Source organism: Lepidochelys kempii, chromosome 1 (assembly GCF_965140265.1).
Source record: "Lepidochelys kempii isolate rLepKem1 chromosome 1, rLepKem1.hap2, whole genome shotgun sequence".
Taxonomy (NCBI): domain Eukaryota; kingdom Metazoa; phylum Chordata; order Testudines; family Cheloniidae; genus Lepidochelys; species Lepidochelys kempii.
Window position 1 is genome coordinate 6,034,122 of NC_133256.1, and position 71,028 is coordinate 6,105,149.

The window sequence follows — 71,028 nt, forward strand, 5'->3', positions numbered from 1 at the left end:
GCTTTCTTCACCTTCTGAAATAAAAGATGGTCTCCAATACATTCCAAGAACTTGTTGGATAATCTGTGCCCTGCTGTGTTATTTTCCCAATAGAGGTCTGGGGAGTTGAAGTCTACCGTCACCACCAAGCCCTGTGATTTGAATGATTTTGTTAGTTGTTTGAAAAAAGCCTCACCCACCTCTTCTTCCTGGTTTGGTGGTCTGCAGTAGACCCCTACCATCACATCACCTTTGTTTTTTACCCCTTTTATCTTTACCCAGAGACTTTCAACCAGTCTGTCTCCTATTTCCATCTCAACCTCAGTCCAAGTGTGTACATTTTTAATATATAAGGGAACACCTCCTCCCTTTTCTGCCTTCCTGTCCTTCCTGAGCAAGCTGTACCCTTCTATAACAATATTCCAGTCATGCGCATTATCCCATCAGGTCTCTGTGATGCCAATGATGTTATAGCTGTGTTTATTTACTAGCATTTCGAGTTCTTCCTGCTTATTCCCCATACTTCTCGCATTAGTATTCAGACATCTAAGATACTAATTTGATTTCCCCCGTGCGCCCCTCCCATTCTGTCTTGTCTCTCCTTTTCCCCTGCTATAACAGCCTATGCTCTGCCAAATTTCAAACCTTCTTCCACGTCTCCATGTTCTTGACTTACCTGTGGGCTTTGGTCACCTGCCCCCTTCGAACCTAGTTTAAAGCCCTCGTCACTAGGTTAGCCATCATCAAGTGATCCATACCCTGTTGCCCATTCCCAGCTTCTGACAGACAGAGGCAAGGGATACCATCCCAGCCCATCCTGGCTAATAGCTACTGATGGACCTGTCTTCCACCAATTTATATAGTTCTTTTTTTAGCTTATCTAGTTATTTTGTTATGATATTTGTGGTTAATGTTATTGGTACTTAATGCATACTACTAGGCTATATACGGTGCAGATAATACGTATTATGAACGTGATGTATATCTATATGCTATCCAGCATATATTAGTCAACAGGAACAAGGGTAATAGCAAAGAAGACCAAGACTTTTTCACGAGTATTTTATACACACACACACACGGAGACAATACTCTGTTTCATTTATTTATTGTCAGTATCAGAGAGTGAACTTTAAATACTTTGTGCCTGAGATCACTCTGGTAACGATTTGGGGAGTTTCAAAGTGCTCTTTGAGGCAGATCCACCCTTCCTCGTCCCCCCTCTCTTGACCTGGTGCATTGTGCTGCTGTGCGGTCGGGTTAAACCACTGGGAACAGACTCTCAAATGTTCAGACACCACAGCTAAGGCCAGATTTCCAAAAAAAAAAAAAAAAAAGGTTGGCACCCAGCAGCATCCCTGGTGGCACGTTTGGGACAGAAGAGCCCAGCACTCAGCACTTCTTCTGGGGCCTAAATGGCCCCTGGTGTCTTGCTACATTTCAGAGGTGACGGAACATCAGGGGCAGATACAGCATTTATTTCTGCAGCGTGCACATCCATGGCTGTGGCTGGGTGTGTCAGTAATAAAGGCCAGATGTTCCACCAAAGCAAGAGAAGGTGCAAGGTGCCTTCACACTCCTCTTCACACTCCTTCGCACTCCACACATGGGGCTGAATGAGGAGAAGGCCATGGCCAAGCAGCACTAAGCTTGTGTAGGGGATGGTGTACGGCTTCCTGTGAATCGGAGGTGGAGTTCCCATCCCAGCGTACACAAAGCCCCCACAACCATGCTAAGTTACTCAGAAATCCTCTCCTTCATCCTCTGCTTCCTGATCGCTCAGCACCCCCCCCCCTCCCCCGGTCAGCCTAGAAGCTTTTCCCTTGGGACAGGAGAAGCACCCAGTCACAAATCTCTTTGGTTTTCACACCGTACATGATGGGGTTCATCATGGGAGGAAAGAGGAGGTAGAAATTGTCCATCAGGATGTGTATGTGCTGGGCAACATGCGCACAAACCTGTGAATTATTGAGGAGAGAAGCACAGGGGCGTAGACCACTAAGATGGCACAAAGGTGGGAAACACAGGTGCCGAAAGTGTTGAAATAAACACATAAACTGAATACATATGGAGACTGTAGGGCAGAGTCAGGGGATATCATGGGAAGGCTGCAGTGAGCACACTGTGGGTAGGTGGCCTTGAGGAAAAAGAGGCCATTTCTGCAGGGGATCACCCAGGTCGGCGCTGACCTTTTTGTTTCAAGTGATTTGCTCTGCCAGACAGTAAAAATCAGAACAACAGTGGAACCAGGAAACCCAGACCTCATTGAATTGGCAGTCACATATGAATTCCCAGACATATTCGGAGACACAGGATTTTTGCCTGGACGTGGTGAAATACAGAGCTCAGGTTACATGCGTTGACTGAGGCCTGGTGATTGAAGTACGTGCTTCAGAATTCAGAAATCCAGAGAAGAGGGGACGTGGGAAATGCACTAAATTAGCCGGGAGCCTCTCAGAAGAGTGTCTCCAATCCACTTGCCGGGCCCTCAGAACAATTCGGAGCAGCGATTTGTTGTTCTGACATTACCAAGTTCCATAAAAAACCCTCGTTGAGTCTGAAATCCCTTCTTTTGTTTTCAAAAGAGAAGACACCATCTTGTACGTAATTCAACTTTGTAACACCAGACACTGGCCTCTAGAGTTAAGCTGGTGTCAGTGTTTAGTGGGCACAAGCCGGTGTATTTAAGCTGTAGAGTTGCAAGTGATTTTATCCCAGTTTAGAGAAGCAAAGCCTGAGAAGGTAACTCGTCTTAAATGTTTTGGTACCAATTCTAGGAGGTGACTCCCCCACTATTTTTAGTCACACGTGGTTCTTCTTGTACAAATACTTTTGTCATATTTGCCTTCTGATCAACTGGTTTGTACATTTATAACTTACAGTTTCTAATAACGTCATTTACAATTCGAGCAGAGATCCCCAAACTGTGGGGTGCACTCCCCTAGGGTGGCATGGAGGAACATCCTGGGGGGGCATTGCAGGGCCTTTGTGTGGACCAACATGGGGGGGGCGCAACCCTCAAAATTTGGGGGAACGCTGAATTAGAGACTTCTTTCAAATGCTCTATGGAAGGCAGAAATCACCTGAATTCACATTTATAGCTGTCTTTCAAACATAATATAAAGAAAACTAGTCTACGTGTTTAGAAGCAAAGTAGAAGCAGTAAAACTACATTCCGGGATCTGTGTAAGGAGACAGGGAGATCATAGACGTTTTATAGTGAGAGAGGTGTCATCTTAGCCACATGGGTTGGATGGGCATTCAGTCGCTGCTTAAAGTCAGAGATTTCCTAAAGAGTTTATTTAACTAGCATAAATCTTCATTTCATAAAGCAAACAAGCAAAAGTGCTCACATGTGGTAAAACCCTGGAGAGGAAAGACAATAGCATTTATATGAATCCTAGGCAGAGAGCCTGGAAGCAATCGTACTTAGATTTCAAATATTCTGATGCACAGAGTTACAAGAAGGGTTCAATTAGGTGGCTTGTTTAAATATTTTATGAGTCTTCTCTCTCCCACCTCCTCTGGAAGACTTTTCATTTGATTTTTTCTTTTTGGTTTTTCCCTCTAATAAAAAATACAAATGATTTGACAAGACCGCATTTTACTCTTTATTTCTGGAAATGAACTCAGCTCAGAGCTCATATTCTTTTAGCCCTATACACCAGGCCCCCCTGAAAAGCTCGAGTCACAGCCCACACCAAATGTAACTCTATAGTGACCCAAGTCTCTCAACTCCCACCTGGGGAATAAAGTCACCAGGATGTCTGTCATTAGGAGGTATAAATACTCTCATCCAGTTGATCTCCGCTGAGTGGAGAGTCCTGAAGTTTGTGTGTGACTTCAGCATGTGCTGAGAGTGAAGAAGACACAGCCAGGGTTCAGGTGAGCTGGGCAGTTTATATTAAAGCTAATCAAGGATCTTTCTAAATAGGAGATTTTTAAAGGAAATGGAAAGCTTTGGGCCAAATCTGCTGTAAGTCACACTGCTGTAATACTGGAATAATTCTGGATTTACACCTGTATAAGTGAGAGCAGAGTGAGGTTGGTCATTTAGAAGAGAACTATTTAATTCCATCAAAAAACAAAAAACTATGTGAAGAAACCACTGAGTATTCAAAAAATCAGGGATGTTAGAGTTACCCTCTTAGAATGTATAAGCAACTGAATATCGAGCGGAAATAGAGAGATGTACGGTTTGGAGAGACCATTATTGGCCACTGTTTCTAGGTCCAGTGTCAACACTTCAAAAAGGTTGTGGACAGATTGAAAAGGGTTCAGAAAAGAGCTACAAGAAAGATTTCAGATCTGCAAAACATGGCTTGTAGCCAGAGACTAAAGAAGCTCAATCTATTTAGTTTATCCGAGAGAAGGTTAAGAGGTGACTTGATCACAGTCTTTAAGTCTATAGATGGGAAGAGATTTCTGAATGTAGAAGGTTCTGTAATCTAGTAGACAAAGGCAGAATGAGAGCCAATGTCTGGGAACTGAGACTAGACAAATTTAGGCTAGAAACAAGGTGCACATTCACAGAGCAAGGTGAACTAATATTTGGAATAACTTAGCTAGGAATGTGGTTGGATCGCCATTACTTGAAGTCTTTAAAGCAAGACTTGATGCTTTCTCAGCAATACGCTCCAGCTCCAAGAATCATTATGGGCTAGATGCAGAACTCACCTGGTGAAATTTTGTGCCCTGTGTTATTCAGGAGGTCAGAGCAGGTGATCATAATAGTCCCTTCTTGCCTTAAAATCTATGACTCCATAATTATTTGATCACAATTTTTCTCAGTTAATGGCCTTCAATAAATACAGCCTGTAACAGCTTGCAATATTTTTTCCCTTTGTGAAAATAGTCTCTGCATCTCTGTTGATTTGGACTTTTTATACCATAAAATTTCTTCTCTCCAAAGTCTGTTTTGAATACATGTGACTTTTTTAAGAGCCTAAGGTGAGGGACCTTGTCAAAGGCTTTCTGAAAGTCCAAATACACTATAGCCACCCTTGTCCATATGTTTGTTGACCTCCTCAAAGAATTCTACTAGACTGGTGGGGGATGATTTCCCTTTACAAAAGCCCAGTTGATTCTTCCCCAACAAATCTTGTTAATCTATATGTCTGGTAATTCTGTTCTTTATGAACATTTTAACCTATTCATCTGGTTCTGAAGTTAGGCTGATTGGGGTGTAATTGCCAGGATCACCTCTGGAACCTCAGCATCGTTCTAGCAAGCTGCCAGTCATCTGTTACAGAGGCTCATTTAAGTGGTAGCCTAGACTCTAAGAATTTAGGAGTATACTTATCATTTGGCCAATTAGAGGTATAAAAGAAAGAATCAAAATCACTGTCTGCTGGTGTAAGGTCCTTCTCTTACTGTGACAGTCTGAGGCCCTGTTCTTAGGCTAAGGACTTTGGCTAAGCAACAGAGGCAGCCATAAGCTGGGAAGCGACAGGTCACATCCTCACATTCCAACCTAGTCACATTGAAATAAGGTGCTACTGGGCTGCTAGGAATACAAATCTGTCCTGATAATGCCTGTCACCTCCAGAGAAAGGGAAGTGCCTAGAAGATGTAAAAGGAAACTTAGTTTGATAGCATCCTGTCTGGTAAGATATCAAGGTTCCTTCCCCACTCTGAACTCTAGGGTACAGATGTGGGGACCTGCATGAAAACCTCCTAAGCTTACTTTTACCAGCTTAGGTTAAAACTGCCCCAAGGTACAAATTAATTTTATCCTTTGTCCTCGGAATATCCACTGCCACCACCAAACTTTATCTGGGTTCCTGAGAAAACGTAGTTTGGAAATGTCTTTCCCCCCAAAATCCTCCCAACCCTTGCACCCCACTTCCTGGGGAAGGTTTGGTAAAAACCCTCACCAATTTGCATAGGTGACCACAGACCCAAACCCTTGGATCTTAGAACAATGAAAAAGCATTCAATTTCCTTACAAAAAGACTTTTAATAGAAGTAAAAAGGAATCACCTCTGTAAAATCAGGATGATAGATACCTTACAGGGTAATTAGATTCAAAACATAGAGAATCCCTCTAGGCAAAACCTTAAGTTACAAAAAAGACACACAGAAAGGAATAGTCATTCTATTCAGCACAGCTATTTTCTCAGCCATTTAAAGAAATCATAATCTAACACATACCTAGATAGATTACTTACTAAATTCTAAGACTCCATTACTGTTTTGTCCCCAGCAAAAGCAACACACAGACAGACACAGCCCCTTTGTTTTTCTCCCTCCTCCCAGCTTTTGAAAGTATCTTGTCTCCTCATTGGTCATTTTGGTCAGGTACCAGTGAGGTTACCTTTAGCTTCTTAACCCTTTACAGGTGAAAGGATTTTTTTCCTCTGGACAGGAGGGATTTTAAAGGGGTTTACCCTTCCCTTTATATTTATGACATGCCCCCCAAATCTCAGCTAGGGTAAAACGCTGGCTGGGATTTCTTCCTGGAGCTCTAGGAAAAAACAGAGTTAATAAGACACATGCACCTCTAAATATACTATCAAGTATATGAAGACTAACAATATTTTCCACATCTCAAGGACGATTTTAACCAGTTGATTCTGGGAAACTTTCATGGGAGAGTGCATCAGCCACTTTGTTAGAAGTTCCTGAGATGTGTTGGATGTCAAAATCAAAATCTTGGAAAGCTAAACTCCACCGAAAAAGTTTTTTGTTATTTCCCATGGCGGTATGAAGCCACTGTAGCGCAGCATGGTCGGTTTGCAGGTGGAAACACCGTCCCCAAACATAGGGGCGTAGCTTTTCCAGAGCGTAGACAATGGCATAACATTCTTTTTCACTGACAGACCAGTTGCTTTCCCTCTCAGACAGCTTCTTGCTGAGAAACACTACAGGGTGGAATTCTTGATCTGGTCCTTCCTGCTTTAAAACTGCTCCCACACCATGCTCGGACGCATCTGTGGTTACTAGGAACGGTTTGTCAAAGTCTGGGGCCCTTAGTACAGGGTCAGACATGAGTGTCGCTTTAAGCTGGTTAAAGGCCTTCTGACACTCTTCGGTCCACTGAATGGCATTTGGCTGTTTCTTTTTGGTTAGGTCTGTCAGTGGGGCAATGATTTGGCTGTATTGCGATACAAATCCTCTGTAATAACTGGCCAAGCCTAAGAAGGATTGAACCTGTTTCTTTGACCTTGGGACAGGCCACTTTTGGATAGCATCCACTTTGGCCTGTAGGAGGTTGATAGTTCCTTGACCCACCTGGTGTCCAAGGTAAGTCACTCTGTTTAGGCCTATTTGACACTTCTTAGCCTTAACAGTTAGTCCTGCCTCCCTTATGCGCTCAAGGACCTTTTGTAGATGTTCCAGGTGTTCTGCCCAGGAATCCGAAAATATGGCCACATTGTCAAGGTAGGCGACTGCATATTCTCCCTATCCCGCTAGGAGACCATCTACAAGTCTTTGGAAGGTGGCGGGTGCATTTCGCAGCCCGAAAGGGAGTACATTAAATTCATACAGCCCGAGATGTGTGGTGAAGGCTGACCTTTCCTTGGCGGATTCATCTAGCGGTACCTGCCAGTACCCCTTGGTTAAGTCCAAGGTAGAGATGAACTGGGCCCGTCCCAGTTTCTCTAATAGTTCATCTGTGCGTGGAATTGGATAGTTGTCTGGGCGAGTTACCGCATTTAGCTTACGGTAGTCCACGCAAAAACGTATTTCCCCATCTGGTTTGGGAACTAGAACCACTGGAGATGCCCATGCACTTTCAGAGGGGCGGATTACACCAATCTGTAACATATCCTGGATCTCCCGTTCTATAGCAGTTTTAGCTTGAGGAGACACCCGGTAAGGTTGGGCTCTAATTGGGTGAGCATTACCTGTGTCAATGGAGTGGTATGCCCGTTCAGTCAGTCCTGGGGTGGCTGAGAACGTCGGCGCGTAGCTAGTGCACAGCTCCTTGATCTGCTGTCACTGCATACGCCCAAGGGTCATGGAGAGGTTCACCTCTTCCACACCACCAGCACTTTTCCCTTCATAGTAGACACCTTCAGGCCACTCAGCGTCGTCTCCTCCCTGGGCTGTTAGCTGACAAACCTTTAATTCTCTGGAATAAAAGGACTTTAAAGAATTAATATGGTACACCTTATGCTTTCGGTTGGAGGTGGGGAATGCTACGAGATAATTTAGCTTCTTAACCCTTTATAGGTGAGAGGATTTTTTCCTCTGGCCAGGAGGGATTTTAAAGGGGTTTACCCTTCCCTTTATATTTATGACACAAGAACTCACTTATCAATAGCTGGGAAGTGAAATCCTCACTTCTGTTTTCTTTTGTCATTATAGTTCCCACTTTGCCATTGTTTGTCTGCATAATCTCTGTCTGGTTCTGTGATTGTTTCTGTCTGCTGTATAATTAATTTTGCTGGGTGTAAACTAATTAAGGTGGTGGGATATAATTGGTTAAATAATCATGTTACAATATGTTAGGATTGGTTAGTTAAATTTCAGGAAACTGATTGGTTAAGGTATAGCTAAGCAGAACTAAAGTTTTACTATATAGCCTGCAGTCAATCAGGAAGTGTGTGTGTGTGTGTGTGTGTGTGTGTGGGAAATGGGAACAGGGAATGGGGGTGGAGAAATAGGAATCATGTTTTGCTAAAGGGGGAAATGGGAACAGGGACACAGTTACGCCTCTGTGGTGTCAGAGCTGGGAAGGGGGACACTAAGGAAAGAAACTGGAATCATGTTTGCTGGAAGTTCACCCCAATAAACATTGAATTGTTTGCACTTTTGGACTTTGAGTATTGTTGCTCTCTATTCATGCAAGAAAGACCAGGGAAGTGCGTGAAGGAATAAGCCCCCTAACAAATCCCATCTGGTCCTGGTGACTTATTACTGTTTATCAGTTTCCTCCAAAACCTCTTCAACTACCCACACATCTGTCAGGGAAATTACACAGCACAGCACAGATTATCCAACAAGTTCTTGGAATGTATTGGAGACCATCTTTTATTTCAGAAGGTGAAGAAAGCTACTAGGGGGAAGGCTGTTCTAGATTTGATTTTGACAATTAGGGAAGAACTGGTTGAGAATTTGAAAGTGGAAGGCAACTTGGGTGAAAGTGATCATGAAATGGTAGAGTTCATGATTCTAAGGAATGGGTAGGAGGGAGAACAGCACAGTAAAGACAATGGATTTCAAGAAGGCAGACTTTAGCAAACTTGGTGAGTTGGTAGGTAAGATCCCATGGGAAGCAAGTCTAAGGGGAAAAACAACTGAAGACATTTGGCAGTTTTTCAAAGAGACATTATTAAGGGAACAAGAGCAAACTATCCCACTGCATAGGAAAGATAGAAAGTATGGCAAGAGACCACCCTGGCTTAACCAGGAGATCTTCAATGATCTAAAACTCAAAAAAGAGTCCTACAAAAAGTGGAAACTTGGTCAAATTACAAAGGATGAATATAAACAAATAACACGAGTATGTAGGGACAAAATTAGAAAAGCCAAGGCACAAAACGAGATCAAACTAGCTAGGGATATAAAAGGAAATAAGAAAATATTCTACAAATACCTTAGAAGCAAGAGGAAGACCAAGGACAGAGTAGGCCCGTTACTCAATGAGTTGGGAAAGAAACTTATTGAGTAATGTGACAGAAAACATGGAAATGGCAGAGATGCTTAATGACTTCTTTGTTTCTGTTTTTATCAAGAAGGTTGGTGGCAATTGGATGTCTAACATAGTGAATGCCAGTGAAAATGAGATAGGATCAGAGTCTAAAATAGGGAAAGAACAAGTCAAAAATTACTAAGACAAGTTAGATGTCTTCAAATCACCAGGGCCTGGTGAAATGCATCCTAGAATACTCAAGGAGCTGACTGAGGAGATATCTGAGCCATTAGCAATTATCTTTGAAAAGTTATGGAAGATGGGAGACAGTCCAGAAGACTGGAAAAGGGCAAATATAGTGCCCATCTATAAAAAGGGAAATAATTTCTGTTCCTGGAAAGCTAATGGAGCAAATAATTAATCAATCAATTTGCAAACACCTAAAAGATAATAAGGTGATAAATAATAGTCAGCATGTATTTGTCAAGAACAAATTGTGTCAAACCTTTGAGAGAGTAACAAGTCTTGTGGATGGGGGGAAGTGGCAGATGTGGTATATCTTTACTTTAGTAAGGCTTTTGATACTGTCTCACATGACCTTCTCAAAAACAAACTAGGGAAATACAAACTAGAAGGAGCTATTATAAGGTGTGTGGATAACTGGTTGGAAAATTATTCCCATAGAGTAGTTATCAGTGGTTCACAGTTATGCTGGAAGGGCATAATGAGTGGGGTCCCGCAGGGATCGGTTCTGGGTCTGGTTCTGTTCAATATCTTCATCAATGATTTCGATAATGGTACAGAAAGTACACTTTAAAAGTTTGTGGATGACACCAAGCTGGGAGGGGTTGCAAATGCTTTGGATGATAGGATTAAAATTCAAAATGATCTGGACAAACTGGAGAAATGGTCTGAAGTAAATAGGATGACATTCAATAAGAACAAATGCAAAGTACTCCCTTTAGGAAGGAACAATCAGTTGCACACATACAAAATGGGAAATGACTACCTAGGAAGGAATACTGCAGAAAGAGATCTGGGAGTCACAGTGGACCACAAGCTAAATATGAGTCAACAGTGTAATGTTGTTGCAAAAAAATCAAACGTCTTTCTGGGATGTATTAGCAGGAGTATTGTAAGCAAGACACGAGAAGTAATTCTTCCACTCTACTCTGCTCTGACTAGGCCTCAGCTTGAGTATTGTGTCCAGTTCTGGGTGCCACATTTCAGGAAGGATGTGGACAGATTGGAGAGAGTCCAGAGAAGATCATCAAAAATTATTAAAGGTCTAGAAAACGTGACCTATGAGGGAAGATTGAAAAAAATGGGTTTGTTTAGTCTGGAGAAGAGAAGACTGAGAAGGGACAAGATAACAGTTTTCAAGTACATAAAAGGTTGTTACAAGGTGGAAGGAGAAATTTATTCTTCTTAACATCTGAGGATAGGACAAGAAGCAATGGAGCTTCCAGCCCCGGGATGCCCAGTTCAGTTATCCCGGAACTCGGTGGGGAGTTCTCCCCCTGACTTCAATGGAAATGGGATCAGACTCATAGGCTCTTTGGATTTGTCTATGCAGCGAGTGGCAGTTAGATTCACAGCTCGGGTAGACAGATGCAGGCTTGTGCTTCTCGGGGTACCGTGCTAAGAATAGTTGTGTAGATGTTGAGACTTGGGCTCTGAAGCTGGTGGGCTGGAGCCCCAACTTCTGCTCCAGCATCTACACAGCTTGTTTTAGCGAGGTACCCCGAGTCTGTCGATCTGAGCTCTGAGACTTGTTGCCGTGGGCTGACACTTGCTGTGTAGATGTTCCCTTGGTCATCGCTGAGATCAAAATAGCACTAGTCATGCATGTTCTGCAATGAATTACGTACATGCAGGTTGAATACCCAGAGTGTGCTACTGAAGGTAACAGGTACATCTTGTTACATGAAGCTTAAAATGCCAGGTATTTCTAGGCTGAAAGCATGTGCCATGTGGCCAGATACATTAGGTACTTCAAGGCAGAATGCACACTAAACAATGAACATCTCCTAGCAGCAAGGTACACTAGATAGGATACTTGTAACCAAGTGGGGTTCATTAGTCATGACCTGTAATGACATTCTAAGAACGTTAAATGATTTTCCACAGTAGAATATAAGGGTTTGTATGATTAGTGTTATAGCAACATGACAGATGAACTCAATGAAAAGTCAGTCCACATCTTCCAGAGCTGAGACTGGCCCCTAGTATGTATTTAATTTACAGGGTCTGTTCATTCCATGTGTTATGTTTTATTGAAAGGAAATTCATTGATGTGAGACTGGCAAATGATGCCACAAGAAGATAATCTGTCAGGTTCCAATGGTACAGGCTCTGATCCATCAGTGTTCTTCCTGACGGGCATCCCGGGGCTGGAAGCTCTGCACCCCTGGATCTCCATCCCCTTCTGCTCAATGTTCACCGTGGCACTTCTAGGAAACTGCACCCTCTTGTATGTTATCAAGACAGAGCCCAACCTCCATCAGCCCATGTTCTATTTCCTCGCCATGCTGGCCATCATCGACTTGGTTTTATCCACAACCACCGTGCCGAAAATACTGAGCATCTTCTGGTTCAATTCCAGGGAGATCAGCTTTAATGCCTGCCTGGTGCAGATGTTTTTCATTCACTCATTCTCCATCATGGAGTCTGCTGTACTGCTGGCCATGGCCTTCGACAGGTACGTGGCCATCTGCAACCCCCTGAGATATGCCACCATCCTGACCAATTCAGTGATAGCAAAGATCGGGCTGGCAGCTTTGGCCCGGGCTGTTCTGCTAGTGGTCCCCCTCCCCTTCATCCTCAGGAGGTTGCCCTACTGCGGGTCCCACATCATCTCTCATTGCTACTGCGAGCACATGGCCATGGTGAAGCTGGCCTGTGCCGACACCAGGATCAATAATGTCTATGGGATCATGGTAGTTCTCTTCATTGCGGGGCTGGATCTGATGTTCATCTCCCTATCGTATGTCAACATCCTAAGGGCTGTGTTAAGCCTGGCATCCAAGAAAGAGCAGCTCAAGGCTTTCGGCACCTCTGGCTCCCACCTTTGCGCCATCTTAGTATTCTACATCCCTGTGGTCCTCTCCTCAACAATACACAGGTTCGGGCGCCATGTCGCCCCACACGTACACATCCTGCTGGCCAATTTCTACCTCCTCTTTCCTCCCATGATGAACCCCATCGTGTACGGTGTGAAAACCAAACAGATTCGTGACCGGGTGCTTCTCCTGTTCCAAGGGAAAAGCTTCTAGGCTGAGCAGGAGGGGGCTGCTGAGCAATCAGGAAGCAGAGGATGCAGGAGAGGTTTTCTGAGTAACTTAGACAGCATGGTTGTGGGGGTTTTGTGTATGCTGAGATGGGAACTTCACCTCCAACTCCTAGGGAGCCGTACACTGTCCCCTACACAAGCTTAGCGCTGCTGGCCGGAAGGTGATCTTGGCCTTGACCTTGTCCTCACTCAGCCCCATTTGTGGAGTGTGAAGGAGTGTGAAGAGGAGTGTGGAGGAGTGTGAGGGCTCCTTGCACCTTCTCTTGCTTTGCTGGAATCTGGCCTTTATTACTGACACACCCAGCCACAGCCACGGACGTCCATGCTGCAGGAACAAATGCTGTATCTGCCACTGAAGTTCAGTCAGCTCTGAGATGGAGCAACACACCCGGGACCATTTAGGCCCCAGAAGAAGTGCTGACTGCTGGGCTCTTCTGTCCCAAACGTGCCACCAGGGACGCTGCTGGGTGCCAACCTTTCTTTTTTTTTTTTTTTTTTTTGGAAATCTGGCCTTAGTTGTGGTGTCTGAACATTTGAGAGTCTGTCCCCAGTGGTTTAACCCGACCGCACAGCAGCACAATGCACCAGGTCGAGAGAGGGGGGACGAGGAAGGGTGGATCTGCCTCAAAGTGTACTTCGAACCTCCCGAAATCCTAACCAGAGCGATCTCAGGCACAAAGTATTTAAAGTTCACTTTCTGATACTGACAATAAATCAATGAAACACAGCATTGTCTCCATGTGCGTGCGTGTGTGTGTGTATAAAATACTCGTGAAAGAGTCTTGCTCTTCTTTGCTATCGCCCTTGTTCCTGTTGACTAATATATGTTGGATAGCATATAGATATACATCACGTTCATAATATGTATTATCTGCACCATGTATATACGAGTAGCATGCATTAACTACCAAAAACATTAAGCACAAATATTGTAACAAAAGAACTAGATAAGTTAAAAAAAGAACTAGATAAGTTCATGGAGGATAGGTACATCAGTGGCTATTAGCCAGGATGGGCAGGGATGTTGTCCCTAGCCTCTGTTTGCCAGAAGCTCAGATTGGGTGACAGGGGATGGATCACTTGATGATTCCCTGTTCTGTTCATTCCCTCTGGGGCACCTGGCACTGGCCACTGTCGGAAGACAGGATACTGGGCTAAATGGACCTTTGGTCTGACCCACTATGGCCATTCTTATGGTCTTAACAGTGATATAGCTGAAACTGACCTGTACCATGATCCTTTTCATTCACTTAGTATCCCGTAATACCTTGCATTTTCTTAACTAAGCATTTGTCACAAGTAGGTAGGAGACTTGTAAACATGTTGTCACTTGTAAAATCACATAAATAATAGCAGCCGAAATTTGTACCTGGTGGAGGGCACCATCAGTATAAGGTGAATGCGGTGTCGCTGAACGGGACAGCTCTTTGGAGACTGGTATCGTATCAAACCTTGTTCCTGGGCCATATTAATCAACCTCCCTGACATTGGGCTCTTGAGTATATTTCCTAACAAAATAATGAACCAAAGTGTGGTCAAACGATACAATTTATCGAGAAATCCAGATCGTTGGAATAACCACCCATAGATATCGCTGCAGAGATCCTATGGCCCATTTTCCCTGGAAAACCACTGACATCGCCCCGCCATGGCTCCCCACCCCCACCCATAGTGCCAGGGGGGCATGGGCGGAGTTTGGAGGATTATGGGGACAGCCCCCCAAACTGCGTACGTTGCTGGGGGGCATAATTTAAAGGTTCAGCTGCCCCCTCGGAACAGCTCGAGTCACAGCCCCCAAGCTGGGCAGGCCCCCTCCCAGCTGCAAGGCACCCGGCACCACCATGTACAACTGGGAAGTGGACAGTGATGAGGAGTCCTGTGCCAGGAGCTGGCCCCAGCCCCCATGCTGGTGGGGTGGTGTCCGGTGATGGCCCCCACCCAGGTCTGGAGGAGCCCAGCATCTCCGGCAGGTGGCAGAGGGCAAAGCAGAGCTGCCGGGGGTGGGCTCGGAGAAGGGGCCGGCCCCGAGAAGAGGTGGTTCCCAGGTGAGTGGAGGATTCATGGCTATTCCTGCTGCGAGCCACACCCCATGATCCATGGCTGTTGGGCCCGCTGGAGTATCAGCCCTGCTGCCCCCCAAGGACCGGGGCTGGGCTGTGTCACTCTGCTTCCACCTGGACACCTGTCTGACCCCCACATGGCTGTGCCTCGATTTCCCCCCCGCTGTGCCCTGATTCCCCGCCACCCACGCTGTGCCCCGATTTCCCTCCCCTGCTGTCCCCCGAATTCCCCACTGCCTGCTCTGCTCCTATTCCCCCCCCCGCCCGCTGTGCGCCAATTTCCACATACCCCAACCCCCCCCCAGGGACTGATCTCCCCCCCGCGCCCTGATTTCCCACCGCAGCCCCTGGCTCTGGGGACTGACGCCTGACATGTCCCGCTGTGCCGCAATTGGGCAGGGTCAGCGTCAACTCCTCCCAGCCCGGCTCTGCAGGTGGCAGGTGAATCCCAGGGGATGGGGACTGAGATGGGGGTGGGAATGCAGTGCGAGCGACAGGGAGGGGGGGGAAGACAGGTAGGGCAGGGGGTGGGGCCTCGGAGTAAGAGGCGTGGTAGGGGGAGGGGCCCCAGTGAAGAGGTGGGGTGGGGGCGGGGCCTCAGGGGAAGGGGCGGGACAGGGAGTTTGGATTTCAGGGGTTAGAAAGTTGCCAACCCCAGGCGATGGGCTCCAGGCGCACAGTGGGCTGCTGAGGGGCAGGGTGTTGGCGGGGACCGGCTGTGGGACCTGCCTGGTCCCGTCGCCCCCTCGCTGGCCCCGGTCCCCACTGAGGCGAGGGGCCGCGCACGCCCTGCCGTGCCCCTCCCCTGAGGGACGCGAGGCGGCCTGGGGAGGCCAGGCTGCGGGCTCAGCCCCTGGCCTGATTTCCCATTTGATCCGTCTCAGGGGACGACGGCTTGCCGGCCTGGTGGGCGAGGCGGGAGGGGGCACTATCAATCTGCACCCACTGGTAGTGGGGGGCACAATGTAAAGGTTCAGCCACCCACCAAACAAGTCGAGTCACGCCCTCCTCTCCCCCCACCCCATGCAGGTCCCTCGCCCTGCCGCACCCAGCTGGTACTCCTGGCTCTCCCCACGGGGTGCAGCTTCCAGTTCCCCTGGCCTCCCGGCTCACTTGACGGGCTCAGCTCTGGCCAGCTACCGCACAGGGAGGGGGCCCGGCGGTACCATGTGACCGAGCACGGGGCTGGTTCTGAGTCAGCAAGAAACCCACACGCAGGAGTGGGGCAGCCCCGACCCCACCCCCAGCTCATGGAGGCTGGGTGGTTTCCAGCCGTGGCTTCCAAGCCCCCCCCCCGACTGTGTACACCTGGCATTAGTCACCATGTGGCCATGGTTAAATCCCCTCCCCCTCCCCACGGGTCCCTATGGAAGACCTGAAGAAACACCAGGGCAAGTGCCCAGCCCCCACAGGCCAGCAGTGACCCCACAGCGGGCCCAGCACTGCAAACATGGGGTAGGCGTGGAATTTCTCCCCCAAGAGTGGCCCCGCTTTTTCTGCCTGGATCTGCCCCCCAAATATTGAAGTCAAACTATGCCTATACAGGGGGGCCCTTCTTCCTACCCAAAGAAGCTGCGCTTTTGTAGTTTTGCTGCTTATGTTCCACCCCAGAGCTGGCTGCATGTCTGCAATGCGTGAGTGGGTCTCTGTAGAATGAGGTTTGGGGGATTCTACTGGATAAAAGAGGCCATGTACACGTAAGATGTCATTACCCATCTCTTTCCCAAACCAGTGTTCAGCTGTCTTCATAGTCAACTCCAAGCAGAGCCCTAACACGCAGGGTGAAGTCCTGCACACTGTGTGTGCACTTTTCCACCTGCCCAATTTAGGTATGTAAATCCCTGGTACACACATCAGTTGTGGGGATTTGCACACTATTTTGTGGACACGTGCAATATGGACGACACATGCATGCACTCTGCTGAGGGTTTGGCCCACACTTTTTCACGTAGATGTCGATATGAACACCAGCCCAGCAGGAGAGACCTGGGTTAATCTACATTCACCATTTGCTGTGACCCTCTAGGCCCCAAAGCAAATGTGCCGCGATAATGACCCAAGTCTCTCAACTGCCACCGAGTAAAGTCACCAGGGTGTGTGTCATATGGAAATATAAATACTCTCCCCCAGTTGATCTCAGCTGAGTGCAGAGTCCTGCAGTTTGTGTGTGACTTCAGCATGTGCTGAGAGGGAAGAAGACGCAGCCAGGGTTCAGGTGAGCTGGGGCAGTTTATATTAAAGCTAATCAAGGAACTTTCTAAATAGGAGATTTTTAAAAGAAATGGAAAGCTTTGGGCCAAATCTACTGTCAGTCAAACTGGTGTAAAACTGGAATGATTCTGGATTTACGCCCGCATAAGTGAGAGTAGAGTGAGGTTGGTCATTTAGAAGGGAACTATTTAATTCCATCAAAAAAACAAACAACCAAAAAAAGTTCAGGAAGAAACAAGTGAGTATTCCAAAATATCAGGGATGTTCAGGTTACACACAGAGCCATAGTTCTCTCCCCTGGTACAATTGTACTGTGAGAGACTCTTTATTGGGAGATTTCAGACTGGGGGACATATGTTTTGACAGAGAGACAAGGAATGATTAGGACAGGGCTGTCCCCTAAAACGAGTTCAGTCACTTGCTAAACTGGGCTCACTTGAACAACGTGCAGATTACATTACAATGTGCATTACAACTAAATGTGAGGTTCTACATCGAGGAACCAAGACCACAGATCACACTTACAGGATGGGGGACTTTTGTTTTAGAAAGCACTGACTCAAAAAAGAACTCGGAGTCATGATGTGTAACCAGCTGTACATGAGGTCCCAGTGCAATGTGGTGATGGAGAGAACAAATTCCCTCCTTGAAGGCATAAGCAGGGGAATATGGAGCAGAAATAAAGAGGTGTGCGGCTTGGAGAGACCATCACTGGACACTCTTTCTAGGTCCGGTGCCCACACTTCAAAAAGGTTGTGGACAGATTGAAAAGGGTTCAGAAAAGAGCTACAAGAATGATTTCAGATCTGGAGAACGTGGCTTAACTGCCAGAGACAGAACAAGCTCAATCTATTCAGTTTATCTGAGAGAAGGTTAAGAGGTGACTTGATCACAGTCTTTAAGTCCATAGATGGGAAGAGCTTTCTGACTGTAGAAGGTTCTTTAATCTAGCAGACAAAGGCAGAATGAGATCCAATGCCTGGGAGCTGAGACTAGACAAACTGAGACGAGAAACGGTCTAGCTCCAAGGGACATTATGGGTTTGAGGCAGAACTCACGTGGTGAAATTCTGTGTCCTGTGTTATTCAGGAGGCCAGAGCAGGTGATCAGAATGGTCTCTTCTTGCCTTAAAACCTATGACTCCATAATAATTTGATCAGAATTTATTCTCAGTTAATGAAATAAGTAATATTTTTTCTACAACCTTAGATAAATATGGGCTGTAGCAGCTTGTAATATTTTTTCCCTTTGTGAAAATAGTCTCTGCATCTCTGTTCATTTGGATTTTTATAGCATAAGATTTCTTCTCTCCAAAGTCGGTTTTGAATACGTGTGTGCCGCAGCTATGCACCACACTACAACCCTCCTGCTGCAATATAAATAGGCCGAAAGGGATTCATCTGAGTCCCTTTGCTTCTGGAACCGACGGCCTGTCCACATTCACGGCAGCATGTGGAGAGCCGACGCTGCGTGCCCGGCTAGCATGGGGGTAAAGAGCCGTGTCGATGGAGAGTCACTGCTGAGGCACGTAGAGAACAGGTCTGGCGGAACCCTAAGCTCTACACCCTGCACAGTTCTCCACACACCCAAGCCGTGCTCCCATACCCACCACTGAGTGTCCCGCTGCCTCCCTGCTGCCGGAGCCTCTCCCCGTTGCAGTGAAAGGCTCCAGGAGTGGGGAAAGGCTCTGGCAGTGAGGAGCCTTTCCCTGCTGCCTGCCCATTGCCAGAGCCCTTCCCTGCCATGGGTAGCTACACACCTGCTTGTCAATGGGGTGTGTAACTACACATACCTCACATGCCGAGGGCAGACAAAGCTTCAGGAAGACATTACGTAAGTCATATTTTCTTGGTGTGCCATTTCTAGTTTTCCCCAAACCAGAAACAGCATAAGCGTAGCCTCACAGTCCTGCAGTATTTCAGCGGAGGGCGGGGGGTGTTTCATAGGCCTGGAAATAGGGAGTTTTCGCTGTAAAACTGACCAGTTGTGAAGCCTCTGACAAGTATCATACAACATAAGAATGGTCATACTGGGTGAGACAAATGCTCCAACTAGCCCAGTATCCTGTCTTCCAACAGTGGCTAGTACCAGATGCTTCAGAGGCAATGAACAGAACAGGACGATTATTGTCCCAGTCCCAGGTTCTGGCAATTAGAGACTTAGGACACCCAGATCATCAAGTTGCATCCCTGACCATCTGGACTGATAGCCATTGATGGACCAATCCTCCAGGAACTTATCTAATTCTTTTTTGAACCCAATTAGACATTTGGCCTTTGCAGCATCCCCTGGCAACAAGTTCCCCAGGCTCACTGTGTGTTGTGTGAAGAAATTCTTCCTCCTGTTTGTTTTAAACCTGCTGCCTATTAATTTAATTCGGTGACCCCTGCTTCTTTTATTATGGGAAGGAGTAAATAACACTTCCCTGCTCACTTTCTCCACACCAGTCATTATTTTATAGATCTCTATCATATACCCCTTAGTCATCTTTTCCCTTCTCTTTGTCTTTTCCAATTCTAATATATCTTTTTTGAGATGTGGTGACCTAAACTGCATGTAGTATTCAAGATGTGGCATACCATGGATTTATACAGTGGCATTAGGATATTTTCTGTTTTATTATCTATCACTTTCCTAATGATTCCCTGGTTTCAGTGTAGCAGCCATGTTAGTCTGTATTTGCAAAAAGAAAAGGAGTACTTATGGCACCTTAGAGACTAGCAAATTTATTTGAGCATAAGCTTTTGTGACCTAAAGCTTCCGATGAAGTGAGCTGTAGCTCACGAAAGCTCATGCTCAAATAAATTGTTTGTCTCTAAGGTGCCACAAGTACTCATTTTCTTTCTAATGATTCCCAACATTCTGTTCGCTTTTTTGACTGCCGCTGCACATGGAGTGGATGTTTTCAGAGAACTATCCACAATGACGCCAAGATCTCTTTCTTGAGTGGTAACAGCTAATTTAGACCCCATCATTTTATATGTATAGTTGGGATGATGTTTTCCAATGTACATCACTTTCCATTTATCAACACTGAATTTCATCTGCTGTTTTGTTGCCCAGTCACCCAGTTTTGTGAGTTCCCTTTGTAACTCTTCACAGTCTTCTTTGGATTTACCTGTCTTGAGTAATTTTGTATAAAATCTGCAAATGTCACTACCTCACTGTTTACCCCCTTTTCCAGATCATTTATGGCTATGTTGAACAGCACTGGTCCCATTACAGACCCCTGGGGGACTTTGCTATTTACCTCTCTTCAGTCTGAAAACTGACCATTTATTCCTACCTTTTGTTTCCTGTCTTTTAACCAGCTACTGACCCATGAGAGAACCTTCCATCTTATGCCTTGACAACTCACTTTGCTTAAGAGCCTTTAAGGAGGAAACTTGTCAAAAGCTTTATGAAAGTCCAAGTACACTATAGCCACTGGATCACCCTTGTCCACACATTTGCTGACCTCCTCAAAGAATTCTATTAGATTGGTGAGGGCTGATTTCCCTTTACAAAATCCAGGCTGGCTCTTCCCCAACAAATCTTGTTCATCTATGTGTCCGGTAATTCTGTTCTTTACTATCATTTTAACCAATTCGCCTGGTTCTGAAGTTAGGCTCACTGGGCTGTAATTACAAGGATTGCCTCTGGAACCTTCTTTAAAAATTGGCATCACATTAGCTATCCTCTAGTCATCTGGTACAGAGGCTGATTTAAGTAATAGGTCACTTACCACAGTTAGTAGTTCTGCAATTTGATATTTGAGTTCCTTCAGAACTCTTCGGTGAATCCCATCTGGTCCTGGTGACTTATTACTGTTTAATTTATCAGTTTGTTCCAAAACCATCTCTACTGACACCTGGGACAGTTCCTCAGATTTGTCCCCTAAGAAGAACAGCTCAGTTATCGCAGAAGTTGGTGGGGAGTTCTTCCCCTGATTTCAATGGGAGTGGGATCAGACTCATAGGCTCTTTGGGTTTGTCTATGCAGTGAGCGGCAGTTAGCCTCACAGCTGGTGTCAACAGATGTAGGCTCGTGCTTCTCGGGGCACCGCGCTAAGAATAGCTGTGTAGATGTTGAGACTCGGGCTCTGAAGCTGGTGGGGTGGAGCCCGAACACGAGCTACAGTATCTACACAGATTGTTTTAGCGAGGTACCCCGAGCCTGTCGATCTGAGCTCTGAGACTTGCTGCCGCGGGCTGACACTTGCTGTAGATGTACCCTTGGTCATCAATGAGATCAAAATAGCACTGCTCATGCATGTTCCATAATGAACTACATACATCCAGGCTGAATACCCAGAGTGTGCTGCTGAAGGTACCAGGTACATCTTGTTACATGAAGCTTAATATGCCAGGTATTTCTGAGAGAGTGTGCCGTGCGGCCAGATATACTAGGTACTTCACGGCAGAATGCACACTAAACAATGCGCATCTCCTAGCAGCAAGGTACACCAGGTAGGATACTTGTAATCAAGTGGGGTTCATTAGTCATTACTTGTAATGACATTCTAAAAACTCTAAATGATTTTGCACAGAAAAATATCAGGGTTTGTATGATTAGTGTTGTTGCAACATGACTGATGAACTCAACAAAAGGTCAGTCCACTTCCTCCAGAACTGAGACTGACCCCTAGTATGTATTTAATTTACAGGGTCTGTTCATTCCATGTATTATGTTTTATTGAAAGGAAAGACATGTGAGACTTGCAAATGATGCCACAACAAGACAACCTGTCAGGTTCCAACGGCACAGGCTCTGATCCATCAGTGTACTTCCTGACGGGCATCCCGAGGCTGGAAGCTCTGCACCTCTGGATCTCCATCCCCTTCTCCTCAGTGTTCACCATGATCCTTCTAGGAAACTGCACCCTCTTGTATGTTATCAAGACAGAGCCCTCCTTACACAAGCCCATGTTCTATTTCCTCGCCATGCTGACCGTCATCAACCTGGTTTTATCTACAACCACCGTGCCGAAAATACTGAGCATCTTCTGGTTTAATTCCAGGGAGATCAGCTTTAATGCCTGCCTGGTGCAGATGTTTTTCATTCATTCAATGTCCATGATGGAGTCTGCTCTGCTGCTGGCCATGGCCTTCGACAGGTACGTGGCCATCTGCAACCCCTTGAGATATGCCACCATCCTGACCAATTCAATGATAGCGAAGATCGGGTTGGCGGCTTTGGCCCGGGCTGTTCTGTTCATGGTCCCTCTGCCCTTTCTCGTCAGGAGGCTGCCATTCTGCCAGTCCCATGTCATCTCCCATTGCTGCTGCGATCACATGGCTGTGGCAAAGCTGGCTTGTGCCAGCACTATGATCAATAACATCTATGGGATCATCGTAGCTCTCTTCATTGTGGGGCTGGATCTGCTGTTCATCGTCCTGTCATACATCAAGATCCTAAGGACTGTCTTAAGCCTGGCATCCAAGGAAGAGCAGCTCAAGGCTTTCGGTACCTGTGTTTCCCACCTTTGCGCCATCTTAGTGGTCTATGTACCAGGGGTTCTCTCTTCAGTAACTCATAGGTTCAGCCACCAAATCGCCCCGTACGTACATGTCCTGATGGGCACTTTCTACCTCCTCTTTCCTCCCATGATGAACCCCATCGTGTACGGTGTGAAAACCAAACAGATTCGTGACCGGGTGCTTCTCCTGTTTCGAAGGAAAAGCTTCTAGCCTGCACCTTGTGTGGAGTCTAGTGCTGGGAAACGCATCAGCAAGTGCCCCACCCCCCTAATGCACAGGGATCATTAGTGCTGATGTATCTTTCTGCAGCATCTTGCATCTTGAACAATTTTAAAGCTCTTCACAAACCATGGCGTGAAAGGTCTGTACATGCTGGTGTGGGAACGATGTCACCTTTGCATGGGGTGCAGCATATAGTCCCCGTGCTCTGCCTGAGGTGGTCACCATAGAAGTTACACTTGGCTGTGCTCCTGCCTCGTTTGTCCATCACTAGCAAGAGGGCCAGGCCTGCTCACTCCTTGCCTGTAGGGAGGTTAAGTGTCTTACCTAACCTCACCCAGCAGCCCAATGACCCAACTAGGAAATGATCCTAGGTTTCTGGTATCCCAGTGCAGTGCTCTATCCACTAAGCCCTGCTGTCTCCACGACAATGATATTTTTTCAATTTTAATAAGCTGATTTCCTGGCTTGTAATGCATGTGACATGGGGTTTCTCTCATAGCCAGTTCCCTACCCTATTATCTTTCAATCTAACTGAGAAGTCTTGAACTTCAATACAGTTCAGCACCTGAGTTTTGGCTGAAATAAGGCCCAGCCCAATTCTTATGAAATCAGTGACCTGAAGAAGAACTCTTCAAACACAGCTCAGATCTCATATTACTTTGGCCCTGTACACCCAGCTTTCTCATCCAGGGGTGGCCAACCTGCACCTGAGAAGGAGCCAGAATTGACCAGCGCCCATTGCCAAAGAGCCACAGTAACACGTCAGCAGCCCCCCGTCAGCTCCCCCACCTGCCTGCCAGCAGCCCTGCTGATCAGCACCGCCCCCTTCTTCCCCAGCCTCCTGCGGCGTGCAGGAGACTCTAGGCGGGAAGGGGTGGAGTGAGGGCACGGCAGGCTCAGGGGACCCGGCAACAGCCCTGTCACCACCTGGCAGCCCTGCCGCAGACACCCCCCAGTAACCAGGTGCACCCCACAGTCACCCCCTGCCCGAGAATCAAGGAAAGGACACAGGGGCCACCAGTGCTGGGCAGAGGGACTGGGCCCAGCTGTTACCTATGTTGGTCCAGATCATGGCATTGTCCAGGTGGAAGCAGAGTGACACAGTCCAGCCCCGGTACCTGGGGGGCAGCAGGGCTGTTATTCCAGGGGGCCCAACAGCCATGGATCATGGGGTGTGGCTCGCAGCAGGAACAGCCATAAATCCTCCAGCCACCTGGGAACCACCTTGTCTCGGGGCCGGCCCCTTCTCCTCGCCCACCCCCGGCAGCTCCGCTTTGCCCTCTGCCACCCACCAGAGATCCTGGGCTCCTCCAGACCTGGGTGGGGGCCATCGCCAGACACCACCCCACCAGCATGGGGGCTGGGGCCGGCGCCTGGCACAGGACTCCTCATCGCTGTCCACTTCCCAGTTGTACATGGCAGTGCTGGGTGCCTTGCAACTGGGAGGGGGCCTGCCCAGCTTGCGGGCTGTGACTCGAGCTGTTTGTGGGGGGTGGCTAAACCTTTAAATTGTTCCCCCCATTAGTAGCCTATGCAGTTTGGGCGCCAGCACCCCCCATATTCCTTGAAACTCGACCCATGCCCCCCTGGCGCTGTGGGGAAAGGGCCTCAGGCAGGGGTGAGGAGCCACGGCGGAGCTATGTCATGGAGGCTGAGGGACCATTTCTCTTTATGCTACCCCAGAGACTGCCATTTTCCAGGGAAAATGGGCCACAGGATCTCTGCAGTGATGTCTATGGGAGGTTATTCCAACTATCTGGAATTGTTGATAAATTGTATTGTTTGACCACGCTTTGATTCATTATTTTCATATGAAATATACTCAAGATCCCAAATAACCAGTGTCAGTCAGGTTTATTAATATGGAGCAAGAAAAAGATTTGATACGATACCAGTCTCCAAAAAGCCGTCCAGTATGCTCCCCCCAGGTACAAATTTCAGCTGCTATTATTTATATGATTTTACAAGTTACACATGTTGACAAGTTTCCTATCTGCTTGTGCCAATCCTTAGTTAAGTAAATGCAAGGTATTTGGGGATACTAAGGATAAGTGAATGAACAGGATCATGGTATAGGCCGTTTCAGCAATATCACTGTTAAGACCATAAGAACGGCCATAGTGGGTCAGACCAAAGGTCCATCTAGCCCAGTGTCCTGTCTGCCGACAGTGGCCAAAGCCAGGTGCCTCAGAGGGAATGAACAGAACAGGGAATCATCAAGTGATTGCCGCCCATTCCCAGCTTCTGGCAAACAGAGGCTAGGGACACCATCCCTGCCCATCCTGGCTAATAGCCACTGATGGACCTGTCCTCTATGAACTTATCTAGTTCTTTTTTGAACTTATCTAGTTCTTTTGTTACAATATTTGTGGTTAATGTTACTGGTAGTTAATGCATGCTACTCATATATATATGGTGCAGATAATACATATTATGAACGTGATGTATATCTATATGCTATCCAGCATATATTAGTCAACAGGAACAAGGGTGATAACAAAGTAGAGCAAGACTTTTTCATGAGTATTTTATACACACACACACACACAGACAATACTCTGTTTCATTGATTTATTGTCAGTATCAGAAAGTGAACTTTAATATTTTGTGCCTGAGATCGCTCTGGTTAGGATTTGGGGAGGTTCGAAGTGCACTTTGAGGCAGAGCCACCCTTCCTCGTCCCCCCTTTCTCATCCTGGTGCATTGTGCTGCGGTGCGGTAGGGTTAAACCACTGGGGAAAGAGTATCAAATGTTCAGACACCACAACTAAGGCCAGATTTCCAACAAAAAAAAAAAAAAGGTTGGCACCCAGCAGCATCCCTGGTGGCATGTTTGGGACAGAAGAGCCCAGCACTCAGCACTTCTTCTGGGGCCCAAATGGCCCCGGATGTGTTTCTCCGTCTCAGAGCTGACTGAACTTCAGCGGCAGATACAGCATTTGTTCCTGCAGCATGGACGTCCTTGGCTGTGGCTCGGTGTGTCACTAATAAAGGCAAGATTCCAGCAAAGCAAGAGAAGGTGCAAGGAGCCTTCACACTCCTCTTCACACTCCACAAACGGGGCAGAGTGAGGACAAGGTGAAGGCCAAGATCACCTTCCGGCCAGCAGCGCTAAGCTCGTGTAGGGGACAGTATATGGCTCCCTAGGAGTCAGAGGTGGAGTTCCCATCCCAGAGTCCCATACACAGAGCCCCCACAACCATGCAGTCTAAGTTACTCAGAAAACCTCTCCTGCATCCTCTGCTTCCTGATTGCTCAGCAGCCCCCTAACTCCCCCCCTCCCTGCTCAGCCTAGAAGCTTTTCCCTCGGAACAGGAGAAGCACCCAGTCACAAATCTGTTTGGTTTTCACACCATACACGATGGGGTTCATCATGGGAGGAAAGAGGAGGTAGAAATTAGCCAGCAGGATGTGTACGTGTGGGGCGAAATGGCGCCTGAACCTGTGTATTGTTGAGGAGAGGACCACAGGGATGTAGAATACTAAGATGGCGCAAAGGTGGGAGCCACAGGTGCCGAAAGCCTTGAGCTGCTCTTCCTTGGATGCCAGGCTTAAGACAGCCCTTAGGATGTTGACATACGATAGGGAGATGAACAACAGATCCAGCCCCACAATAAAGAGAACTACCATGATCCCATAGACATTATTGACCCTGGTGTCAGCACAGGCCAGCTTCACCATGGCCATGTGCTCACAGTAGCAATGAGAGATGACATGGGACCCACAGTAGGGCAGCCTCCTGACGAGGAAGGGGAAGGGGACCACTAGCAGAACAGCCCGGGCCAAAGCTGCCAGCCCGATCTTTGCTATCACTGAATTGGTCAGGATGGTGGCATACCTCAGGGGGATGCAGATGGCCATGTACCTGTCGAAGGCCATGGCCAGCAGCAAAGTAGACTCCAGGGTGGAGAACGAGTGAAGGAAAAACATCTGCACCAGGCAGGCATTAAAGCTGATCTCCCTGGAATTAAACCAGAAGATGCTCAGTATTTTCGGCATGGTGGTTGTGGATAAACCCAGGTCGATGATGGCCAGCATGGCGAGGAAATAGAACATGGGCTGATGGAGGGAGGGCTCTGTCTTGATAACATACAAGAGAGTGAAGTTTCCTAGAAGGGCCACGGTGAACATTGAGCAGAAGGGGATGGAGATCCAGGGGTGCAGAGCTTCCAGTCCTGGGATGCCTGTCAGGAAGAACACTGATGGATCAGAGCCTGTGCCGTTAGGAGCTGACAGGTTGCCCTGCAGGAGCATCCTCTGTAAGTTTCACAACAACGTCTGTCCTGTTAATAAAACATATCAGATGGGATGAACAGATACTGTACACGTATGAGATGCCACACTCCACTCTGGCTCATGGGGTGCAACTCCTTTGGGAATGGATGACAAGGTCTGGAGCTGATAGAAACATTGCTTGGGTGGTAAATATCGAGGAGCTCAGATTAACGAAAACCTGGATCCAGGGGTGTAAGGACAAAGTGATAAGATATCAGCTACTGCAGGGCTCTTGAACCTGGCAGGCAAAGGTAAAACAAGTGCTAGTGGCTGGAAGTTGAAGCCTTCAGAGTGCAAACTGTGAATAAGATGCAACTGTGCTACTGGAACTAAGATGGAATTAACCAGTTCAAGAGAACCGTCACAGGCTTAGTAACTTCCCCGGGGCTCAGGGTCTTTCAATAAAGATTGGATGTTCTCAGAGAGATGTTCCAGCTCAAGCACAAGTTACTGAGCTGCATGCAGGAATCATTGGGTGGATTCTTTGGCCTGTGACATGCAGGAGGTCAGGCTTGATGGCCATAATGGACCCTTCTTGCCTTAGAAATCTGCAACTCTATTATGTCAGCATCCACTTCTGTCACATCTGGAGTTGGCGCTACACATCAGATCTGTGACACCAACCCTTTTCTTCCGAAGACTTTCCAGTTTTCCCTTCATGCCTTTGCATTACCTTTTCTGTTCTCATGGGCACTTCTTTCAGTGCCATCACCATGGTACCTGAGTACCTGGAGGAGACACAGTGAACTTGGTACTCCATTTACATCTGCAGCTTTCACATTTCAAATTATTTATTTTGCTATTTTGGGAGCATTAGGCACTTGTGCAAGATCAACCCAGATTAGCCCCAACCCACAAAACGTATCAAGCAAATCAGCCGAAACCAGATAGTCTAGAAATTAGCAAAACCCTTCCCTCCCTCAAACAGCGACCCACCCCATGTACCCCAGGTAAGAAGTTGGGACAGTAGATATGGGCTTTGCAGCATGGTTAGGGTATCTCTGACAAAGGTTGAGTAGGGACTGAATTCCAGGGGAAGCACCCTGACCCCAGCCCTCTATCTCTTACGCTGGGGAGTAGGCGGGGGAAGGGGAAAATTCATTGCCTTCGTTCCCAAGCCCTCTCCTCTCCCCAGCTCTATCAGCTGACAACACCTCCAGCCTCGCACTCACTCAGGGATACAACCTGGCAGACGTCTTTGACCCTCCGACCTGCGTGTGCAGGGCCAATCCAAGTCCTCTCACCTCACGCTCCATCATGTTCCTAAGATCCAACCCTTCTATCTATACAACAAAAATTCTCCTCCATCTCCAACCCCGGGTCATCTCCAGCCTTGGTTCTGGCAACTTCCTCCACTCTGGTCCACATGCCCCTTCTCGCACACCCAAAGTACAAAATCCCTCCACAGGCTCCTTGTTCTCATCCTCGGGGCCCTTCACAGCTCCATCTCCTTACTAATTCACTCAGTTCCCTTCTCGTGTTGTCCCCTCTCCCCTCCACTCTTTCCAGGGACAGACTGCACACCTGTCTGCTTCTCCCACGCTGCCTCCAGGTATAGAACAGCCTCCCTGAACTGGACTGGTCTGCATTCCTGCTTCACTCCCATCCTCAGGACCAATCAGCCAAGGAACAAGGGATCATCGACTAGAGCTGATGTGCATGTATTTAACATCACAGATGCATATAATGGTAGGAAAAAATGGTCCATATTTTGGTTTGTATTCCTTTGTCTCCCCCTCCGTATGTTACAGAGGGCTTAATGTTGACAAAGAAAAGTCTCTGTGTGCACACATGCATGTGTGAGTGTGTGTGTGTGTGTGTACAGCGCCTTGCACATTCTGAGTGATATCGGAAGGTCAATAATTCTCAATATTTAGAGAATGTACAAAATCACCCCAAACTTCCCAATCATTTGGTGGAGGAATTTTAACACATGGCTCCTGGCTCCATCCCGTCATTAGCTTGTAGGCCTTTCCACCTTTGTTTGCACCCACAATGATCTGCCAGCAGGAATGTGGGCATGGAGGCCTTTACACACCTGATTTGTGGGGGCAGTTATTTCCAGGTGCAAACTGTGCCTTGAGAAAGGAAGGCCAGGTTTCTTCAAAAAAGCAAACCTCAAATGTAATCCTCATAGTCTCTTGCACATAAACTGCACTCCATAACCCCTTTCAGAATCCAGGCACCTTAACAGAAAGGAACTAAGACCAACGCTGAACTCAAGACAGGTGATCTGCTTGTGAAATGTCTAAAGAGCCACTCGGCACCACATTCTCAATCTTGGGTGTTGAAAGTATTTGCCTTCATCCACGCTTGGGCACCTAGCTTGATTTTTAGGAGGTGCTGAACACCCATCAGCTCCCATTGAAAACCAGATCACTCATTGAGGGGAAAACCAGGTAAGTCATTAAGGTGAAAACCCAGATCATTCATTCTAAATATAGACTATAGATGCAATAGGCACCCAAGCTGGATCAGGTCGGGCACAATACCAATGGGCTGATGAAATAGGAAATTAAAATATACAGCAACAGAATTTGGATCAGGTTTTGAACTTGCCCAGAATGTGGGTGTGTTTGGATCTGAGGTTCTGCTTCAGACCCGTCTATGGCTACAGAACAGTCCAATTCCTTTGCCCTCACAAATTGGATTCTGTGGGCAAACTCACCAGAATCCTGCAGCGCTCCCCTCCTTTCCCAGGGCGTCAGTCTCCCTCATGGGCTGTGTGAGGTCTACATGCTCACCCGCAGCTGCCTGCCTTTGGTGGATTTATAGCCAGGGTGAGAGAACTCACTTCCTCCCCGCAGGGGGGTCTTGCAGTTCAGCTGGGAATCTCCGCTTCCACTTTGTCCTCCCCACCCATCTCTGGCAGACAGAGTTCACTCTTTCTTTTCAGACTTGGGAGAATAGAAACTGTTCCTGCGTCGTGGGTATGAGAGAGAGAAAAGTCATTTTCGGTCCCTCCTAGACCAAAATCCCTCAGCCATTGCAGAACTGATCACTACAGCACATTCCCCAGTGTTCTGCCCAGTCTCGTTTTAAATAACCCAAGCAATGAACCCTCCACTACTTCCCTTAGGAGGCTTTATCTACCCTGCCCAGACCATTAGTGCCCGGAGTACCTCCTCTGGCTACACAAGAGGGTCACCCTGGCCAGACAAGTCAGCTTCCGCTCCTTTCTGGCTGAATATTTCACAGTCCCCGGTCACTATGAATACAAGCTAGCTACTGAACGCCACTCACAGGGAGAGGCCTCAGGAGTTTGAAAAGGCAATACAGCCTCATACATATTTACTCCACAGCTGGCCTCCTTATGTTTTTATGTTTAGTTTGCATTGGGATAGTGCTCAGAGGCCTCAGCCTGGAAACCGAGTCCCATCGTGCCAGGTGCTGTACACATGTGTAAGGAAAAGGTGCCCTACAGAGTTTCCAATCTGTGTCGGTGTTACAGTTCCCGGGAGCGGTGAACTTCCCGAGGAGAAGAAATCTCACCTCATTTCAGCCCCACACGCCCCTGAGGCATTCAGTGACCCTGTGAACAATGCAGACCAATGGGGAGACATTTGGTGCAACGAGTAGATACTCTTGACTATAAATAAGTCTACACTGAAAACAAACCAAAACATGGCAGCGTCGCAGAACCCAGGTCAATTGAGTCCGGCTCACGGGCTTCGAGGCCGCAGCACTCAGAAGAGCAGTGAAGATGTTCCTGCTCAGACTGAAGTCCAGGCTCTGGGCCTTCCCCCTTCACCGGTTTTCAGAGCCCCGGTTCCAGCCCGATCAGAAATGGCTACACTGCTATCTTTAGCCCTGTACCGTGAGCCCAGGTATGTTCCCCCAGACTCTGAGACTTGCTCCCCGGGGGAGGGGGGTGTGCGGTGTAGACATACCCTGAGAAGAGGCACTTTCATGGCTGTGCTGGCACTTCCTGACTGCATCCACCTGCCAATCTGGCCAGGCAGCCATTCTTCTGAGACTTCAGCTCTTCCCTTTCTAGCTGGACCCCAGAAGGGATGAGGTGCAGTGAAAAGAAAACGTAACTCAGTGGGGTGGAGTTCCCTCGGCTTTTCCAAACCTTCCAAAAGACTTGGTTGATTTTAAACTTGGGACCAAGATTTGGGGGATTTCTTATCCCTAGTGGAAATTCCAGTAGACTCCATGGGAATCCTTGAACTGGTCTTTCCCTCCTCTCTATGGATGTCTTCTGGTCTGTGTCAATTTTTACTGGACTCTCTTGGTTTCCACCGGAGGATCTATAGCTGAAGGATCCAGTAGATCTCTTACAAATCTTAGTCTGCCACTTATAACCAGGTGAAAATTTGCAACAGGAATTTCCACTAGAGATTCCGGCACTCCTGGACTGGGTATATGTCACCAGCACTGAAATGCAGCCACATATCGGTTTGACTGTGACAGTCATTGGGTACCAGCTACACAGTATGCCTGGTTAGCACAGAAAGTGTAGGAGATTGTCACCTCCACTACCACATCCCCTACCAGGGGAAATTGAGGCTGCTGGAATGCAACAATCCAAGTTGGAATTCACTGAAGGTACCAGGCTTCTCCCAGCCCCGGTCTTGCCGAACGTGAGCTGTTCTAGATACTGCACAGCTGATGCTCCCAAAACTCGCTGGGTATGATAATAGAGTAGGGCAGGGCTATTCTTCTCATTTTACAGCTTGGGAACGGAAAGACCGAGAGACTTGCCCAAGGTTACCTGTATCCTAGTCAAGAATAGAACGCAGGCCTCCGAAATTACTGCCCTAACCACTGGGTCGTTCTCTCTCTTCTGCTACTGTGCTTCTCCTCATCTGGGAATGTCACCAAGGTGCCAGCCGAGATAGCGGGGTCTGTGTTCCAAAGCGTAGAGTAAAAGGCGGATAATTCAACCCTAGAACTCTACCTTGCATCCACCATCCACCATTCCACAGAGGAGACAGCAATGGAGTTGCAGAATTGTCTGCTTTTCCCTGGTCTAGAGGTGGGCCCGACTAGAAATGCCCTTTTCCTGCTGCTAGAACATAGTGGTTTACATGCCTTGCCGGGCAGGAACCTAGAAATCCCCAGACCAGATCCATCTAGTCCAGTATGTTGCCCTCATCACTGGCCAGTACCCGATTCTGTAGAGGAAGGTTCATGATACTTTGCAGAGGACAGTTTTGGAATGACTTGCCCACAGGTCTTTCCTTCTCCCGCGCAGTTAATGGCAGACATGCAAGAACCCAACAGAAGTTCCCACGTCTCTTTGTTTTTCTGTAGGACCTGTGAGGCCTTTGTGTCCTGCATGCTGGGGCAGCCTCACAGCCAGAGGGAAAGGGCAGTGCTTCACAGCACGCAGGTCCCTTCCCCGTTCCTGCATGACACTTCATCTGAATATCTGACCCACGTTTGATTCCTAATATGAAAAGGACCCAACAGCTGCAGCCAAACCACCTCTGTCCAGGATCTCCTCATATTGCACAGAACAAGAAGTTCTGAGCATTTGGGAACCTGTCTCTGAATGGATCTCCTGATCTGGGGCACCGCGGGGGAGGGGGAGCATTTTATACATCCACCCTAATTCTGCCCCCATGTTGGCCTGGATTGGATGGATGTAGTAGCTCCAGATGTTGATCAAGCTAATTGCAAGCATATTGTGTGCATTCAGCCGCCATGAATTAATGAAATAGAACACCACATCGTTAAGGGTTAATTTGAACAATCAGGGCTTCTGGAGGCAAGGTCAAAACTAGCTGCAGACTAGCAGTTTCTGCTAATGAGAATGGGAGGAGGGGCGAAAAGCGTCAACAAATTGAGACGGAAAGAAAATAAGTGGATAGAGACCATGAGTTTGCACACCTTTGATACAAAAGCTTATTCTGACTAATATTGCTAGGAATGTTTGTTGATAAGCAGTTGATTGAAGTTAGGAGAGGTGATGACCCACCCCCTATGAGTTGTGTGTTTTGTAAAAGTTAGTTAAAAAAGACTAGATAATAGTGTGTACTTTGGAGCAGTTCTCGGAAGCTATCCTGAGAGATTTTTTCTTGACACTACCATGCTCCCTGGTGGGGAAGCAACCGGCCATTGCTGGTCTACTGTCAACTACTCGATGCCCTCTCGAATTCTAGGTAATGATATGGGATATTCTAACCCTATTGCTAGTGTCTGTGTGAGCTTTAATAAATTGTAGTTTTAAATAAAAGCACGCTTACTTGTATCGATCTTTCATCAGCCGGAAGCGCTGTGTTCCCACTGATTTATTCCTGACACTGCCTGGAGTGAAGCAGTGAAGTAACCACTGCTTTGGGTTCTGAAAACCCTGGGTAACACCCTCTTAACCAAAAAGGGTACTGATTATATCATATTCATTGTTCGAAGGTTTATTCCTTCACCCTCTCACTTCCGTGGTCCTTCTTGCATGAACAGAGAGCAACAATACTCGAAGTCCAAAGGTGCAAACAATTCAAAGTTTTTGGGGGTGAACTTCCAGCAAGCTTAAATCCAAGTTTCTTTTTCCTTATTTTTGAATTCCAACTTACTTCCTGTTTGTCCCTAATTTATAGAGTAATATTCTCAGCTACACCTTAACCAATCATTTTACTGAAATTTATCTAACCAATCCTAACATATTGTAACATAATTCTCTAACCACTTATATCCCACCACCTTAATTAGTTTACACCCTGCAAAATTAATTATACAGCAGACAGAAACAGTCACAGAACCAGACAGAGACCATGCAAATAAGAGCAAAGTGGGAAATCTAATGACAAAACAATACAGAAGTGAGGATTTCACAACGACATCTATAAAGACATAAGGGTTTCCCAGCTGTGTCTATTGATAAGTGAGTTCTTACCAAACAGAAAACTATCAAACTAAATTTCCTTTTATATCTTCTAGGCTCTTCCCTTTCTGGAGGTGATAGATTGGATCACCTTTCCTTATTTCAATTGCCTTATTTCAATGTGACTGGTTTGGAATGTGAGGACGTGACCTTTCGCTTCCCAGCTCATGACTGCTCCCACTGCTTAACCAAAGGCCTTAGCTAAGGAACGGGGCCTCAGACTGTCACAGTGAGAGAAGCCCCTTACACAAGCAGACAGTGATTTTGATTCTTTCTTTTATACCTCTATAACTAGCTAAATGATAAACATATACCCACATTCTTAAAGTATAGGCATTTACAGACAGGCCTGAATATCTATATCCTAACACTCATACCTAAACAGAGCCCTGAACAAGCAGGGACAAGTCTTCAAACGTCATAGACACTTTTGCACATGCACCCGCTAGTTGTGCAGATCCCCTCACGCAGACAGACCTTTGGGGTATTTGCACACTTAAACTAGGCACACACACACACACACACTTGCACTTCCCCTCTTGAAGATCAATCCCATACTATTGAATGGCGATGTAGCTATTAAGCCAAGGGCCTGTATAATAGGAATGGGTTAATTTACTGCTACTTTTTGTGGCTTTTCCCTGTGCCTGATCGCAGATTTTCCTCTGTAATGGCTCTGAATTCCCAGCGGGGGGAGGAAAGAGGATTTCTTTAAAAGGTATAAATACCCCCACATGGGTTGTCCTGGCAGACTGGAGAATCACACAGAATGTGTCTGACTGTAGCGTTCACTGTAGGTGAAGAAGATACAGACAGATCCAGGTGAGTTGGGGTAGTATGGATTTAATCAGGGGCCCTGTTAATGAATAATTTTTAAATGGACTGGAAAACTTCGGGACAAATCCTTTTGTCAGTCACGCTGGTGTAAATGTAAAATAATCCCACTGATTAAAGCAGAGCTACTCAGGATTTACAGCAGTGTAACTGAGCAGAATCTGGTTCTTTATGAATGAACTCTTTAAGAACATGGAAAAAAGGCCTTGTGAGAAGGGGAAGTCCTCAGAATTCAAGAAATGCCAGCAATAACACAAGCTGAATTCTGCCTCCTTTGTATGAATTTCTTAGTCTTTCACGATTTGTTTGCAAATCATTCCTCAATTAACACAACATCAAACATTCTTTTCTACAGCCTTAGACACACACACGTGTGGCAACACCTTGTTGTCCCCTTTTCGCCCCTGTGGACTTGCACTACTTTTGTCATCACAACAGTCCAGTCTACATCTCTTTGGTGACTTCGACTTATTTGTATAAATTCACTTCTCTGCAAGGTCTGTTTTTAAATACATTTCAGCAGAGCATTCATGGTCTCCCTGATTTCTTTCCAGCCAGCAGCACAGCCTTCCTGCTGTAATACTGATCGGCAGTAAGGTAATTATCGGCCTCACACTGGTGTAAAATGTAGGAAGATCCCCACAACATGAAGGGCTCTGGCGGGTGTTGTGTGACAATTCTGGCATTTCCCAAACCAGAAATACCATCCATCAGCCCAGCATTTCTCATCGCCCTGCTGGATTCCAGGGCAGTGCATGGAGCATAGCAACAGGAGGTAGAAATTTTAACCGGCACTCTCGCTAGCTTTCAGGTTTCTTGCTCGTGAGTAACAGCCCGATACTGCATCTTGGAAGCCAGTGGGAGTTTTTCCACCGCCTTCAGTGGAAGCAGGATCAGAGCCACGGCCTCTTTGTCTCACTTTCCCCATCTCTGGAAGCAGATTAGCACTACTCACGCCTGTCGCCAGAGGAACTATGTACATCCAGGCAGAATGCCCAAGCTGTGCGGCTCAATGGGCCGGGTACGTGCTGCTTCACATGCCGGGGGCTTCGTGGGAAACGCAGGCTACTCGTGGGCGCAGAGCCCTGACAAAGTGGGGCCAAGCTCTCTTCAAACTCCGGCTCTCGGGTGCAGTACTGCTGATAGCAGCAGGGACAGGCAGCCAGAACGCTGCTGCTAAAGGGGCCAGGGACCTCCCGAGAGAACACACTTGCTGTGCTGGGGCATGTATCTGCCATGGCTAAGACCATGTGTCTGCCTGCACTGAGCACATCCAGGGAGGAGACACGTTCCAGCCCATCACTAAGGGACCACATCGGCAGCACAGAGGGGGCAGACAAGAACTAGAGAGGGAAGGGTTAAAAATTCAAAGTTAACGCCCCTCAGCTCCTGTTCTGGTTTTTACCAATATAGGGAAGCTTTCCTCAGGCAAATGACTGGTAATCAAATGCTGCAGCCCCATCTGCACAGGGCTTTACTGCAATTCATTCATTACCACGTGGGCTCCCATTTCTGGGGACTTTTTAAAATCTCCAACCTGTTTTGCATTTAAAAAAAAATTGCAATTATTTTGCACACAAAGTTAATGAGAGGCAGTTAGCTATAAAAGGGTCCAAAGAGTTGGCTGTGGGGGGCTATTGGAACCCACAATCAAACCTGTCTCAAGTGTGTGCAGAGGGACAAGGTCGGGGAGGGAATATCTTTTATTGGACCAACTTCTGTTGGTGAGAGAGAGACCAGGTTCTGGGCCACACAGAGCTCTGTGTCTCTATCTCACCGACAGAAGTTGGTCCAGTAAAGATATTCCTGCACTCACCTGGCCTCTCTAATAGCCTGGGACCAATACAGCTATGAGAACTCTGTATAAACTGCCTACATTTATCAACAGACCTCGTTTCTAAGCTGTGTCCATGTGGCACTGACTGGTCACACGCTGCTACTGGCTCTTCTCTTTGGTTCCGGCTATCAGTAGCCAATAATATATAAATATTTTCATATTACTTTTCCATGTAAGCAACAGCTGGCATCTAGACACAGGGCTATTATGTGCTTGCCAGGGACAGGGGAAGTGGTCCCTGCAATCCTGGATGGGAGTGGAGGAGCGCACCCAACACCGGCTCTGTCTCAGACTCCATGTAAATGTTTGGGAACCTATAGCAAAGCGCTGGGCCTTGGGCAGACGTGCATTCATGCCCCCAGGGCAGGCCGGAAAGGCCCTGGCCCTTTCCAGCTGGGAGCCATAGTTGCAGGGCACATGACAAGGGCAAACATGTGACCGACAGGACAGCAGAAATAAGACTCCCTGTAGAGGCAGGGAAGGAATTTTCTGCACAGGCCAAGGGGACAGTCTGCATGGGTAGTGAGCCCAAACAGACCAAAGGGACGGGCTATTTCTGAACTTCCTGCTTTCCAAGGGCAAAAACTGCTTCTCCCGATTCTGAGGGTCTAATATAGCAGGTGCAGGGAAGGGGCTGTGAGTGGAGTCCCATGCAGGCGGGGGATGAGCATTCAGAAGGAGAGAGTGAAGTAGTGGAGACAAGGAGAAACTGGTTCTAGTACAGCACCCCGGCTACACAGCATCTCGTGTGGAACATGCATCTGAAGGTGCTTTATTGTACACGGCCAGATGTGGTACAATGCCAGAAACCAGTGGGGCTGTCAGCGCTGCGCAGGGGGTAACTTAATGCCAGTAACCGAGAAGCAGAGAAATTAAGTGGTTTTGCAGACAGAGGCTTACAGGGTGATGGACGGGCATGGTCTTCCCAGCCAGCTTGCTCTTCCCGTTCCGTTGTAGGCAGGGGGAGCTGTGCTTGCTTACACCAGCTGTGGATCTGGCTCAAAGAACTCAAAGCTCACCAAGTTTATTACCCTACGGTCCATTCTTTCTACAATCAACTCTCAGAGAGAAAAACACCTGGACAACATTTTCACAGTAGTGACGTTGAAATAGATTGCCTTAAACTGCAAACCACACAAAGTGAACCTTGGTAACCATCTTTCAAATGTTTCTTGGCCTTTAAGACTGAAATTCTCAGAGCATTTTAGGGATAGAGGATTTATCCTTGGGCCTATAACACAGAGTGCTTAGAAAAATACATCTATATGATGCTTAAGCACTGGAAGACTTTGCTTTACTCATTGTTTAATGAGTTTAAGTCCCTAGACTGGCAATTCAGAGACATGTTTTATTTCCCATTCTGTAGCTGACCAAGTCCCCACTCTGTGCCTCAGTTTCCCCACCTGTACAGTTAAGGATAACAATACTTCCCCTCCTTTGTGAAAGATTTTGAGATCTATGCCTAAAAAGCACTGTACAAGAGCAGTTATTAAAGTATTGTGATCATTGCAACTTCATGAGGCAGAAAGATAAATATTGACAAATTTTATAAGTGCCTGTATACAAATGCTAGAAGTCGGAATAAAAGGTGGGTGAACTTGACTGCCTGGTATTAAATGAGGATATTGCTATAATAGGCATTGTAGAAATTTGGTGGAATGACGATAATCAATGGCACACGGTAATATTAGGGTACAAAATATATTGGAATGACAGACTAGGTTGTTCTGATGGAGTGTGAAAGAAAGCAGAGAGTCAAATATAGTAAAAATCTTAAATGAATGAAACTGTACTGCAGAATCTCTATGGATGGATGGAGATGCTCTTTACCCCCTTCTGAGGCACAGGGGTGAATCAAGACCTTTGTGACCCCATCTCAAGATTCTACTGAACCTTCCATTTCTCTGGTGTTTAAACCCTTCTGGGCTGTTGACTAAAGTCATTCAGACTTTGAGCTAGTTGTCCTTTCAGGTCCCCCAAACTGGAATTGGGGGTACTGCTGGAGTCCAGCTCTGAGGGGAAACCGCCGTGAGAAGAGCATAGAGAAAAGCTCCGTGTGCACAGCTTGAGCAAATCCCAGGAAAGCTGTAGAAACGATGGCCATTTTGAACTGGATCCTGCGGAGAATGAAGCTGGGGAGGCGCAGGAGCTGGTGGAGGCGGGGTGATGGGGCTGCAATTCTCCATATGGGAGAAGGCAGAGAGGGGCTTTCTGCATGCGCTGGGATCCAGAGAGGACAAAGTGTCTTCATTGCCGACACTAACCTGCTGTGTGGTTTCAATTCCAGCCTCCGAAATGGTCCTGGAAACTGGCCGTGCCCCATGTCACGCTACAATCACTCCAACCCCTCCACCTTCCTCCTAATGGGCATTCCGGGGCTGGAGGCCACCCACTTCTGGATCGCCTTCCCATTCTGTGCCATGTACGTTGTGGCCCTGCTGGGGAACTTCATCCTCCTCTTTGTGATCAAGACGGAGCCGAGCCTGCACTTGCCCATGTATTACTTCCTCTGCATGCTGGCAGGCATCGACCTGGTGCTCACCACCTCCACCGTGCCCAAGATCCTGAGCATCTTCTGGTTCCACTCCCATGAAATCGGCTTTGAGTGCTGCGTGGTCCAGATGTTCTTCATCCACAGTTTCTCTGCCATGGAGTCGGGGGTGCTGCTGGCCATGGCCTTTGACCGCTACGTCGCCATCTGCAAGCCATTGCGCTACACCGCCATCCTCACCAACGCCATCATTGCCAAGATCGGGTTGGCCGTCTTTGTGCGGGGCATCAGCCTGATGACCCCCTTGACGTGCATGGTCAGCCGCCTGCCCTACTGTGGTCCCAGGGTCATCTCCCACTCCTACTGCGAGCACATGGCCGTGGTGAAGCTGGCCTGTGGGGACACCATGCTCAACTATGTCTACGGGATAACGACCGCGACCTTTGTGGTGGCCTCAGACTCCATCTTCATCACCATCTCCTACATCCTGATCCTCCGGGCCGTCCTGAGCCTGTCCTCCAGGGACGCGCGCCTGAAGTCCTTTAGCACCTGTGGCTCCCACGTGTGTGTCATCCTGCTCTTCTACACCCCGGGGCTGTTCTCCTTCTACACACAGCGCTGGGGCCAGAACATCCCCACGCACATCCACATCCTGCTGGCACACCTCTACATTGTGGTGCCGCCCATGCTGAACCCCATCATATACGGCATGAAGACCAAGCAGATCAGGGGCCGGCTGCTGAGCCATTCTATCCAAAGAGACTCAAGGCTTGGCTTTGAGGATGCTAAACAGCAATGAGCGAGATGCAGAAGGTTCAGACAGGCACCCAGAGCTTTGAATTCTGATCTAACAGGAACTCTGGAGACTTTTGGGCTGGAAATCCCACAAGAAGATGCTCTCTTGAAAGTTCTGGTGCTTCCTTCCTTCCAGCTACGTTGACAATCCTGCCCAAGACCCAGAAGAACAGAATCACCATGAACACAAGTAATTATTTTTAGCAGAAGTTAATTATTAGCAGAAGTTAATTATTTAGTGGAAGTTAATTATTTTTAGCAGCTGGGGAATGAAAGTTTAGATGATTGCTTATTTTACTCATACCACTGGCTCATCTTTAACACTGAATATCACCAATGCTCCTTTTCCCAACAGCACCTGGTAAAAGACTGTTCCCACCTCAGAGGCCAAGTTCTGCACATGAATCTATCCCTATATTCCTCCACCCATCCCTCCTTCCAACCATCTAACATCAATCTGCATATTTACCTACCTGTTAGCCTTGAACAGCTGCCCACGTGTGGCTTCTGCTGACTCCAGCTAGAACCTCTGTGTGTGTCCTAGTGCAGAATTTTCCCCTGACTGTATATTGTATCTTTCCACCATATCTTGCGACGTTACTTGAGCAGTTACAGAAAAAGTTAACTTGGCTATTTTGTGAGAGGAAGGCTAAAAAACAACACTGAAATGCTTCCCTACATTGGTCAGGGATGTTTTGTAGTGTATCTCTGTGCTGCAAGTTACTCAAAAGCTATTTTTAAAATGCTTAACAATGTCCTGACAGTCTCCTTCTTCCACTTGTAATGTCACCCTGTCTCCAACTTTTTGATCACCTGTTCTTTGTGTCTTCCTCACCTTTATGTCTGTTTCAGGACAGTGTTAAAGACAATTTTAAGAGAGAAATTGTATAGTGCACAATATATGCAAAAATATACACAATCACAAGAGCAACGAAAAATGAAATGATTAAAACGTGATGTTTGGAAATTGTGGACATACTGATTGCATACAAGGCCCATTGCTTTTGTTATCATTGTTCATTAATATGGTATTTGCACAGGGTGTCTCAGCAGAGCTCTCAATGATATGGAAAGGGGTGAAACCAGAGCTGTAATTAGAAGGTACGAGAAAGCCTTTCTCTTTCTGCCACCCCTCAGCGCTGCACACCAGCATCTGAGCACACTCCCACTCAGTGGATTTAAGAGTTGAGGTGAATAAAACTCCATTAATCCTCCATGGGTAGGTTCTCTGTTCCCTGGCCCTCATCGCTATCGTATGAGATGTAGGACTCCATTTTAACTATGATGAATATCATCCGCTATTTCCACAGGATTTAGGCCTGACAAATGGAAATAGCGCCAGACCAGCTGTGCTCATGCATTTGTCACATGGAAACCAGCGCTACGAAAACAAGACTTTTTGGAAGTGGAAATGTTCTGCTTGTAACACACATGAGAGTAACCCGAGGCACTCAGAGCCTGTTTTCCCTGATCTCATTATTGTCCCCACTGGTTTGCTACTGCCCATCCAAACTTATGTTTATTTTTTGATGGATGGTAACATGATGGGACGCTCCTGTCAATCCAGGTTGCGACAACTGATGTGCCTTGAGAATGGAGGCTCAGGAAAGCTGCCTACCATTGGGGAGGGAGGGTATTTCTGTCCCGGTGGAATCTTTGTAAAATGCTCTAAAATATAGTTTATTCCAAATATTTTCATGGATAGAACATTCTTGACTCTCTGTGGAGGGGGAAGAGCATCTGGGACTGCTCTCTAATCAGCTCCAGTTATAGAGAAAGCAGCAGGAGGAAAGGGGATACCAATTCAATATCTTCATAAATGATCTGGAGGATGGTGTGGATTGCACTCTCAGCAAATTTGCGGATGATACTAAACTGGGAGGAGTGGTAGATACGCTGGAGGGGAGGGATAGGATACAGAAGGACCTAGACCAATTGGAAGATTGGGCCAAAAGGAATCTGATGAGGTTCAATAAGGATAAGTGCAGGGTCCTGCACTTAGGACGGAAGAACCCAATGCACAGCTACAGACTAGGGACCGAATGGCTAGGCAGCAGTTCTGCGGAAAAGGACCTAGGGGTGACAGTGGACGAGAAGCTGGATATGAGTCAGCAGTGTGCCCTTGTTGCCAAGAAGGCCAATGGCATTTTGGGATATATAAGTAGGGGCATAGCGAGCAGATCGAGGGACGTGATCGTTCCCCTCTATTCGACATTGGTGAGGCCTCATCTGGAGTACTGTGTCCAGTTTTGGGCCCCACACTACAAGAAGGATGTGGATAAATTGGAGAGAGTCCAGCGAAGGGCAACAAAAATGATTAGGGGTCTGGAACACATGACTTATGAGGAGAGGCTGAGGGAGCTGGGATTGTTTAGCCTGCAGAAGAGAAGAATGAGGGGGGATTTGATAGCTGCTTTCAACTACCTGAAAGGGGGTTCCAAAGAGGATGGCTCTAGACTGTTCTCAATGGTAGCAGATGACAGAACGAGGAGTAATGGTCTCAAGTTGCAGTGGGGGAGGTTTAGATTGGATATTAGGAAAAACTTTTTCACTAAGAGGGTGGTGAAACACTGGAATGCGTTACCTAGGGAGGTGGTAGAATCTCCTTCCTTAGAGGTTTTTAAGGTCAGGCTTGACAAAGCCCTGGCTGGGATTATTTAACTGGGAATTGGTCCTGCTTTGAGCAGGGGGTTGGACTAGATGACCTTCTGGGGTCCCTTCCAACCCTGATATTCTATGATTCTATGATTCTATGATTCTTGCATGTATCTCATGCTTAGTGAAGGAGGAAGTTTCCATCACCGGACCCGTCAGGAAGTGCTGTGGTTACTGGATAGAGCCTGGCCCTGGGAACTAAGTGCTGGTGGGAGAACCCCAGGTTCATTAAGTGGATCCCCAGTGCCAACCTACATTCCTGAGAATACCCTGCTTGACTCCTACTAGACCCAGGGCCCTTGGTTCCCTCCCACAAGCCCTGAGGCGGCAGGAGTTTGTGCCATGCAGAAATGCTGCACTCAGCGAAAACCAACAATTGAGTCTGGGCAGAGACAAGCCCTCAGGTAGGGACCGTTCAAGGGCCCCTGTGGGGAGTCACTGTCCTCCCCTCAGCTCCAGCACAATGTACGGAGTCCCCAGTGCCTCAATATATAGCCTAATACCCACTAATGCGACTGAGAGTATGTCTACACTGGAACATAAACCCAGGCTTGAGCCCAGGCTCAGGGCTAATCCCCCTTACATTTACCCTTTAATTGCGCTAACTCAGGGCTTGGACCCAGAGTTCCAGGACCCTGCAGGGCTGGAGGGTCCGAGGTCAAGTCAAGCTGAGACCCAGGGTCTGAGCCCTCTTCCTTTGCAGTGTAGCCGCAGCCCTGCTTAACTCATGTCCCAGGAGTCAATTGGAAGTATCCCACAATTCCATGGGACAACTTCCTTAGTCTTCTTTATCCCAACAATTTGCATGCCACTCTATGGAAAACAGAAGACCCCCTCCTCCACCGCCTGGACAAACAGCAGCATTAACCCAGTCTCTTCTGATCACCAGTCTGCAAAGACACTATCAGAGAGCCCCTACGCATTTTGAAACTTTTTAATTTTAAGAATAACTGATATGTACAAACAACAAGAAATGGAACCGTGCACCAACATTGGGTGGACCAGCATTAAATAGTCTTACAGCAGGTGACAGCTGTGGAATGTTAACCCTCGTCCTTTAGTTCAAATAGTGGCTTTTCTCGCCTTTGCCCTCGGGAACTGCAGCACAGAGAGAGAGCCAATGACTGGCCAGTGGGATTTTCAAGTGATAAAATAGCAAGCCATATCAGTCTCTCATCAGCCACCATTAATCAAAGATATATTTTAATGAGCCTGCGCTTCAGAAAGCTGTGCTCACCACTCACGACTGGAGACGTCCCTTGGGTAGGTCAAATTGGGGCCACCGCTCCAGGGCCCGCGCTTTGGGGGACCCCACGGGCCGGTGCATTTCGTCGGGGCAGTCGATCCTGGAAGACAAATCCGTCACTTCCACCCTGGGCCCCAAACCCGCTAGGGATGGCCCTGCTCACTACTGTGACTTGCAGCATGAGCAGAATCCTTAAAGCTATCCACATATTAGGAAAATTGTCCTTCAGCTCTGCATCATGAATGAATTGGAGAACTTGGAGTAGAGAATGCTTCCCATGCAACAAAATGTGACGGATGTTGTCCAATTCGACATAGAAGTCTTTATCACTGACATCCAAACATTTCCCCATGTGTCAGCGTCCATTGAAGTTCCGTACAATTGTTCAAGAGTGTTTTCCTGTCCACCGGCAGCTTACTAAGGTCATACAAAACCCTCCAGGTCTTTTTGTGGTGCTTCATTTATCCAAACCTTTCTTCAATGGACACTCCAGCTGTGTCAATGAGTGAGCAAAAAAGCTTCCTCTTGAATTTTTCTTCTGAGCTTCCCATCACCTCATCTCTGCTCTCATAACCAAACTGTCTCTTCTTCTGATGAATACGAGTTTCTTTGAAGATAGGCTCAACTCCTAAGTTTTCCACATTTCTCTGGCAGCAGTGATGGCATCTTCAAATCCATTGTCTCTTAGGCCACAACGAGATCAAGGCAGCTTCGCATCAAAGTAGTAGCAGTTGCAATGTCCATTGACTGAGTTTCTAATGCCTTGCCAAACCGCAATTGAGACAAGAAATTTGAAGTCAGTAATCTGATTTGCCAGGCTTTGCGTCTCGTGTCATATTCTGGCCTCAGGTTTACTCGACTGCACCAGTTCCATCTGAGCATTGTAAACCTCAGTCACTTGGTAACTCACTAGCCTTACACTCACTCTTCAAGTCTTAAAACACAAGTACACTTTCACAATTACACAATAAAACAAGGTTCACAATATTGCAGCTGGTCTCTCACTTCATTTCATTCTTATATCTCACTGACTGGCTGGCGACGCCCCATCCCTTATCTACATACGGGGGCCTGGCTGACAACATTCTAGGAGGTTCAAAGGAAATGTCGTTCTCAGAAAGTCTGGAAGGTTCCCTGAGATTCTACAAAGGTCCAGAACATTCTAGGAGGCTAGTGAAAAATGAACCCACATACAGAATGCCTGAAACATTTTACTTCAAACATTCTGTTTTCCCTTTCGTGGCTAACAACAAAAACAGCACCCTGAACCCAACACTCCCCCAAGGCCAGTACCCCAGGTGCTCTCCTGGGTCACCTGTCCCTAAATCCAGACCTGGACACGGTTACTTTGACTCGGGTCTGTGCACTGAAGTGTGGACACCAGAGCCCTAGGTTTGAGCACAGGTTAGAAAATACTTAATATAGGGGAGCTGCTCCAGCCCAGGATTCTCTAACACGGGTCAACTGACTCAAATCCCACTAACCCTGGGCTTACATGGCTGTGAAGACATACCCTAAAAGTCCAAGCTGCCCCTCCCCAGGTCTCTGAGTCCCCAAACATGGTGCCTCCTGCCTCTTGCAGTACGAGCTCAGAGTGGCAAGCCCCAGTTTCAGCTCTGTTGCCTGGTGCCCAGGCCTCTGGCCACCGTGCTGGTTTGGGCTCTTCCACTACATCTGGGCCGCTCTCCCAGTCCGGCTGTGAATATGCCCTGGCCAATCCCTTGGCGCCTGCACCCCCAACGTCAGGCTTGTCGGGGCCTCTTTCTTCCATCAGCAGCAACAGCAACATGTGTTCTCCATGAGCCACATGGTCCTTCTCTCCAGCCACTCCCCAATGACAGCTTATTGACCTTGAGCCAACTAGGTGCTCTTGGAACCAATACTGCTCTGGTGTGCCATTCCTCTCCTCTAATGGGAGGCAGGCTGACCAGACCTCTAGCCAATTTTGTTTTTTGAGTCCTGTGTGTGTCTCAGTTTCCCCGTGTGCTGCATTGTTACCCAGCCGGGGTGGGAAAGGACTGTTTGCACCCAGGGCAGTCTAAGGGCAGGTCTACACCTAAAATGAGGCATCAGTGGAGCTGCACCGATTCAGCTGTCCCACCTTAGTGCTTTAATGAAGATGCTCTTAAGCCAATGGGAGAGAGGTCTCCCAACAGTGTAGTTAAGCCATCTCCCTGAGAGGTGGTAGCTATGTCAGTGGGCGAAGCTCTCCCACCAACATAGGCTGTCTACGTGTGGGTTAGGTCGGTGTAACGGCATCGCTTAAGGCTGTAGATTTTTCACATCCTCACGTGACACAGTTACACGGAGATAGGTCTGTAGTGTAGACTGGACCTTAGAGACGTAGGTCTAGGAGTCTCCTAGCTGTCTGGGCCTTAGTCTCCATATCAATGGAGCATTCGGGACAACAGTGGCAAGTCCAATCAGCAAGCCATTGGCACCTAGCACCCCACGCCCCATGAGGAGATGGACTTCCCCACTGAACAACAATCCCTGGCCTGAGATCAAAGGACTGGAAGGGTGCGGGGGATAAGAGCTGGCTCCTAGAAGGAGCTGGGGATCTCACCTGGACTCTGACCAGGGCAGTCAGACTTGGAGACCAACAGAGCTTGAGCCAAAGGGTTACTACAGCTTGGCTGGGCTCTGAGCTGACCAGAATGAACTGTGCTTTAACCTTCAGTTCTCTCTGCTGCCATAAAGACTACCTATGCCATGTTCCAGTTAATGAATAAACCCGACTGGTTTGTGAACGCTGCTGCAGACGCTGGGCGAGGAGCCGTAATCCCTGAAGTGTGGGCGAGCCTCCATCGGGGGTCTGCTTCCGTCGGACTCACTGAACAGAGCTCATGGGGTGAAGCACGAGGGCAGAAAACCCAGAGGTTCAGTTTAAGGAGATGGTGAAGCCATGTGGCTCACTCTGGAGGAAGAGCAAGACCCATAGGGGATCCGGCACACTGACGGGGCTCCTACCAGAGACTGTTCCAAAGCTTGGGGGGCTGCAGCGCTAATCCTGTGGATCCGCGACACCTGTTAGAGCTCGTTATTTCTGACATTTACGTCTGCATATAGCTATGTCTGAGACAAACACTACACATTCTGAGTAAAGAAAGGAGATAAAAAATTGACGAGTGTGAAAATGTAAATGTAGTTTCTCCTGTAAACATTGCCCTTTCAGATGCAGGGGAGTAATAGCCTCTGAGCCAGTCCCTCAGTGTCAGTGGAGTTACGCCAGTTTACACGAGCTCAGGCATCAAAGCATTTTCATCTCTGCTCTGCAGTGTGGCTTGAAAAAAGGGCAGTGTCAAGTTTCCCCACCAAAATACAACTGGAATGTACAAACATGCCCCCTGGAAAGTAATTCCAGGAGCGAAAAGGAGTGCTTTAGTCATACACCTGTCCTTCCTTTGCATGCATTTGGAAAAAACCAAACACGGCCATGAATAAGGTGCTTGAGAGTAGATGGCCTATTCCCACACATAGACTCTCTCACGTCTGCTCCCATTCAAGACTGTCAATCAGGTTACTCTGGGGGGAATTCTGCGCATCTGGGGAAATGCAGAATCCATCTGCCCCGCATCGTGCTGTATTTTCCCACCTAAAACGCATTCCGCCTCAGCAGTGCTGCAGTGCCGCCCGTTGCCCCCCAGAGGCCGCTGTGGCGCCAGAAGAGCCGGCTGCGCTCATGCCGGCTGGTCTAGTGCCACAGCGGCCTCTGGGGGCAAGAGGCGGCACTGCAGCACTTCTGAGGCGGAATGTCGTTTTATGTGGGACAATAGAAACGTCTGGGCCCCGTGCTGAGGGATTCCCTCAGGAGCAGGGTTCATCCCAGCACCCTGCCCGCAGAGCCAGGGTAGCACAGAGCGGGGCACCCAGGCCTGCTGCGGGGGGGAGGGTCCAGAATGGCTAGTGGAGGCGGGGGCCGACTGGAGCACGGGCTCAGGAGCGAGTGGAGTGACCGAGTTGTGGGGGAGGGAGAGCTCAGTGGTTTGAGCAGTGGCCTGCTAAACCCAGGGTTGTGAGTTCAATCCTTGAGGGAGCCATTTAGGGATCTGGGTCAAAAATTGGGGATTGGCCCTGCTTCGAGCAGGGGGTTGGACTAGATGACCTCCTGAGGTCCCTTCCAACCCCGATGTTCTATGATTCTAAGAGAAGACAGGTGGATCCAGAAGACAAAGTGGAGGCAAGTCTCTCAGTGGCTCCTTCATTAATTATCTTAAGTTATGGATTCCAAGGCCGGAAGGGACCATTGTGATCATCTAGTCTGACCTCCTGCGTAGCACAGGCCAGAGACCTGCCCCAGAATTATTTCCAGAACAGAGCTGTTAGAGAAACATCCCATCTTGATTTAAAAATGGTCAGTGATGGAGAATCCACCTCAGGATCCGTCTGCGTATCTGTTTGGTTCTTGCTCCATAGACAATGGGATTCAGCAGGGGCGGCATCAGGAGGTAGATGTCCCCCATGACAACCTGAACCAGTGGAGTGAGACCTTTCCCAAACCTGTGCACCACGGACAGTCCAATCAGTGGCATGTAGAAAGCCAGGACCACACAGAGGTGGGCCACGCAGGTGCTGAAAGCCTTGACACGCTCCTTCCTCAAGGACAGCTGCAAGACAGCCTTGATGATCATGAAGTAGGACAGGGCAATCAGCAGCGCGTCGAGGCCCATCACCAAGAGGATAGCAGTCAAGCCATAGACGACATTGGCTGTGATGCTGGTGCAGGCCAGGTTCATAACGTCCTGGTGCAAACAATAGGAGTGCGACAGGACGTTGGAGCCGCAGAACGACAGGCGAAGAATGAGCAAGGGCAAAGGGAGGAAGAACAGCATGCCCCTAGCCATAGCGGCCAGGCCTATCTTCGCCGTCATTGGATTGGTGAGGATGGTGGCGTGCCGCAGAGGGTGGCAGATGGCCATGTACCTATCCCAGGCCATGGCCAGCAAGACGGTGGACTCGACAGCGGACAGGGAGTGGATGAGGAACATCTGGAGCAGGCAGGCGCCGAAGCTGATTTCCCTCCAGTCAAACCACAGGTAGGAGAGCATTCTGGGCATGGTGCTGGTGGATAGCGCCAGGTCGACGGCAGCCAGCATACAGAGGAAGAAATACATGGGGGCATGGAGGCTCTGCTCCGTCTTTACAATGAACACCACTGCGCCGTTGCCTACAATGGCCACGAGGTACATGGAGCACAGAGGGAACGCCAGCCAGAAACGGGCAACTTCCAGACCGGGTGTGCCAGACAAGATGAAGGAGGAAGGACTGAAGTCAGTGTTGTTGGGAGAGGGCATGGTGTGCCGGCTGAAATCCAGTGACGCTATTCCATGTCGTCTCTCGGCTCTGCCAGGGACAGAGAAAGAGTACTGTAATGAAGCACGTCTAGTGATACTGCGTCTGAAGGGATTTCGGCAAGTAGGTGCCACTAACCCTGGGCGGCGAACGAACCCCTCCTTCGGAGAGGCTAGCCTGCCAGCATTGCCCCATCTGCCCCAGGACCCGCCCCCTGCTCAGCCAGAGGATCCCCGAGGACCCCCCAACCTGTGAGGCTGGAGGAGCCCCAAGGACTCTTCCCCACACCCTCTACAGCCATGCCTGCCGGCCCCCCGAGCGCTGGCCCCAGTGCCGGGCTGAACTGCCGCCCCCACCCCCCCAGTGCCACCCAGGCCACTGGCCCCCAGGCTGGCCCAAGCACCACCCCAGGCTGCCTCTGGCCACCTGTGGGCCTGAGCTCCAGGCAACCGGCTTGAGCTGAGTGAGCCCCTGCCGGCTTCAGGGTAGAGGGGGAGTGAGGGCAGGGCCTCGGGGCAGAACACGGGCAGAACCAGGGCCTGGGTCAGGGGAGGCTTTGCCTGCCCTGGCCTTTGACACCCGCTGCCCACGCCATGAACAAGAAATTTGCTTCCCAGTTCTGGTCAGCGCAGCAGGCCCAGGGCTTCCACCCTGAGCCCCTAGCCCCTCCCTTCAGGGACCCACCACAGGAGTTCGCGCCACTCCACTGCGGCCTCCCTTCCCCATCACTGCCTGCGCCAATCACCCTCTGCTGACCTCTTGCAGCCCTTAATAGGCCCAGGTGCAGCCCAGCCCCTTTCCATCGGCTGGATTGGGCTCACCTGCTCTGACCCGGGGAGCTGGCCCAGGTCTGCTCACAGGGACCAGGGAGAGGCCTGACTTTTGGGCCCTTTGCTCCCTGAGTGAAAAGGAGCAGGGAGGTTGTAGCCCCACCTAATGTAATGGACGCCCCAAAGGGGTCAGGGGTAGGTAGCCCCATGGAGAGGGCTGCAGGGGGAAAAAGCCCATGCAGTGCCCATTGCAGAATGTTTCAATTGCTTCTCTGGCTTGGATGCCCCGGGGGACTTTCCGTTTGCCTTTGTCCTGCATCTCCAGCCACTGCCGTCATGCTGAGATTTTAAGGGGCATGTATGTAATCTGTAGCACCTGCTCCGAGCATCTGAAGACCATTAGGAATGCTGCTTGGCTGCAGGATAATATTACTTTTACTCCCTGTACCGGTGTGATGAAACGGGAATTTTCTGCAATATTTTTATGACCCCTATGTGTGCCTCAGTTTACCCTATATGTTGCATTGTTGCCAAGTTCGGGGGGAAAGGGATTAAGCTCAGGGAAGCCTAAGAGACATGGGGATGAATGTCACCCCGTTGTGTGAGCCAGGATGGGTCACTGCAGAGGATGTGAGGGAGATTCTCACACCTGAGCCATTCTTTTTGGGTGACAAATCTGAGGAACTGTTCTAGGTTGAGGTGTCTATAGAGAAGGTTTTGAAATAAATTGATAAATTAAACAGTAGTAAGTTATCAGGACCAGATGGTATCACCCAAGAGTTCTGAACTAACTCAAATATGAAATTGCAGAACTACTAACTGTGGTCTGTAACCTATCACTTAAATCAGCCACTGTACCAGATGACTGCAGGACAGCTAATGTGACGCCAATTTTTAAAAAAGGCTCCAGGGGTGATCCCGGCAATTACAGACCAGTAAGCCTCACTTCAGTACCAGGCAAATTGGTTGAAACTATAGTAAAGGACAGAATTATCCAACACATAGATGAACATGATTTGCTGGGGAAGAGTCAACATGGTTTTTGTAAATGGAAATCATGCCTCAAAAATCTATTAGAATTCTTTGAGGGGGTCAACAGGCATGTGGACAAGGGAGATTCAGTGGATATAGTGTATTTAGATTTTCAGAAAGCCTTTGACAAGGTCCCACACCAAAGACTCTTAAGCAAAATAAGCAGTCATGGGATTAGAAGGAAGGTCCTCTCATGGATTAGCAACAGGTTAAAAGACAGGAAACAAAGGGTAGGAATAAATGGTCAGTTTTCAGAATGGAGAGAGGTCAATAGTGGTGTCCCACAGGGGTCTGTACTGGGACCAGTCCTATTCAACATATTCATAAAAGATCTGGAAAAAGGGTTAAACAGTGAAGTGGCAAAATTTGCATACAAGACAAAATTATTCAAGATAATTAAGTCCAAAGCAGACTGTGAGGAGCTACAAAGGGGAATCTCATAAAACTGGGACACTGGGCAACAAAATGGCAGATGAAATTTAATGTTGATAAGTGCAAAATAATGCCCACTGGAAAACATCATCCCAACTATACATATACAATGATGGGGTCAAATTAGCTGTTACCAGTCAAGAAAGAGATCTTGGAGTCGTTGTGGATAGTTCTCTGAAAACATCCACTCCATGGGCAGCGGCAGTCAAAAAAGCAAACAGAATGCTGGGAATCATTAAGAAAGGGATTGATAATGTGAAGGAAAATTCAATAGGCCTCAGACTTTGGTCAAGCCTGTCTAGGTCTTAGACAACGGTCAAGCTTGTTTCTGTGTATAAGGGGCAGGAGGGAAGGCAAAATGAAAAGTTTTAAGCAGAACAATTTGTAACAGACAGGCACGTTAAAGTGTAACCACAACAGTAGTGTTAGAAAGGATGTTAAACCAAAAGAGAAACACCTGTGAATAACAGGAAAAAGCTTGTTTTCCTATACCCCAAATAAGGAAGCTTGTTTTGATAGATTCCTAAAAAGGCAAAATATCGATGTGAAAGTACGTGTAACTGGTTGTGGTTTTGAGCGATATAAGCGCCTGTATTTCTGTATTCGGCAGAGCAGCCCTGCCTGTCTCTCCTTGCAATGCGCATTGCTTGAAATAAAGGGCCTCAGGCTGGTTCTGATCCAAACACAACACGTGGACATTTTTTCCCACCACAATAATAAGACAGAAAATATCATATTGCCTCCATATAAATCCAAGTGTGACGGGGTGCACTTAGCACTCCAGCGCCTCCTTGTGGCCAATACGGGAATTAGCTTGGGTAGCCAGTACGCCCTGCTCTGGTCGTGCTCTGCCCATCACCTCTTCTGCTCCTGGACCCACGTCCCTCCAAGGGCTCTGATGTCCTCTTCAGTGACAGCCTTCCGGCTGTGCCACACTAGGTGCTCCCCCCTTCCGGGGGTCGTCTCTTTAGTCCCTGTCCAGCCACTTCTCTCTGTGGTGACCACACTCTCCTGTTTAGCCACTTCCCCAGTGATGAGTGGGGGGGACCCAGGCCCGCCCACTATGCCGGGTCCCAGCCCATCAACCCAGTAGAAGACTGCTGCTTCTGGCACTCCCTCCGACTCTTCAGCAGGTTTTCCTGGGCCACTTCCCCATGGCCCCAGCATCCTCTTGGCCCTTGCCTGAGGGCCTCAGCCTGCAGATCCCTGCAGCCTGCCAGGAGCTGCCTTTAGCCCCCTGGGTCTCTGCCTGCAGCACTGCTCTGTCCAGGGTGTTTGCTGCAATTAGCCTGCAAGGCAGCCAGTCTCCTCCCTCCTCGAGTTCTAGGGAGTGACTGAAGCTGCTCTGCTCCCCTTCTTATATGGGCCAGCCCGGCCCTGATTGGCTGCTCCTCGCAGCCCCTCTCTGATTGGCTGCCTCCTGTGCAGCCTCCCAAGGGCTCTAGTAACGCCTTAGAGCCCAGTGTGGGGCAGGAGCCCCACACACCATGGTATGCTCACACCTTGAAAGGGGTCTAAATTAGCTATTAATACTCAAGAACAAGATCTTGTAGTCATTGTGGATAGTTCTCTGAAAACACAGGAAAGGGATAACTAATAAGAGAAAATATCATAATGCTACTATATAAATCCATGGTACGCCCTCACCTTGAATACTGAATGCAGTTCTGGTTGTCCCATCTCAAAAGAGATATCTATGAGAATTGGAAAAGGTACAGAAAAGGGCAACAAAAATTATTAGGGATATTGAACAGCTTCAATAAGAGGAGAGATTTAAAAGGTTTATAACAACTTGACTGGTGTGGAGCTTCATCCGAGCTTCATCTGGGCCCTGGTCTCCCCCAGATTTGGTGGCGTTCCCATCTGCAGTTTCAATTCAGGCCCATCGCTAATGAAAACGGACTGAGCACCGGTGGCTCTATGGAGCTGATCCAAGGCTCGCTGCTGTCAATTGGAGGCATTCCATTGTCCCCTCCATGGGCTTTGGATCAGAGCTAAACCATGATCATTATTTCACTCAAGGTCGGGCTTTCCTGTGAATGCCAGAGAGGCCTCAGCTCACTTCCGAGCTCCATTGGACATAGGCCTTGAGACAGACACACCCTCATTCCATCTTCTCTCTTATCTATTTTTTAAACACTCTGACGTTCCGAGCATGCCACATCCCTGGATCAGCCTTTCACTTGCCACAATCTCTAGCAACAGGTTCCCACTTTGTATTAACGCTCCTTTTGCAAATACATTACAGAGGGTTCATGAATGATTAACGGATGTTTTGATAAATGATTGGCCAATTGTTATAGAGTCTGATGGGTTAATTTGTTGTTTGTAACTACAGCTTAAAGCCTTTTATGATACCTTCTACCGATGTGCTTATAATAACCTATAACACATACTACTTGAGTGTGTAACATTACACTAGCTATTAATCATTTACTAACCCGTTTTAAGTGGGAGCGTAATATACAGTTGGCCAAAAATCTACTGCTGAACATTTCAATAACCCACTTGCATTAATGATTAGGTAAAAGGGACAAGCCTCCTGAATTATTAATAGCAACTAACAGAATCAGTCAGTTTCGCCTTCTAATCATTTTAATGTAACCCTTCTGCCCATCAGAGTTGGCAGCAACAAGGGCTGTGTTCAGTATCTAGGGGTTCCATTCCAGTAACACAATGAAAAACCGGCTCGACCCCCACCCAGTGACCTGGGACAAATATATACCACCCCCGCTGGGTGCCTCCAAGAGGCAATACTTCCCCTCTCGCAAGCACAGAGTCTGAGTGTAGCAAAAAGCCTTTTAATAGCAGAGAGAAACAATGTGGCATTATGTTGGGGAAACACCATCAACAGGATTCATATCACAACCCATGAGCAAAAAACTCACCCCAAGCAAATTGGGGCGAATCCTTTCCCTTTGGCTCTTGAGTCTAGCAACCCAAAATCACCCAAAGTCCCAAAAGTCCAACGACCCAAAAGTCTCTGTCCCTGGTCAGGGCAGCCCCAGAGTTCGAAAGTTTATCTGCAGAGTTTTACCTCCTGTCAAGGTTCCTTCCCCACTCTGAACTCTAGGGTACAGATGTGGGGACCTGCATGAAAACTCCCAAGCTTACTTTTACCAGCTTAGGTTAAAACTTCCCCAAGGTACAAACTATTTTACCCTTCCCTTAGACTTCCACTGCCATCACCAAACGTTTATCTGGGTTTATTGGGAAAGTGTTGTTTGGAAACATCTTTCCCCCCAAAATCCTCCCAACCCTTGCACCCCACTTTCTGGGGAAGGTTTGGTAAAAATCCTCACCAATTTGCATAGGTGACCACAGACCCAAACCCTTGGATCTTAGAACAATGAAAAAAGCATTCAGTTCTTGAAAAGAAACATTTTAATAGAAGAAACAATAAAAAGAATCACCTCTGTAAAAACAGGATGGTGAATACTTTACAGGGTAATTAGATTCAAAACATAGAGAATCCCTCTAGGCAAAACCTTGAGTTACAAAAAAGACACACAGACAGGAATAGTCATTCTATTCAGCACAGCTATTTTCTCAGCCATTTAAAAAAATCATAATCTAACACTTACCTAGCTAGATTGCTTACTAAATTCTAAGACTCCATTCCTGTTCTGTCCCCAGCTAAAGCAACACACAGACAGACACAGACCCTTTGCTTTTCTCCCTCCTCCCAGCTTTTGAAAGTATCTTGTCTCCTCAGTGGTCATTTTGGTCAGGTGCCAGCGGGGTTACCTTTAGCTTCTTAACCCTTTACAGGTGAGAGGATTTTTCCTCTGGCCAGGAGGGATTTTAAAGGGGTTTACCCTTCCCTTTATATTTATGACATGCCCCACAAATCACAGCTAGGGTGAAACGCTGGCTGGGATTTCTTCCTGGAGCTCTAGGAAAAAACAGAGTTAATAAAACACATGCACCTCTAAATATACTACCAAGTATATAAAGACTAACAATATTTTCCACGTCTCAAGGACGACTTTATCCAGTTGATTCTGGGAAACTTTCACAGGAGAGTGCATCAGCCACTTTATTAGAAGCTCCTGAGATGTGTTGGATGTTGAAATCAAAATCTTGGAGAGCTAAACTGCTCGAAAAAGTTTTTTGTTATTTCCCATGGCGGTATGAAGCCACTGTAGCACAGCATGGTCGGTTTGCAGGTGGAAACACCGTCCCCAAACATAGGGGCATAGCTTTTCCAGAGCATAGACAATGGCATAACATTCTTTTTCACTGACTGACCAGTTGCTTTCCCTCTCAGACAGCTTCTTGCTGAGAAACACTACAGGGTGGAATTCTTGATCTGGTCCTTCCTGCTTTAAAACTGCTCCCACACCACGCTCGGACGCATCTGTGGTTACTAGGAACGCTTTGTCAAAGTCTGGGGCCCTTAGTAAGGGTCAGACATGAATGTCACTTTAAGCTGGTTAAAGGCCTTCTGACACTCTTCGGTCCACTGAACGGCATTTGGCTGTTTCTTTTTGGTTAGGTCTGTCAGTGGGGCGGCAATTTGGCTGTATTGTGGAACAAATCACCTGTAATAACTGGCCAAGCCTAAGAAGGATTGAACCTGTTTCTTTGACCTTGGGACAGGCCACTTTTGGATAGCATCCACTTTGGCCTGTAGGAGGTTGATAGTTCCTTGACCCACCTGGTGTCCAAGGTAAATCACTCTGTTATAGGCTTATTTGACACTTCTTAGCCTTAACAGTTAGTCCTGCCTCCCTTATGCGCTCCAAGACTTTTTGTAGATGTTCCAGGTGTTCTGCCCAGGAATCCGAAAATATGGCCACATCATCAAGGTAGGCGACTGCATATTCTCTTAACCCCGCTATGAAACCATCGACAAGTCTTTGGAAGGTGGCGGGTGCATTCCGCAGCCCGAAAGGGAGTACATTAAATTCATACAGCCCAACATGTGTGGTGAAGGCTTACCTTTCCTTGGCGGATTCATCTAGCGGTACCTGCCAGTAACCCTTGGTTAAGTCCAAGGTAGAGATGAACTGGACCCATCCCAGTTTCTCTAATAGTTCATCTGTGCATGGCATTGGATAGTTGTCTGGGCGAGTTACAGCATTTAGCTTACGGTAGTCCACGCAAAAACGTATTTCCCCATCTGGTTTGGGAACTAGAACCACTGGAGATGCCCATGCACTGCCAGAGGGGCAGATTACACCCATCTGTAACATATCCTGGATCTCCCGTTCTAGAGCAGTTTTAGCTTGAGGAGACACCCGGTAAGGTTGGACCCTAATTGGGTGAGCATTACCTGTGTCAATGGAGTGGTATGCCCATTCAGTCAGTCCTGGGGTGGCTGAGAACGTCGGCGTGTAGCTAGTGCACACCTCCTTGATCTGCTGTCGCTGCATACGCCCAAGGGTCATGGAGAGGTTTACCTCTTCCACGTCACCCGCACTTTTCCCTTCATAGTAGACACCTTCAGGCCACTCAGCGTCATCTCCTCTCTGGACTGTAAACTGACAAAACTTTAATTCTCTGGAATAAAAGGGCTTTAGAGAATTAATATGGTACACCTTAGGCTTTCGGTTTGAGGTGGGGAATGCTATGAGATAATTAACAGCTCCCAGGCGCTCTTGGACCGTGAATGGCCCTTCCCACGATGCTTCCATTTTATGGGGCTGGAGCACCTTTAAGACCATGACCTGGCCTCCTACTTTGAAGGAAAGGAGTACTTAGAAACTTAAGCTGTAGCTCACGAAAGCTTATGCTCAAATAAATTGGTTAGTCACTAAGATGCCACAAGTACTCCTTTTCTTTTTGCGAATACAGACTAACAAGGCTCTTACTCTGAAACCTACTTTGAAGGAACGCTCTCTGGCATGTTTATCATACCAGACTTTTTGCTCTTTTTGAGCATCCTGTAGGTTTTCTTTAGCAAGGGCTAGAGAGAGGTTTGGAGGGTGTTTTGCAGGTTGGTTAAAAAGTCTAGAATGTTAGTTCCTGGAGAAGGTGTAAATCCCTCCTATTGCTGCTTCACCAACTGTAATGGCCCCTTAACCTCACGGCCGTATACAAGTTCAAATGGGGAAAATCCTAAACTGGGATGTGGTACAGTTCTGTAGGCAAAGAGCAACTGCTGCAACACTAGGTCTCAATCACTGGAGTGCTCATTTACGAATTTACGTATCATGGCCCCCAAAGTTCCATTAAACTTCTCCACCATGCCATTTGTTTGATGGTGGTAAGGAGTGGCAACCAAGTGATTTACCCCATGAGCTTTCCAGAGGTTTTCCATAGTTCCTACCAGGAAATTAGTCCCTGCATCTGTGAGGATGTCGGAGGGCCAACCTACCCTGGCAAAAATGTCTGCTAGTGCCTGGCACACACTTTTAGCCCTGGTGTTGCTTAGAGCTACTGCTTCCAGCCTTCGGGTGGCAAAATCCATGAAAGTCAGTATGTACTGCTTTCCTCTGGGTGTCTTTTTTGGAAAAGGACCCAGAATATCCACAGCTACTCGCTGAAGTGGAACTTCAATGATGGGGAGTGGCTGGAGAGGGGCTTTGACCTGGTCTTGGGGTTTTCCCACTCTTTGGCACACCTCACAACACCGGACATAGGTAGAAACATCCTTGCCCATTCCCTCCCAGTGGAATGACCCCCCAAAACGGTCTTTGGTCCTGTTCACCCCAGCATGGCCACTAGGATGATCGTGGGCTAAGCTCAAGAGCTTGGTCCGGTATTGAGTTGGAACTACCAACTGTCTCTGAGGATGCCAGTCTTCCTGGTGTCCACCAGAAACAGTTTCCTTGTATAAAAGTCCTCTTTCTACAACAAACCTGGATCGATTAGAAGAGCTGAGAGACAGTGGGTTGCTCCATGCCACCGTCCAAACTCTCTGGAGGCTTTCATCAGCTTTCTGTTCGGTCTGGAACTGTTCCCTGATGCTGGAGACATCAGTTCCTCATTGGATTGTGGACCTATGCTCGGTCCCTCTGGAAGCGATGTAGGGGATGGGACTGTTTCCATTGACTGTGAACCGCTCTCCGCTGGGAAACTATGTTGGGGTTCAGGCTCCGGCTGAGCCTCTTGTGTAGGGTTATGGGCTGCTGTTGGTTCAGGTTCAGTGTTGGCGTTGCAAGAACTGGATTCAGTGCTGGCAATGGGTCTGGTGCTGGTTCTGGTTCTAGGACTGGTTCCGTCTGGGTCTCTGGGACTGGATCCACTACTGCTGTTGCAGACATTGGCCTGGGGTCCAGGTCCATCACCTCTGACCGGGTCCTGATAGAAGTTTCTGGAACAGAGCTAGGCCTCAAGGTTGGTTTAGCCTGGCTGCAGGTGACCATTCCCACCCTCTTGGTCCGCTTCACATGATTGGCCAAGTCTTCCCCCAACAGCATGGGGATGGGATAATCATCATAGACTGCAAAAGTCCACGTTCCTGACCAGCCCTTGTACTGGACAGGCAACTTGGCTGTAGGCAAATTGAAAGAGTTGGACTTGAAGGGTTGAATCGTCACTTGGATCTCTGGGTTGACTAAATTGGGGTCCACTAAGGAAGCATGGGTAGCTGACACTTGTGCTCTGCTGTCCCTCCATGCGGTGACCTTCTTCCCGCCCACACTCACAGTTTCCCTCCACGTCAAGGGTATCTGGGAGGTATCTGGGCCTGAGGACCTCTGGTGTGATTCCGGTGCAATGAACTGTAATCTGTTGAGGTTCTTGGGGCAGTTGGCCTTTACATGCCCCAGCTCGTTACATTTAAAACATCGTCCAGCTGACAGGTCACTGGGGCGAGGTGGGTTGCTGGAGAATGGGGTGGCGGAACGATAAGCTGTTTGGTGGGTTCCTTGGGTGGTAGTTGGGGCTTTGGGTGGCCCCTGTTAGTAGGGGGTGGTCTGAGGTTGTCCCTTCTGGTATCCGCTCCAACTGCAACCAGTTTTTTTTCCTTTCTGCCACTTCCACCCATTTGGCTCCAATCTCCCCTGCCTCGATTACAGTTTTGGGCTTCCCATCTAGGATGTACCTTTCTATTTCCTCAGGAACACTCTCTAAGAATTGTTCCATTTGCATTAGGAAGGGCAAATCTACTGGAGATTCAACACTTGCTCCTGATATCCAGGTATCCCAATGTTTCACAATGTGGTAGGCATGTCGGGTAAATGACACGTCTGGTTTCCACCTTCGGGCTCTGAATCACCGATGGGAATGCTTGGGTGTTAGCCCCATTCTGACTCTCGCCTTGGTTTTAAACAGTTCATACTGGTTCATTTGTGCCTTAGGCATTTCAGCTGCCACCTCAGCTAAGGGTCCACTGAGCTGCAGCCTCAGCTCTACCATGTATTGGTCTGTAGGGATGCTGTACCCAAGGCAGGCCCTTTCGAAGTTTTCTAAGAAGGCCTCAGTATTCTCGCCTGCCTTGTAGGTGGGGAACTTTCTGGGATGGAAAGTTGTACCTGGAGAAGGATTGCTAGGGTGTGTTGGTATATTCTGCTGAGCCCTTGCCTTCTCCATCTCCAGTGCATGCTTCCTCTCTTTTTCCTTCTCCTCTAGTTCTTTGGCCCTTGCCTCCATTTCTTTTTCCCTGACCGCATGTACATCCATCTCCATCCGCATGAGTTCTATCTTTCTTTCATATTTCTTTTGTTTTTCCTCAGCCTCAAATCTGGCTAATTCCAGCTTTTGTTGAACCATTGAGTCTGTCATCCTAACCTCTCTGTTTTTAACTAACTTTACACCCGAGAGTTAGAAAGAAAGAAACAAACAAACAAAAATAAAACTTGGCTTGTAAAATTTTGTTGTGCTGAATATGATACCTATATTCTCTGATAGTGATTGGCAGCCTACAGAAAAATAAAAAAAAAACCCAAAACCCTAATACCTTTGTCTGCAGACAAATAGGCAGAAAACCCCCGTAGTTACTTTTAGGGGAAAAAAAACTTCAGGTCTGTGAAGACTTGTGAATTTCCCTGCAGGAGGTTAACTATTCTGCCTTCAGGCAGAGAAAACCTGCAATTCACAAAAGATAATCCCCTTTTGTCTCTGCTCTGGCCCCAAAGCAAAGCAAAAAGCCTCCAACTATTCCCAATTGGAAATCTGCTTTCTAGCAGCCCCAAAGCAAAAAAAAAATATTTCCTTTTAAAATCTGTGTTTCTGGTTCAAAAAATCTCAAATTGATCTCAAAATGATTTCAAGTTGATCCCACCGCTCTGCCACCATGTCAAGGTTCCTTCCCCACTCTGAACTCTAGGGTACAGATGTGGGGACCTGCATGAAAACCCCCCAAGCTTACTTTTACCAGCTTAGGTTAAAACTTCCCCAAGGTACAAATTATTTTACCCTTCCCTTGGACTTCCACTGCCACCACCAAACGTTTATCTGGGTTTATTGGGAAAGCGTTGTTTGGAAACGTCTTTCCCCCCAAAATCCTCCCAACCCTTGCACCCCACTTCCTGGGGAAGGTTTGGTAAAAATCCTCACCAATTTGCATAGGTGACCACAGACCCAAGCCTTTGGATCTTAGAACAATGAAAAAAGCATTCAGTTCTTGAAAAGAAACATTTTAATAGAAGAAACAGTAAAAAGAGTCACCTCTGTAAAATCAGGATGGTAAATACCTTACAGGGTAATTAGATTCAAAACATAGAGAATCCCTCAAGACAAAACCTTAAGTTACAAAAAGACAGACAGACAGAAATAGTCATTCTATTCAGCACAACTTATTTTCTCAGCCATTTCAAGAAATCATAATCTAACGCATATCTAGCTAGGTTACTTACTAAGTTCTAAGACTCCATTCCTGTTCTGTCCCCGGCAAAAGCATCACCCAGACAGACACAGACCCTTTGTTTTTCTCCCTCCTCCCAGCTTTTGAAAGTATCTTGTCTCCTTATTGGTCATTTTGGTAAGGTGCCAGCGAGGTTACCTTTAGCTTCTTTACCCTTTACAGGTGAGAGGATTTTTCCTCTGGCCAGGAGGGATTTTAAAGGGGTTTACCCTTCCCTTTATGTTTATGACACCTCCCAACCTGGATGGAGATGGGGGGAGGGTTAAAGGGCACCTTACGTGGTCCAAAGCTGATTGCCCCACCTCTCCATGGGGCTCCGCTCTGCCAGCCACCCCCATGAGCTGCTCCAGGTATTCGACAAACTGCGCTGCTCTACCAGCCTCTCTGCTCTGCTCACCATCCCACAAACTGCTCCACAATATATCTTCAGGCTCCCCCACTACTTAACACAACACGCAGTGATTTCAGCTCTTAGTCAGTTCAGCTCTTTTGTGATTTCAGCTTGTAGTAGGGGAGCCTCAGTGCTGGTGCACCATTAGCCCAAAGCGAATTCAGCTCAGCAGCCTGTAACTGGACTCCTAATGGAATCAAAATTAGCTCTGATATTCCACAGTGGACAGAGAAGAAAGTGCAATTAGCATGTAAGACCCTCACCAGGGGGCCATGCCACCAAGTATTAATACCTGTCCCCAACCTCTCTTCCTTCACAGAGTTTTGGAACCCATGTCCCTTGCTAGCGAGTGCTACTTAGTTGATGGCGAGTCCCTCCATCACAACAAAAGGCCAAGTACAGTTCCACTGTCTTTGATTCCCATAATCAGGGTAATAACAATTTATTCTTCCTGCCCCAATAACAGAGACACTGGGCATCCCACAGCAGCCAAAGTGACCATTTGGGCAGCTATGGCCTCATTCTAGGTGGGGTGGGTGTGCCTATGCAAATGAGATCAGCCCCTGAAGTTCTTTTCCACAACTTGCTACACCTCACGACCAGATGTCAGGGTGGAGCTCATCCTGACTCTGCTTACATTAAAATACAAGTAGGGTGTCATCACATTGTGAGACTCCTGTTGGACAAGTAGCCCCATCCTTTTAAAACACTGTAACACAGGGTGACTGGCAGAGAAACAGGCAAAATGAGCAGGGGATCTTTTCCTAGCTGTAGTTCACTCCGGTTCTTTGTACCTAGAGCGACCATCTAGAAAGTGTGAAAATTTGGGGGGGGGGACAGACAGAGGGGTTATAGGCGCCTATATAAAAAAAAGCCCCGAATATCGTGACTGCCCCTATAAAATCAGGACATCTGGCGACCCTATTTGGACCATGTATATGCAGGGCAAGATTTTCAACTGTGACAAGTAATTTTAGGGACCCAAATTGGGACAGGTTAAAAGGGCTTAATTTTCTGATCGTGGGCGCTGAGCACGGTTTAAAAATCAAGTCTTGCTTAGGCATAGCCATAACAGAGACTCAGAATGGGTCCCTGTCTTTCAAAGCAATCACTTTTGTATTTCTAACTTGAGTCTTCCAACCAAAAGCCTCAGGAATCAACGGCATCAAGGGCAAAGCACATGCAAGCAGCACAAACCCAGACTTTGGCAAAGTGTGGTTTGATCCCTGCAGCCGGATGATTGCTACAAGCAGCAGCCCGAATTCTCTTGCAAGCAGTGACCCTGACCTTCTAATTATGGAACCAGGCTCAGACGAAGCCTCTGACTCACCAGAATGAAACAAGCAAGGAGGATTTCTTCACCATCCAAGAAAAGCCACGCACAGCTCTCGCCTGCCCGCCTGCATCACCTAAGACTTGTCAGGGAGGGCGGCTTATATTATGCCTTCTGGAAAGCCCACTGGGGTCACAGCATTAGCACTGAGGCCTCTCAAATGACTTCTAAACAGAAATGGGTGCTCAAGGCAACTGCCGGCCAGTCACTTTATATTAACCCTTCTTTGTCCTGACTCCTGGGTCAGCTCTTCGGCTACTATAAACGGGGAGAGCTGACCATCTGGTCCGGTATCGATATGTCCTGGCCAATTTGTGACTGGACTGCAGAAACGTCTGCTCCGTCCAGCAGGGAAAGAGTTAATTCCCTGCTCACCCGCCCTACCTCCCATCCAGAAGCAGGCGGTGGAAAGCTGGTAGATCCCCTAGGGGCTCTTGATTGACCACCAGGAGGCCAAGGAATTAGGTGCGATTAGCTTTGACAAAACTGCCTGTTGGTGAGAGAGAGATGGAGAGCCTTGAGTGATCAGGGAGATTGAAGTATTCTCCTACTGGTTTTTGAATGTTATAATTCTTGACATCTGATTTGTGTCCATTTATTCTTTTGCACAGAGACTGTCCGGTTTGGCCAATGTACATGGCACAGGGGCATTGCTGGCACATGATGGCACAAATCACATTGGTAGATATGTAGGTGAATGAGCCCCTGATGGCTGTGGCTGATTTGGTTAGGTCTTATGATGGTGTCCCTTGAACAGATATGTGGACAGAGTTGGCAACAGGGTTTGTTGCAAGGATAGTTTCCAGGCTTAGTGTTTTTATTGTACAGAACTGGAATTAATTTGCACCCACCCAGTAAGCTGGTGCACCTCACAGGCAACCCCCGCACCGGAAAAAAGGAAGGCCTCAGGAGCCACCAGTGGTGGGCAGAGGGACACACTGGTGCCAGGCCAGGCTGTTACCTATGTTGGTCCAAATCACAACATTGGCCAGGTGGAAACAGAGTGGCACGCCCCAACCCCAGTCCCTGGGGGGCAGCAGGGCTGAGACTCTGGAGGCCCAACAGCCATGGATCAGGGGATGCGGGGGCTCGGAGCAGGAAAAGTCATGAACCCTCCAGCCACCTGGGAACCACCTCCTCTCGGGGCCGGCCCCTTCTCCTCCCCCACCCCCGGCAGCTCCACTTTGCCCTCTGCCACCCACCGGAGATGCTGTACTCCCCCGGCCATCGCCGGACACCACCCCACCAGCAGGGGGCTGGGGCCGGCTCCTGGCACAGGACTCCTCATCACTGTCTGCTTCCCAGTTGTACATGGAGGTGCCAGGTGCCTTGAGACTGGGAGGGAGCCTGTCCAGGGTGGGGGCTGTGACTCCATCTGTTCAGTGGGATGGCTGAACCTTTGCAGTTTGAGGCGCAGCACCCCCATCGTCCTCCAAACTCCACCCATGCCCCCCTTGCACTATGGGGAAAGGGCGTCAGTTGGGGGTGGGGAGCCACGGCGGAGCTTTGTCATGGAGGGCCGAGCAACCGTTTCTCTTTATGCTACCCCACAGGGTGACAGAAAACAGAAGTTTTCCAGGGAAAATGGGCCATAGGATCTCTGCAGTGATATCTCTGGGTGGTGATTCAAACTATCTGGAACTGTTGATCAATTATATCGTTTCACCACACTTTGGTTCATTATTTTGTTATGAAATATACTCAAGAGCACAAATAGCCAATGTCAGTCGGGTTTATTAATATGGTGCAGGGAAAAGGTCGATACGATACCAATCTCCAAAGAGCCGTCCCGTGCAGCGATACGGCATTCACCTTACCCTGACGGTGCCCTCCCACAGTTCCTAAATGCATACTAGTATCTATGTGGTGCCCATAATACATATTATTAATGTGATATATATCTATATGCTGTACAGTATATATTAGGCAACAGGAACAAAGTTGATAGCAAAGCAAACCAAGACTTTTTCCTGAGTATTTTATTGATCTACACACACACACACAGAGTACTCACACACACACACAGAGAGTACTCTGTTTCATTTATTTATTGTCAGTATCAGAAAGTGGACTCTGAATACTTTGTGCCTGAGGTTAGCTGTCCGTTCACTCTCTGCCCTGGTTCTTGCCACGCAGACGGAAAGCAGAAGACCAGAAGTCCGAAGCGCAGGCATGTTTATCCAAGCAAACACGTCCATAGCTTTACACGCCAGCAGAGTCTGTTCCCCAGTGCTCTGTTCCCAGCTGTCACACCGCAAAGTGTTTACTCCACGTCCCCCTTCCCAGCTTTGATGCCACAGAGCCTTGCCTCTGTCCCTGTTCCTCATCTTCATCCCACCCCTTTTGTACCGCATGGGAGGGGGAAGGAGTGAGGTTGTGTTCTGGCCAAGGCCAGGCCTTTCTTCGGTTTTTAGTGTTTCTTATGCCTCCCTCACCTCCGCCCCACAACCTCTCTTGCCCATCCTAACTGGTTGCTTGACCTTGCCTTGAGATAAGGAGTTGAGGCCGTCTTTAAGTGTGTGCTCTGATATGACATTCCCACCATGCCCAGTAACAATTTAGCTGAATCCGTTATCTTTTCCCATTGTACTAAAAGCCCCATCTGGTGGGGAATGCAACACACAGTGTCTTTCTTCATTGTTCTTCACACATATTAGTATAAGATATAAGAGTATCAAAAAGTCAACACCAAAATTCTATCTCAGGCTGACAAACAAGCCTAAATGCTAACATCTGAGATCACTCCGGTGAGGATTTGGGGAATTTTGAAGTCCACTTTCAGGCAGATCCAGCCTTCCTCACGCCCCTCTCTCGACCTAGTGCATTGTGCTGCTGTGCGGTAGGGTTAAACAACTGGGGACAGACTCTCAAATGTTCAGACACCACAACTAAGGCCAGATCTCACCTAGAAAAGTTGGTACCCAGCACCTTCCATGGTGGCACATTTGAGACAGAAAAGCCCAGCACTCAGCACTTCTTCTGGGGCCAAAATGGCTCCTGGTGTGTTGCTCCATCTCAGAGCTGACTGAACTTCAGGGGCAGATACAGCATTTGTTCCTGCAGCATGGACGTCCTTGGCCGTGGCTGGGTGTGTCACTAGAAGGGCCACAGTGAACATTGAGCAGAAGGGGATGGAGATCCAGGGGTGCAGAGCTTCCAGTCCTGGGATGCCTGTCAGGAAGAACACTGATGGATCAGAGCCTGTGCCGTTAGGAGCTGACAGGTTGCCCTGCAGGACCATCCTCTGCAAGTTTCACAACAACGTCTGTCCTGTCAATAAAACATATCAGATGGGATGAACAGATACTGTACACGTATGAGATGCCACACTCCACTCTGGCTCACGGGGTGCAACTCCTTTGGGAATGGATGACAAGGTCTGGAGCTGATAGAAACATTGCTTGGGTGGTAAATATCGAGGAGCTCAGATTAACGAAAGCCTGGATCCAGGGGTGTAAGGACAAAGTGATAAGATATCAGCTACTGCAGGGCTCTTGAACCTGGCAGGCAAAGGCAAAACAAGTGCTAGTGGCTGGAAGTTGAAGCCTTCAGAGTGCAAACTGTGAATAAGATGCAACTGTGCTACTGGAACTAAGATGGAATTAACCAGTTCAAGAGAACCGTCACAGGCTTAGTAACTTCCCCGGGGCTCAGGGTCTTTCTGTAGAGATTGGATGTTCTCAGAGAGATGTAGTAGATTCACCACAAGTTACTGGGCTGCTTGCAGGAATCATCCGGTGGATTCTTTGGCCTGTGATATTCATAGATTCATAGATATTAAAGTCAGAAGGGACCATTATGATCATCTAGTCTGACCTCCTGCACAACGCAGGCCACAGAATCTCAGCCACCCCCTCCTGCTCTCACCTACGTCTGAGCTATTGAAGTCCTCAAATCATGGTTTAAAGACTTCAAGGAGCAGAGAATGCTCCAGCAAGTGAGCCTTGCCCCATGCTACCGAGGAAGGCGAAAAACCTCCAGGGCCTCTTCCAATCTGCCCTGGAGGAAAATTCCTTCCCGACCCCAAATATGGCGATCAGCTAAACCCTGAGCATATGGGCAAGATTCAACAGCCAGATACCCAGGAAAGAATTCTCTGTCGTAACTCAGATCCCACCCCATCTAACATCCCATCACAGGCCATTGGGCCTGTCATAAATATAAAGGGAAGGGTAAACCCCTTTAAAATCCCTCCTAGCCAGGGGAAAGCTCCTCTCACCTGTAAAGGGTTAAGAAGCTAAAGGTAACCTCGCTGGCACCTGACCAAAATGACCAATGAGGAGACAAGATACTTTCAAAAGCTGGCAGGAGGGAGAGAAACAAAGGGTCTCTGTCTGTCTATATGCTGCTTTTGTCGGGGACAGAACAGGAATGGAGTCTTAGAACTTTTAGTAAGTAATCTAGCTAGGTATGCGTTAGATTATGATTTCTTTAAATGGCTGAGAAAAGAATTGTGCTGAATAGAATAACTATTTCTGTCTGTGTATCTTTTTTGTAACTTAAGGTTTTGCCTAGAGGGAATCTCTATGTTTTGAATCTAATTACCCTGTAAGGTATCTACCATCCTGATTTTACAGAGGGGATTTCTTTACTTCTATTTACTCCTATTTCTATTAAAAGTCTTCTTGTAAGAAAACTGAATGCTTTTTCATTGTTCTCAGATCCAAGGGTTTGGGTCTGTGGTCACCTATGCAAATTGGTGAGGCTTTTTATCCAACATTTCCCAGGAAAGGCGGGGTGCAAGTGTTGGGAGGATTGTTCATTGTTCTTAAGATCCAAGGGTCTGGGTCTGTAGTCACCTAGGCAAATTGGTGAGGCTTTTTACCAAACCTTGTCCAGGAAGTGGGGTGCAAGGTTTTGGGAAGTATTTTGCGGGGAAAGACGTGTCCAAACAGCTCTTCCCCAGTAACCAGTATTAGTTTGGTGGTGGTAGCAGCCAATCCAAGGACAAAGGGTGGAATATTTTGTACCTTGGGGGAGTTTTGACCTAAGCTGGTAAAGATAAGCTTAGGAGGTTTTTCATGCAGGTCCCCACATCTGTACCCTAGAGTTCAGAGTGGGGGAGGAACCTTGACAAGGCCTATTTACCATGAATATTGAAAGATCAATTAATTGCCAAAACCATGGCAATGGTTATCCCATCATACCATCTCCTCCATAAACTTACCGAGTTTCATCTTAAAGCCAAATAGGTCTTTTGCCCCCACTGCTTCCCTTGGAAGGCTCTTCCAAAACTTCACTCCTCTGATGGTTAGAAACCTTTGTCTAATTTCAAGTCTAAACTTCCCAATGCAGGAGGTCAGGCTAGATGGCCATAATGGACCCTTCTTGCCTTAGAAATCTACCACTCTATTATTTCAACAGGCACTGCGTCCACATCTGTCATGTCTGGAGTTGGCGCTACACATCGGATCTGTGACGCCAAGCCTTTTCTTTCAGTGCCATCACCATGGTACCTGAGTCCTTGGGGGAAACACAATGAACTTTGTACTCCATTTACATCTGCAGCTTTCACATTTCAAATTATTTATTTTGCTATTTTGGAGCTTTGTGCACTTGTACAAGATCAACCCAGATTAGCCCCAAACCACAAAACATATCGAGCAAATCAGCCAAAACCAGGTAGTCTAGAAATTAGCAAAACCCTTCCCTCCCTCAGACAGCGACCCACCCCATGACTCCTACACTTGCCAGGTGAGAAGTTGGGACAGTAAATATGTGCTTTGCAGCATGGTTAGGGTCTCTCTGACAAAGGTTGAGTAGGGATTGAATTCCAGGGGAAGCACCCTGACCCCAGCCTCCTGTCTCTTCTGCTGGGGAGCAGGCAGGGGAAGGGGGCGAACTCATTGCCTTCATTGCCAAGCCCTCTCCTCTTCCCGATCTCTGTCACTGCTGACAACACCTCCAGTCTCGCACTCACTCAGGGCTACAACCTGGCAGACGTCTCCAACCTGCATGTGCAGGGCCTATCCAAGTCCTGTCACCTCACTCTCCATCATGCTCCTAAGATCCGACCCTTCTATCTACATAACAAAAATTCTCCTCCATTTCCAGCCCCTCATCATCTCTAGCCTTGGTTCTGGCAACCTCCTCCACTCTAGTCCACATGCCCCTTCTCGCACACCCAAAGCACGAAATCCCTCCACAGGCTCCTTGTCCTCATCCTCAGGGCACTTCGCAGCTCTGTCTCCTTACTAATTCACTCAGTTCCCTTCTCGTGTTGTCCCCTCTCCTCTCCACTCTTTCCAGGGACAGACTGCCCACCTCTCTGCTTCTCCCACACTGCCTCCAGGTATAGAACAGCCTCCCTGAACTGGACCGCTCCCCATTCCTGCTTCACTCCCATCCCCACTCGGCCAAGGAACAATGGGCCATCGGGTAGAGCTGATGTGCATGTATCTAACATAACAGATGCATATAAGGGTAGGAAAAATGGTCCACTTTTTCATTTGTATTCCTTTATCTCCCCCCTCGTATGTTACACAGGGCTTAATGTTGAGGAAGGAAAGTATCTGTGTGTGTACGTTCGTGTGTGTGTGTGTGTGTCTGTACAGTGCCTTGCACATTCTGAGGGCTATCCAAAGATCAATAATTCTCAATATCTAGAGAATGTACAAAATCACCCCAAACTTCCCAATCATTTGGTGGCGGAATTTTAACACATGGCTCCTGGCTCCATCCCGTCATTAGCTTGTAGGCCTTTCCACCTTTGTTTGCACCCACAATGATCTGCCAGTAGGAATGTGGGCACGGAGGCCTCCACACACCTGATTTGTGGGGGCAGTTATTTCAGAATTCCCCTTTCAGAATCCAGGCACCTTAACAGAAAGGAAGTAGGACCAACGCTGAAGTCAAGAGAGGTAATCTGCCTGTGAAACGTCTAAAGAGCCACTCAGCACCACATTCTCAATCTTGGGTGTTGAAAGTATTTGCCTTCATCCACGCTTGGGCACATAACTTGAGTTTTAGGAGGTGCTGAACACCCATTGGCTCCCATTGAAAACCAGGTCACTCATTTAGGTGAAAACCAGATCATTCATTCTAAATATAGACCATAGATGCCTAGTGATAGGCCCCCAGCTGGATCAGGTGGAGATCAATACAAATCCAAAGATGAAACAGGAAATTAAAATATACAGCAGAAGAATGTGAATCAGATTTTAAACTTGCCCAGAATGTGGGTGTGTTTGGATCTGAGGTTCTGCTTCAGACCCGTCTATGGCTACAGAACAGTCCAAGTCCTTTGCCCTCACAAATCGGATTCCATGGGCAAACTCACCAGAATCCTGCAGCGCTCCCCTCCTTTCCCGGGGCGTCAGTCTCCCTCACGGGCTGTGTGAGGTCCACATGCTCACCCGCAGCTGCCTGCCTTTGGTGGATTTATAGCCAGAGTGAGAGAACTCGCCTCCTCCCCGTGGGGGGGTCTCGCAGTTCAGCTGGGAATCTCTGCTTCCACTTTGTCCTCCCCAACCATCCTTGGCAGACAGAGTTCACTCTTTCTTTTCAGACTTGGGAGAAAAGAAACTGTTCCTGCATCATGAGAATGAGAGCGAGAAAAGCCATTTTCAGTCCCTCCTAGACCATGATCCCTCAGCCATTGCAGAACTGATCACGACAGCAGATTCCCCAGTGCTCTGCCCAGTCTCGTTTTAATGCAACCAATGAACCCTCCACCACTTCCGGTAGGAGGCTGTATTAGTGCCCGGAGTACCTCCTCTGGCTATGCAAGAGGGTCACCCTGGCCAGACAAGTCAACTTCAGCTGCTTTCTGGTTGAATGTTTCAAAGTCTGCAGTCACTACGAATACAAGCTAGCTACTGAACGCCACTCACAGGGAGAGGCCTTAGGAGGCAATACAGCCTCGTAGATATTTACTCTGCAGCCAGCTGCCTTATGTTATTGTTTTTAGTTTGCACTGGGATAGTGATCAGAGGCCTCAGCCTGGAAACCGAGTCCCATCGTGCCAGGTGCTGTACACATGTGTAAGGAAAAGGTGCCTGATAGAGTTTCCAATCTGTGTCGGTGTTACAGTTCCCGGGAGCAGTGAACTCACCGAGGAGAAGAAATCTCCCCTCATTTCAGCCTCACATGCCCCTGAGGCATTCAGTGACCCTGTGAACAATGCAGACCCATGGGGAGACATTTGGTGCAACGAGTGGATTCTCTTGACTTTAAAAAAGTCTACACTGAAAACAAACCAAAACATGGCAGCGTCTCAGAGCCCAGGTCAATTGAGTCCGGCTCGTGGGGTTCAGGCCG

General features: G+C 47.9%; 5 protein-coding genes across 6 annotated transcripts; 3 read left to right on the top strand and 2 right to left on the bottom strand.

Annotated features, from left to right (window-relative positions):
• Nucleotides 1-10,883: 10,883 nt before the first annotated feature.
• On the top strand, nucleotides 10,884-12,834 carry LOC140898405 (olfactory receptor 52K1-like). Of its 2 annotated transcripts, XM_073312296.1 has the most exons (2): nucleotides 10,884-10,896; nucleotides 11,912-12,834. In XM_073312296.1, the coding sequence occupies exons 1-2, from the start codon at nucleotides 10,884-10,886 to the stop codon at nucleotides 12,832-12,834; spliced, it is 936 nt and encodes a 311-aa protein (XP_073168397.1). The 2 variants fall into 2 exon arrangements, with proteins under 2 accessions (XP_073168397.1, XP_073168334.1); XM_073312233.1 differs by lacking the exon at nucleotides 10,884-10,896 and having other exon boundaries at nucleotides 11,872-12,834.
• Nucleotides 12,835-21,828: 8,994 nt separating this feature from the next.
• LOC140898519 (olfactory receptor 52K1-like) lies at nucleotides 21,829-22,791 on the top strand. The gene has a single exon (XM_073312437.1). The coding sequence runs from the start codon at nucleotides 21,829-21,831 to the stop codon at nucleotides 22,789-22,791; it is 963 nt and encodes a 320-aa protein (XP_073168538.1).
• Nucleotides 22,792-26,094: 3,303 nt separating this feature from the next.
• LOC140898562 (olfactory receptor 52K1-like) lies at nucleotides 26,095-27,057 on the bottom strand. The gene has a single exon (XM_073312570.1). It carries the CDS (start codon nucleotides 27,055-27,057, stop codon nucleotides 26,095-26,097), a length of 963 nt encoding a protein of 320 aa, XP_073168671.1.
• Nucleotides 27,058-38,899: 11,842 nt separating this feature from the next.
• On the top strand, nucleotides 38,900-39,868 carry LOC140905609 (olfactory receptor 52E4-like). The gene has a single exon (XM_073329119.1). The coding sequence runs from the start codon at nucleotides 38,900-38,902 to the stop codon at nucleotides 39,866-39,868; it is 969 nt and encodes a 322-aa protein (XP_073185220.1).
• Nucleotides 39,869-48,120: 8,252 nt separating this feature from the next.
• LOC140898610 (olfactory receptor 51E2-like) lies at nucleotides 48,121-49,059 on the bottom strand. Its single transcript, XM_073312705.1, has one exon. It carries the CDS (start codon nucleotides 49,057-49,059, stop codon nucleotides 48,121-48,123), a length of 939 nt encoding a protein of 312 aa, XP_073168806.1.
• Between the last annotated feature and the right edge of the window lie 21,969 nt (nucleotides 49,060-71,028).

Bases quoted from the DNA above. Each gene is read 5' to 3' on its own strand.
- LOC140898405 (XM_073312233.1), top strand. From the start codon at position 11,872: ATGCCACAAGAAGATAATCTGTCAGGTTCCAATGGTACAGGCTCTGAT.
- LOC140898519 (XM_073312437.1), top strand. From the start codon at position 21,829: ATGCCACAACAAGACAACCTGTCAGGTTCCAACGGCACAGGCTCTGAT.
- LOC140898562 (XM_073312570.1), bottom strand. From the start codon at position 27,057: ATGCTCCTGCAGGGCAACCTGTCAGCTCCTAACGGCACAGGCTCTGAT.
- LOC140905609 (XM_073329119.1), top strand. From the start codon at position 38,900: ATGTCACGCTACAATCACTCCAACCCCTCCACCTTCCTCCTAATGGGC.
- LOC140898610 (XM_073312705.1), bottom strand. From the start codon at position 49,059: ATGCCCTCTCCCAACAACACTGACTTCAGTCCTTCCTCCTTCATCTTG.